The 63,996-nt window shown below is 37.6% G+C and overlaps 5 protein-coding genes across 20 annotated transcripts; 3 read left to right on the forward strand and 2 right to left on the reverse strand.

The window, feature by feature from the left end:
• Positions 24,325 to 27,295, forward strand: LOC109726848. Of its 13 annotated transcripts, none has more exons than XM_020256662.1 (5): positions 24,325 to 24,731; positions 24,832 to 25,294; positions 25,380 to 25,425; positions 25,529 to 25,577; positions 25,646 to 27,295. In XM_020256662.1, the coding sequence occupies exons 1-4, from the start codon at positions 24,650 to 24,652 to the stop codon at positions 25,574 to 25,576; spliced, it is 639 nt and encodes a 212-aa protein (XP_020112251.1). In that variant the 5' UTR covers positions 24,325 to 24,649; the 3' UTR covers position 25,577; positions 25,646 to 27,295. The 13 variants fall into 13 exon arrangements, 6 of the variants coding, with proteins under 6 accessions (XP_020112251.1, XP_020112252.1, XP_020112250.1 ...); XM_020256663.1 differs by having other exon boundaries at positions 24,327 to 24,731; positions 25,696 to 27,295; XM_020256661.1 differs by having other exon boundaries at positions 24,437 to 24,731; positions 25,667 to 27,295.
• Positions 29,588 to 32,592, forward strand: LOC109726758 (leucine-rich repeat extensin-like protein 7). The gene is made up of 3 exons (XM_020256547.1): positions 29,588 to 29,653; positions 31,654 to 32,293; positions 32,582 to 32,592. The coding sequence occupies exons 1-3, from the start codon at positions 29,588 to 29,590 to the stop codon at positions 32,590 to 32,592; spliced, it is 717 nt and encodes a 238-aa protein (XP_020112136.1).
• On the forward strand, positions 34,371 to 39,423 carry LOC109726469 (probable sodium/metabolite cotransporter BASS3, chloroplastic). Its single transcript, XM_020256064.1, has 5 exons — positions 34,371 to 34,872; positions 36,897 to 36,992; positions 37,079 to 37,385; positions 38,184 to 38,431; positions 38,940 to 39,423. The coding sequence occupies exons 1-5, from the start codon at positions 34,454 to 34,456 to the stop codon at positions 39,157 to 39,159; spliced, it is 1,290 nt and encodes a 429-aa protein (XP_020111653.1). The 5' UTR covers positions 34,371 to 34,453; the 3' UTR covers positions 39,160 to 39,423.
• Positions 44,577 to 50,211, reverse strand: LOC109726470 (probable aldo-keto reductase 2). 4 transcript variants are annotated; one of them, XM_020256065.1, is made up of 5 exons: positions 49,689 to 50,211; positions 48,178 to 48,378; positions 46,789 to 46,961; positions 46,607 to 46,709; positions 44,577 to 45,033 (listed from the first exon to the last, which is right to left on the reverse strand). In XM_020256065.1, exons 1-5 carry the CDS (start codon positions 49,905 to 49,907, stop codon positions 44,695 to 44,697), a joined length of 1,035 nt encoding a protein of 344 aa, XP_020111654.1. In that variant the 5' UTR covers positions 49,908 to 50,211; the 3' UTR covers positions 44,577 to 44,694. The 4 variants fall into 4 exon arrangements, with proteins under 4 accessions (XP_020111654.1, XP_020111656.1, XP_020111655.1 ...); XM_020256067.1 differs by lacking the exon at positions 49,689 to 50,211 and adding an exon at positions 48,845 to 48,930; XM_020256066.1 differs by lacking the exon at positions 49,689 to 50,211 and adding an exon at positions 48,669 to 48,803.
• On the reverse strand, positions 61,222 to 62,562 carry LOC109726227 (probable aldo-keto reductase 2). Its single transcript, XM_020255723.1, has one exon. It carries the CDS (start codon positions 62,437 to 62,439, stop codon positions 62,206 to 62,208), a length of 234 nt encoding a protein of 77 aa, XP_020111312.1. The 5' UTR covers positions 62,440 to 62,562; the 3' UTR covers positions 61,222 to 62,205.

Raw genomic sequence — 63,996 nt, forward strand, 5'->3', positions numbered from 1 at the left:
ATCTACTAAGGAAAAGCCCCTGGTCTCCCGTTCTACTCTCTCTCTCTTAGCAGGACCAACCACATTATTACTTTGTCAGTTCTCATGGCCGACGTGGTCGATCCTCAGCGCTCCCTCTCTCTGGCATTCTCTTCGGGCCCAGTCGCGGGCGCGCGAGGGAGGCGAGCCGGCACCTAGCCGGGCTCGCGCGCCGCGCACATGGGGCTGGCCCTCTCTCTCTCTCCGCGGGCGTGCGACGCGTGCGCTTCGGCCCGCAGATGCGGGCCCCCCCTGGGCTCTCTTCTTCTCTCCCCTCCTCCCTCTCGGGCCCACTACTCTAGGCGCCGCATTCCCTCGGTCTCTCTCCTCTTTTTATTCCTCGTTCGTGGTCGGTCTCGTCTCTCTCCTCTCTTCTCCTTTCTCTGCTTCCAGAGAGCGGGCGGCGGGTGCGGTCGCCCGCAAACGATGGTGGGCCGCCCTCCCGCTCTCTCTCTCTCTCTTATCTTTCTCTCTCCCTCTATCTCCCTCTGCCCACCCTAAGCCCCACATCTCTCTCTCGCTCTTCTCTTCTCTCTCTCTCTCTCTCTCCCCCATCCCCCTCTTTTCCTCTCCATCTCCTTCCGGCTCTCTCCCTCTCTCTCCCCTTTCTCTCCCCCATTCCCGACTTCTGCCTCTCTTTTCCCCTCTCCCAGCGTGAGGGCGCGCGTGGGCGAGCCGTGGGCCGGCAGGCTCGCGAGGGCAAAGGGGGCAGGGGGTACGGGCACTGTGCGGCGCTTGGCGCGGGCGGGCGGCGGCGTGGGCGGCCGGTGGTGGCAGCTGCGCGAGGCAACCGACGGAGGCGGGCGGAGGGGCGCGGCAAGCGCGGGGTCTGCTCGAGCCAAAAAAATAACGCGGCTCATTGGTTTGGTTTACACGGGGTCCACAGGCCACTTCGCGTCGTGGACCACATGAGAGGAGGTCCACGGTTGGACCTTCCTCTCTCCTTCTCTCCTCTCTCTCTCTCTCTCTTCCTCTTTCTGCTATATATATATATATATATATATAGTATATATATATATATATAGAGGTCCGGCTACTATACTTTTAAGGTATTGGCTCCCTTGAAGCCATAAGTTTTCGGCCTTTAGATTATTCCATTAATCATTTTCATCCGTTAGTCATACTATTTTAACCAACTACCCAGCTCAAATAGGGATCCACTTCATTTTAAGGCGGGGACCACCATCATCCTACCCCACATCTGATCAATCAGACGATTTAAAAATTTATGAGTACAAGGGGGGTTATACTCATAAAGAGTTATTGAAGTAACCCCAGGCCGTATATATTATATATATATAGAGCTAGGCTACTCGTACTATCTATAATGTACCGGAGCTTCGGTACTATAGCGTTGGTTTTCGTCTTAGGGCGTTCAAATAACGATCACACCGGTTAAAACTGATCTAGGGTATTTAAAGTTTCTAGAAATAAAATTTTATATTTTTCGACATTAGTTATTTTATGATCAAACCTATTTTCAAAATCTTGTCAAATTTTCAATGGCTATTTATGAACGAGTTTGGAGTTTAACGGTGTAAGAGAACTCCTAAATTTCTTCAATTTTGCATAGAAAAATACTTAAAACTATAAGATTAGGTTAACATTCTTGATCTTGAATTTAAAAGTCATATGCTCAAAATTTCAAAGATAATTCAATTGTCCACTCCGGTCCATTTTGATATAATTATATTTACTAGGTAAACGATTTATCGAAAAATAACTAAATTTTATTCTAAGAAGACATATTACCCTAGATCATATTTACACGGTGTGGATCGTGATCTTGAACGCCCTAAGATCGAAAACAACCACTAAGACCGGAGCTCGTACTATAGATAGTATAGTAGCCTATGTTCTATATATATATATTTATATATTATTATATTACTATAATTGGGCTGGAATACTATCACATAGCACCAATTGTGTGCCTATTGATTTTTTAGCCCTGGATTGAGAAATATGTGGTTAGGATGAGTTTGGCCCCCTAGGGTTGAGTGGGTGGTGTTGAATAGTATAATCTAATGGGGTAAACATAATCAAAGGGATTAATCTAACGCAGAAAACTTGATTAGCCACAAGTGCTTGGTTGCTATCGATAGCATACCAGCTGGGAGTTATAATATATATTGTATATATATATATATAATATAATATATATATATATATATTATTATTTTATTTATAAATATATTTATATATAGTTATTATAATATAGTAGTTTATTTATAAATATATTTTTATTTATATATATAAGGGTATTTTATTTGTTATATAGGATATGGGTTGGGCCTAGAGGGGGAAACGAAAAATGTTTTTTTTTCCCTTTTTTCACTTCTCTTCAAATTTTTCCGTTTCTTTCTAAAAGTCTAATCTAATTTTTTATTTTTGAATATAAAATTTAAATATATAGAATAAGTTCTAAATAGGGTATATGTATTTTATTAAATATAAATTTATGATCTTGTACTATTAAGCATTTACTTAATATTCACTTAATACATAATTTGTTAATATTTAATTTTATTTGAATTTAAATAATATATTATAAAAATTAAATTAGCGATTATCTGGATTCGTTTTTTATATTTTCATGATTACATTTTTTATTATTTACGTGAACCAAACACCGATATGGGAATGATTTATTCGATTTGCGAATTCATGATGATGGCCAAACAGAATTAGGTAATGAGTCCATTCCGATTCCAGATTCCCAGCTTATTTCGATTCCGATTCCGGCTTCGAACCCAACATGCGATTCAGATGATTGAACCAAACAGAATTAGGTAATGAGTCATTCGATTCCGATTTCCAGGCTTATTTCGATTTCCGATTCCGATTTTCGACTTCGAACCAAACACGACCCATAGATTGTATCTTTAAAATAAAATTTTTTTGATGACATTTAAGTTAATTTTATTATAAAATTTTAGTTGTGAGAATCGCATAAAATATACTATCTACATTTGCGGGAACTATGCGAACATGTCGAATTTTTTAAAAGATATTATTGATTGACTCAAATCTAATATTATCGAAAAAATTAAACCCTCTCCTGCAGTATTTGGAGAAAGATTTATTTTTCCCCTCACTCATATTGAAAAAAAGCTTTTTTTTTTTTTAAGCGGGCGACCCACTCCTCTCTCTCTGTTTTTCTTTTTTTTCCTCTTTTTCTATCTTTTTTTTTATTCTATATGATTGTGGGATCACATAAAAAATTAAAATTTAAAATTTTGTAGAAAATTTAAAACTTAAAAGTTAAAATTATATATTTTACCTTAATTCCTAAAACTAAAATTTTACTATTTTAAATTTTAAATTTTAGTTTTTATATTTTAGATTTTAAATTTTATATTCAAATTAAATGATAACAACGGAACCATAGGAATATATTCTTATATACTTTTATTCCAAGTTTGATAAATAATATTGAATAGTTTATTCAAAATATTTTAGAAATTGCGTAAATTTTTCGTTGTGAAGCGCGGGCCTTCACTAGTACTATTAATAGTATTGCAACCCAATTATATATATATATATATATATATATATAGAGTTGAGCTAGAATGCTATCGGTAGCAAACGGGCTCCGTTGCCACCCATTTGTTTTCGATGATGGAGCCTTCAAATCCACTATCGGCACCATTGAACATGATTTATATCACTTGAATATCTAGAAATCAAATTTCAAATCTTTTCGACAACATTGACCTAATGATCAAAGGGTTTCAAAATTTGTAGTTTTAATTGTCACGTCCCGCAACCGCCAATTTGGTCGGTTTGGGTACGTCCAACAGACGCCGAACGGACAGAACCTTCCCTGTCCGCCCAAGGCTCAACAACAAGGATCATGTACATTTAGTTGCCCAGGTAAACATAACAACATACATGAATCATTGCGAGTATAATACAAACAAGAGTAAAAGAGAGAAAGCTAACTATTACATTCATCATTCAACCATTTACATGTTCATCTCAAAATACATTCAACTCTCCAAAAGTAACCTTACCCAATATACATCATGTCTCTCAACTATACATGGTTTTCTAATGCATAATGATAGGAAGCTACTATCTAGGGCGCTACGCCTTTACCGCGATCCTCGGCCGGTCTGCTCGAGCTCGTCCCTGCAACAAAGTGGGATGAGAACTAATAATAATTTCCAGTGGGTTCGGCCGCCGACTCCGCCGATCTTCCCACTAGGTCTTAGCAGGCATAAGTAGAGATATAATGGAATAATAAAATCTGCTAACATAGTAATGAAATCTGCTATCTTACTACTATGCCTCAATCAACATTATACAAATGAAGTATCTACTTAGCAATGAACCAACTATCATGCTAATATGCTTCAACAACATCATGGATAAAGATATGAACATAGCTATGAATTCTACTAACATGTCACTATGTCTCACATCATGCTATGAATGCAAAATCTATTATGCCATTCATATACTTGTTGCCGAATTACCTTGGCTAACCCGAAGGTTACGCCCCAACTCACATCTCAAATCCCATAGGTGAGGAGACTCTGCTCTACGCACACCCGAGACCGCCTGCTGGGTAATTACCTCGTTAACCCATCGTGTGATAACTCCGGAGCTCACTGCTTGGGTGGAGCGACTACCGCCAAGCTCAAAACAGACTATGTGAGTATGACAAATTCCCCTCAACTTAAGAATAACCCCTTCTGCCAGGGTTATAGTGCTTCTGCCGCACAAGTTCAACTTGAGGATAACCCTTTCTGCCAGGGTTATAGTGCTTCTGCCGCACAAGTTCCAAATGCCACAAATCAACAACTCGGGAAATATCTACCAATCCCAATATTCATGTCGTAGTGTTTATGCTACATAATCCCAAAACATGTCATAGTGTTTCTACTACACTAATCCCAAAACATGTCATAGTGTTTCTACTACACTAGTTTCATAAATCATATAACAACAACTCGGAAATTCTTCTATCCTATGTTCATGTCGTAGTGCTTCTACTACACTAGTCCAAATGTCATTCTTCTATGTCATTTACACGTTCAAGTTCATCTTTTGTTCCTTAGCACTATAGGATTTTATGACAAAACCCAATCCTTATGCATCCATTAGATCATGTATCCAACTCACATTTCTATTTCTACATTGGAAGCATGCAAGGAATTGAATACAACTATCCAACATATCCTATAATGCATGATAACAATATATGAAATGTATGATTAACAATACAACTTGGACATAGAAAGAAATTCAACTGCTTCGGATAGCACCCCCCACCTTCTGGTTATGCCGCGATGCTAGAACCCTAGTCTCGCAATTTATGAACGTCGTTTCGGCCCGACTGCACGCAAACGAACCGAAAACTATACTTTTCTTCAATAACTCGCCGCACGTTCGTAGGAACTTCAATTCGAGTTGCCCACAGTGTCGGTTTTACCTTTAATTAAGTTTACATAGGCTCAATTTAGATCAAACCCAACTATGATCAAAAGCTCTCTTTTGAAACCCTTGGAACCCCTTTATTGCATGGTTTTCCCATTTATTGCATAGTATCCAAAACCCTTCATGATTTATGCAATATTGTAGGTTAAAATCATATAGGGTTTCCATTTATCTCATTTCCAAGGTTTTACACCAAAACCCTAACTCAACCTTAAGAAAATCTCACCTCAACTCATGTGACACCCTAATAATCCCACATCGGATGGGAATGGGGTTGTCATTGGGTTTATAAAGAGACTTAGACACTAGTAATAATAACTGGGCTTGAGCATTTTGGGCCGGTGGTTGGGCTTAACGAGTTATTATTGCTAGTGGGCTGGGTCGTTACATTTGGTATCAGAGCTGGTTCACCAGCTGGACATGTGTGGCGAGTCTCGACTGAGCTAGGGCCTGGATGACGGGCTAGCGAGACGAGTCTCACATCGCCTGGTGATCTTGGGCTGTGTGTGTGATTGGACTGACGAGGACGTCAGGGCCTTAACGGGGGGAGTCTGTGACACCCCAATAGTCCCACATCGGATGGGAATGGGGTTGTCATTGGGTTTATAAGAGACTTAGATACTAGTAATAATAACTGGGCTTAAGCATTTTGGGCCGGTTGTTGGGCCCAACGAGTTATTGTTGCTAGTGAGCTGGGTCGTTACAACTCAAGCTTCTTCCCAAGCTTAGAACGAAGAAGATGATGGCTTGACCTCCAAGCTACTCCTCTTCAACTTAATCTTCTCCAACTTCACCTCTTTAATGGAGAAATTGCTAGAGAGAGAAAGCTAGCGGAGAGGATTTGAGAGAAGAGAGAGAAAGAGAAAGAGAAGCCTCCTCTAAGCTTCTCTCGGGTCGGACAAAACCAGGGAGAGAGTTGTGTGGGTTCACATATATATATAGACCCCCCAAACAGTATTACAACTTTCAATTTAGCAGTTCAGAATCTGATACTTTTCGCCGGAGCCTTTCTGAATGTCCGTTTGTTCTCAAATTTGACAGTCAGGCTCGGTTTAACTTAACAAGAAGAACGAAATTTTAATCTTTCAGTTTTGACCATTTTTTGTCACCGAAAGCTCTACCGACTAAAATCTCTAACAGATAGCAGTCATATTTTATTTTTCACTTTCCAGGTGTCGGAATGACATAAAACTTTAAATCTAACCTCATAAAAATAATTTCGACATATTCTCTAATTTTCATAATTTTCTAACACTGTGAATTCTCTGCTAAAATATCAGTCCCGCCTCTTACAGAAAATTCTAAATCTTCTATTTCCATTCTAATTTTAGCACAAGTCATTTCTGACTTACATTTTACTTCTTCAAGTCCAATAAAAAATAGTATCTCACACTATTTTTATTTATATTTATTTTTATATTAAAATTCGGTACATTACATTCCACCCTTCTAAAAAAAAGTTTCGTCCTTAAAACTTAAACCACTCCTCAACTCCATTTCTCGAGTAATTGAGGGTACCAACACATTGTCCCACTCCAGAGCGGCTTCACACTATTGTGGTTACTTAAGCGGCTCATACTGAAGAATGTAGGTTCAATCACAAACACACTTACGGAATGTGATACAAGAAGTGCATTACGGGTCCTGCAAGTCTCGATGGCAGCGCGAGTCAATACCCAACGACTCTACACGCTCCAACACCGCTCGCCACCCAGCACACGAAGGACTCATCCCTCGAACACTCTACTGAACACCATTTTCTTTTGAGATCAGGACTACCCCCCATCCTCATGGTGTGGATCTAGCAAAAGACATCAACTAGCCGAATGGTCCACCACCACGACGCAATACGTACGGGTAGGCCTCCTCGAACCACTCAAGTGTTCACAAAGTGGCACTCCACCACTCCGGCCATCCAAGAGTTTGGTATAACTCTTCCTTGCATTCCTCGTCCCTTCAAGGAACACACTCCGATTCGATCACCGGCATTGCTTAGAAGCAATATCAAGGGTGCATCGTTCCATCGCGAGTGTTCCAATCGGAACCGGATCCTTGCTCTACTACAAGATGGCGTACTCCGGCACATTTCCAATCTCAATCCTCAAAAGAGCATTAGTCCTCAAACTCCGCGTGGCTATTCATTATTCAAATGTCTCCTAGAGACCACTTTACTTTTTTTTTCCATTGCCACGGCCAACGTCAATTCGTTCTTACAACGAGCTCACACGAACACTCTGTTCGTGAATCCAAGCCAAACTCCTTGACAGAGTTTTCTGCCAAACCGCTTATCTCGGTTTCCACAGTGGAACACAGGCCACCAGCCCTACATAGGCCCACCGCCGAAACTTGTCTCAACTACGCATGGCATCTCTCGCTCGCAAGCGTAGACCCAAACATCACTGGGCGAAATTCTCATTCGAGAATTTGCACACACTCCAACCAGGAGCAACCATGACCCCAAACCACGTCATATCCTCGGGTTGGGTCACCACCGCATCTACAGTGTATTATCGATAACACGATCCATCACGTGGCATTCCATGCTCCCGGGTCTAAGCTCGGACTACCGCCCCAACCAAAATCTCTACCCTACCCGTAGGTACCAGGCCGTTGTTTCACACAGCTGACTGCGCCTGCCCAAAGGCCCCGGGCTCCACAGCCCACAATAGGTCCAGGCACGGATCGTCCCCAAACAATACCTGCCATCGTCGTCCTACTCGACATGCTCTACCGAGCCATACATACTGCTATCGGCTCCTAAGCACCTAGTGCAAGCCACCTGTCCTACAAATAATCCATACCGCGTAATGATCAATTTGTTAAAAAGTATTTCAAATAAGAACGAACTGTTATGATCAATCTTTTAAAAAACAGCATTCCTGTCCATCTATTTTATAATAAAACTTAAAATTGAATATAAATCGTGAATTAGATTTAATTTTTGATACCTAATTTGAATTAACAATCAAAAATTTTAATTATATAATGGATCAAAATTAAATTTTAAATTTTGAAATAAATGTCAATTAAATTTTGTTGATTTTAGTTAAAAACAAATACTTAAATCTTAGATTAATCATAAATCAAAAAATATATAAAAATATTTAATGTATATTAAAAAGAACAGTATAGAATATTGCAAATATTTTTTAATAAACTATAACACATAAATTTATAAATTATAATTTTTATTATAAATTTTTAAATAAATTAAAATAATTATTACGTGTATTTGTACGTACATTCAACTAATATATATACGTGAGTAGAGCTACTGTGCTGTTAGTAGCACAACAACTATTATACTCCTAAGTTCATAACTACCTATAAATTTTTATGGATAGTTAGGGTTGATATCTCATTTCTTTCATTTCTTTCTCAATTTCTCTTCTTTTTTAATTTCTCCCCAATTTTTTTTTTGTCTCTCACCTTAACCACCCATCAAAATTGATGAATGGTTACGAACTTATAGATTATTGGGAAAATCTTTCTCTTTTTATTCTCAGATATCTTCACTTTAGCTAGGCACGTTGTAGTGTCCCTGGTGTTCTGTAGCTCGTGTGTTTCAGCATTTGAGGCTTGTCGATACATCTGGAGAGTGTCGAGACAAGTCGTAGTCGTTTTGGGCAAATTGGACACAAAACGGACTCAGTGCGATGCGAGAGCAGAGTTTTGACATTGGAATCTACAAAGTGCAAGATTTCAGTATTGAGCACCGGTACCAAGGAGAGGAGTACCGGTACCCCAGTGGAATTCCAGAACTGATGCTCTCGGGTTGCGCCAATCTGATGCCAAGTACTGGTACTGCATCGGGCTGGTACCGATACCCTGTGTGCGAGCTTTGTGGGTTGAAAGGCCGAGTACCGGTAACCAAGTTGGGTACCAGTACTCCAGCTGGATTTTTGAGTTTGTGAGGGGCCTTTTGGTTATTTGAGGCGTCGTTAATCCCAACCTTACCCCAGCTCTTTATATATGTGTAAAGAGGCAGAGAAGAGGTTTTCGGTTGCTGCTCTCTCTCTCTTCTCTCTTTAGTAATGGACGTGCTCGTGGTGGGGATCGGGGATCGAGCTCGGGTAGATTTCGACGTTAATCCGGAGGGCCGTTCGAGCGTGCGTGTGTCGCGGTTGCGTCGTTGGAGACCGGGCGAGTGCATGTTTTTCCTTTTTTCAACTACTCGCCGTTGTTGGACGAGCTTTCCGAGATGGGTTGAAGTTTACCGAAATCGTCGGATTTCCTCCTAAGCTGAATGGTGTTAGCATGTGTTTTTCATGTGTAGAATTATGTTTAAATAGCTCAATTCATGGATTTGTATAGATTGTATAGAATCTGAATTTAGAGCTTAGAATAATTCTATATGTTGAACTTGGAATTGACTTAGGAGAAAACTATTGAACCCAACACTGTCACTTTTATGAAAATTATCAGATTTAGCTTTAGGAGTTGTGGTTTGTTTGTATTGTCGCTGTTCGTATGCGGTGGACACCCAGATTAGTGTAGGATGAGTTTACGCTCGTGCTGGGATGCCGAGCTTATTTTACAGTAGTGTGTAGACTGTTTTGGACTGTCGGGTGCCGTCGCTGTTGACGGTGGACCCAGATTTCTGTATTTTGCATCAGATTGTGCCAAGAGCACGTGAGCTTTGGTCGTTAGACCAGTTAGACCCATTTGCATTGACTATAACCCGTGAGAGCCTGATTGAGCTCGACAGAGATACGCTTGCATACTCGGTTGGGTCGCGCCCACGACTGCCGCTCCGAAGTCTAGCTTTTTGCTTTGCGTTGATGTCGTTGTTGTCTGGTTTGGACTTGCTCTCCACCGGCAGCCCTCAGGGTGGTGTTCGGTGTAGCTTCGACAGGCGGGACGGGTGTATTCACAGTCCCTAGTGAGATTGGATCTGAAATTACATTTCTATATCTACAGAATAGTGGTTAGCAATAGTATAGTGACATGTAGCTGTAGAGTTTTTACCAGCTTCCTTTATTATCCTTGTGCATAATTTCTGTAGACTTAGTGGATGAGCCGTTGAGGTCGGTAGCGGTATGCTGCTGACGCTGTTTTTGATCGGGAAAGGAAGTCACGAGCTAGATCCCTTCCAGCCTTGTTCTCGTGCTAGAGGAGTACCTTCCACAGGTAGTTTTGGAGTATTTTTGTACATATGGTTATGTCGGGGTACTCGCTGGAGCGAGCTTTGTTGTGGACATTTTGTACGTTGGCTAATTAATTAGAGGATTGCATGGCCCTTAATTTTGGTCACATCCGGCTTCATTAACTTGGCCACATATATATAGGGCATGGCTTTGAATTAGTGTCTAATTGGAACTCTAATCTAATTGGATTTCTAAACACAAGTCTAATCTATTCAATTTGAAATTAGATTCCGACTCATAATCCATATATGCCAAATTATATCCAATCTCAATTAGATTAGGATTTAACTCCAATTTAGGTAACTACAAATCTAAACCAAATATAACAATCTCCACCTTGGTTTAATTTGTAGTTTAGCCGCCGCTATATCGAGGTCGCCACAAAACTCCACCTTGAATTTAATTCGCCTCAATACTCCTTAATGCTCCGTGTTCCGTCTTCTCCAATCGCCCCATAGGGCCTCAAATGCTGCTAATTGCAACCAAGTCCAAACAATGCTTGAACTTGGCAATAGTAAGAGACTTAGTAACCATATCCGCCGGACTGTCCTCAGTACCAATTTTCTTAACAGTCATTGTGCACTTCCCAATCACATCCCGAACAAACTGAAATTTTACATCGATGTGCTTTGTTCTCTCATGAAACATCTGATATTTCGACAAATGAATAGCACTTTGACTGTCTGAATAAACAATCGTCGGATCCCAACAAAAAGTAAACTCTCCAATTAAGCCTCTTAGCCATATAGCTTACTTCACACCCTCTGTCATAGCAATATATTCCGCCTCCGTCGTAGACAAGGCGACAATAGGTTGTAGTGAAGCTTTCCAACTAACTGCACATCCGCCAATAGAGAATATATAACCTGAAAGTGATCTCCTCCTATCCAAATCACCTATAAAATTCGAATCAACATATTTAACCACACCATCCTTATACCTCCCAAACTCCAAACAAGTGCTAGTGGTACCTCGTAAGTATCTCAAAATCCACTTAATAGCTTGCCAATGAGCCTTACCAAGATTGGTCATATATCTGCTAGCCATGCTCACTGCGTAGGAGAAGTCCGACCGTGTGCAAATCATAGCGTACATGATGCTCCCGACGGTACTAGAATAAGGAACATGTGATATGTACCCCTGCTCATCATCGGACTGCGGTGATAACTAAGCGGAAAGTCTGAAATGCACAACAAAAGGAGTGCTCACTGGTTTTGCATCTGTCATCCCGAAACGCTTTAAAATCTTCTCTATATATTTTTCTTGTGTCAAATGCAGTAGTCTTGACTTGTTGTCCCTCTTTATTTCCATACCAAAGATTTTCTTAGTAGCACCTAGATCTTTCATCTCAAACTCATCCTTAAGTAAAGCCTTCAATTTATTTATCTCAACTATGTTATTAGAAGCAATTAACATATCATCAACATAGAGCAACAAATATATGAAAGATCACTTATCAAGCTTTCTGAAATATATGCAACTGTCATGCTTGCTGCTGGAGTATCCGTGACCTGTCATGAAGGAGTCGAACCGCTTGTACCATTGTCAAGGAGACTGTTTTAAGCTATAAAGCGATTTCTTTAACAGGCAAACATGGTCCTTCTTTTCTTCAACAATGAATACCTTCAGCTGTTTCATATAAATTTGCTCCTTAAGTTCTCCATGCAGAAAACCTGTCTTAACATCAAGTTACTCAAAATACAGGTCATTCATGGTTACTAACGATAAAAGAATACGAATAGAAGTATGCTTTACGACGGGTGAGAAAATATCATTAAAGTCAACACCTTCTACCTGACTGTAGCCCTTAGCAACTAAACGAGTTTTATACCTTGTATCTTCCACGCCGAGGATTCCGTCCTTTTTCTTGTAGACCAATTTCCAACTAACAATTTTCTTGCCTGTAGACGGTTTTACAAACTCCCATGTGCGATTCTTATTGAGAGACTCCATATTCTCATTCATCACCACCAACCACTCTGCAAAACTGGCACCACAAATAGCTTGATTATATGTGGAAGGTTCACATTCTTTTTCTGTATCTTATGCCACTCAAAAAGCGTAGCAATTATATTTTCATAACTGTATCTCTGCGGTGGTTTGATCTGTCTCCTCGCTCTGCTTGTAGCAATGCTCTACCTCTCAACTTGTGGGGTTTCAGTTACTGAGGTGTCTGCTGACTGAATTTATTCTGACTTAGAAGAATCCGGCGACTGAACTATACCATTGGTCTCTACCTCCACCTGCTTGCTAGCACTCGGGATCTCATCAAAAGAATTACGGTTAGAATATAATATAGCAGATTCATCAAATGTGACATCCCTACTAATAATTAATTTAGACGATTCAGGACACCACAATCTATATCCCTTAACCCCCGATGCATAACCAATATAAATGCACTTTTTAGCCCTAGGTTCTAACTTGCCTTCATTGACATGAACATAAGTAGGACAACCAAATATTCGCAAATTAGAATAATCAGAAGGGCTGCCAGACCATAGCTCCTAAGGAGTTTTGCAATCAAGTGCTGAATATGGAGATTGATTCACCAAATAGCATGTCGTAGAGATCGCCTCTGCCTAGAGAGCATACAACGAGCTCTCTCTAAAGGAGTTCTATTCATCTGTTCGGCCACCCCGTTCTGTTGTGGAGTATGCCTAATGGTCTTATGTCTAACGATTCCTTCCTTCTTGCAAAATTCTTCAAACTCTGATGAACAAAATTCCAAACCGTTGTCGGTCCTTAATCTCTTGATCTTCTTTCCATTTTGCTTCTCAATTATGACCTTCCACTGTTTAAAATAATTGAACACATCATCCTTACTTTTCAGAAAGAACGCCCACACTTTACGAGAATAGTTGTCAATAAAAGTCAACATATATCTAGCACCACCATGAGTAGGAGTATGAGAGGGTCTTCAAAGATCAGAATGAATATAGTCTAGAGTACCTTTTGTCCAGTGAATTGCGGCCTTAAAGCTGACTCTCTTTTGTTTGCGAAGAACACAATGCTCGCAGAAATCTAACTTTTCTAAACTCTGACTATCAAGTAGACCTCTCTCACTCAACTTCATCGTACCATATTCACTCATATAGCCCAGTCGCATATGCCATAATCTGGTGCTATCAAAATCTGACATAGAGGAATAAGTCACCGCTGCCGAGCCCGTCACAGTGGAACACTGTAGAACATATAACATGTCGGACAACTTGGCTTTCATCACTACAAAATTTTCTTAAACCGACCTTCATTAATCCATCAGCTGAAGAATACTTAAAGCCTTTAGCATCAAGCATACCGAATGAGATCAGATTTTTTTCTCATATCTGGAACATGCCGAACCTTAGATATAGTCATCACTACTCCGTCGAACATCTGTACCCGAACAGTGCCAATTCCAAAACTGTACACTTAGAGTAATTTCCCATCAATATATCTCCACCTTCAATAGGCTTGTACGTCGAGAATCATTCTCTATGCGTGCAAATATGGAAAGAGCACGCAGAGTTCATAAGCCACTCATTCTGTCTACGTGTCTTATCTGTAACTGTGAAGATGATATCATTTTTATTTGATTCTCCTGCTGCAACACTTGCTTCTGCTTCAGTATTGATGTTTTTCTAATCTTGATTTTTATCACCATTATTCTTTCGCTGCTCTTTATGTTTCAACTTGAAACAATTAGCTTTTATGTGACCCTTCTTCTTACAATAATCACAAATCAGATTTCTGTGTTTTGACTTAGATCTAGATGTATCTGTATTACCGAAACCCTTCTCTCGAGACCTCCCTCTAGCGACCAAATCTTGTCCTAAAACTCCACCTGTCTCGTTACTTATCTGCATGTCAATTTTCTCTTTTAAAAGTAAAAAGGATTTAACATCATTGAGACATAGAATATCTCGTCCAAATAAGAAGGTCTCACGAAAATTCTTATAAGAGGGCGGTAGAGAACATAATAATAAAATTAAAAGCTTCATCTTCCTCCTCGATTTTAACATCTATCGAGTGGAGATCCATAACAATAGAATTAAATTCATCTAAATGCGACTTAATAGAGATACCTTCCGCCATGCGCAACATGAAGAGACGTTGCTTCAAATATAACTTGTTGGTGAAAGACTTCGTCATGTAGAGAGACTCCAATTTAAGCCAAAGCCCTGCAGCGGTTTTTCATCTAAGAGCTCGCGCAATACCTCATCGGACTTCTGAATCTCAAATTTCGTCGTCATCTTAATTCTCAAAGTGAATAGAAAGGCTCTGATACCAGTTTGTAAAAATCAGAACGGCGAAAAATAAATTTAGAAAATAACTTAATGTAGGAAAAGAAAAGAAAAGGAAAGAGCACACCGATATTTATGTGGTTCGACCAACAGTCTATATCCACGAACGAAGACGGAGCAAATAATTTATTAATATCGAAAGGTGGAGTACAAAGAATATCGCTCAAAGAATCTCATAATCCAAATAAATAAATCGACGCGCATATGCATATAGCATCTCTAATTTACCACGTCCGTACAATGAGATCCTTTGGCTCGGCACCTTGGTTGACTTAATTAATTGAGGAACACTAAAAAGAAAAGCAACAACGACTAATTAATTAGAGGATTGCATAACCCTTAATTTTTGGTCGCACCGGCTTCATTAATTTGGCCACGTATATATAGGGCATGGCTTTGAATTAGAGTTTAATTGGAACTCTAATCTAATTGAATTTCTAAACACAAGTCTAATCTAATTCAATTTGAAATTAGATTCCGACTCATAATCCATATATGCCAAATAATATCTAATCCCAATTAGATTAGGATTTAACTTCAATTTAGGTAACTACAAGTCTAAACCAAATATAACCGAATTTTTTCGGAATTTCTTTAAAACTTAAATTAAACTTTCGAATTATTTTACGCAATATTTTAATAAAAGGTCAAAAAGATTTTACTGTGCTCCTAACAGCACTGTGGCTCTACTTATATATATTGTAGAACTTGTGCGCTATAACCAACATAGAGACCTTATTGCTTGCTTTTAAGTCGTTTTCGATGATTGAATTTTCGAATCAATGATTAGCTCAAGATCATGAGGCGACATGAGACTTGTCTCGCTAGCTTTTGTCATTCCGATCCTAATTTAGCCTGTTAATCACCGACCCTAATTTAGTATGCCATTCCAACCCTGGCTCAGCCAAGACTCATCTCATACTTCCGGCTGGTTAACTAGCTCTGATACCAAATGTAACGGCCCAGCCCACTAGTAATAATAACTGGTTCGGCCCAAACGCCGGCTCAAAATGCTTAAGCACAGTTATTATTACTAGTGTTTAAATCTCTTATATACTCAATCACATCTCTATTTTTATCTGATGTGAAATTATTGGAATGTGACAAGAAGTAGGAGATCTTACTTGATACTTCTAATTTTATTATGTGAAAAATCTATTATTGTAACAGAAGATCTATGGCTACTGAATTGGATATGGCCTAATTAACTTGAGATGCTTTCATCACTGTCCAACAAGCGGAAAGTAGAGATCATGATATCCTGCCGTCGGTTGCACTCGACTAAGCACATGCAGCTTCTATTTCGGGCGTCGGTGATGGCAGCCTTAGCCTGCAAAAGAAAATTCTGGAGAAATTTTATCACAATCTTATCTTATCTTTATCTTATCTTTTCTTATACAATACATGAAAGGGGAATCTGAAATATATACGGCCGTGCTATCCGGATTTGGGACAAATCGGTGGAGCCCACTTCTTTTTCATTCTCCTCTCTCTCATATGAGTTTTTNCCTACACCAAGTCTAAAAATTTATTATATGAACTAAACCTATTTTTTAATAATTAATATAATAAAATTAGAATTTTATTTTATAAATATAATTTATGAAATATAAAAAATCTAAATACAAAACTTAATAGATTTTTATTTTTATAATAAAGTTTTATAAAATATAGTGCGAGCACCCGATATATAAAATATCCTCAAATATTCTTCAATTTGATTTTAGCTCTAATACAAATAAAGTTTAGCGTTGACAACAAGATAACGTCATCTAATATAAGTCCTCCAATTTTAACTTTTCGGTTAAAAATTTATTTATAGAATAACTATCAAAACTATTAAATCTAATTAAACTTTTTAAATAAAGTTACTAGAATAATTTAACTATATAAATACTAGAAGTTAAAAAAAAAATATTAATAAAAATGTTATTTTTTATAATGTACATTAGACTACTTTATAGACTTTTTTTCTTTAGCTATAATTTTTTTAATTTTAAAATTTCAATAAAATGTACATATTAATTGGTTGATCAAATACTATTAGCTGTTGCAAAGCACGGATCCTATATTAGTACAGAAATAAGATTATGTGTTTACAAACATATATATGATCTTTTTTAGTACTTTTGAGTTTAAATTAAATAGACGATAACCGTTAAATAGAATGTGGTTAGTTCAATGTGGATAAATGATGCTTGGTTAAGGTAAGTATACACAAAATTTCAGCAAGTGCATTCTAGAATATTGTTAATCCAGTGATTTAGCTAGCTCCTCGACTTAAGGTACTAATAAAGAAACTATATATATATATATATATATCCTTCAATATTTGGGAGCAAATTAAAACTCTTTTACTCTATGATTTGAAGTTGTGAATCAGGTATTAGTTATTCTTTAATCAAATATCATGAGCGAAAATTATATTTGTAATTTTTTCTCTCTCTTCTTTCTTCCTTCTTCTTTAATTGCCTCTTTTTAAAAGAGGCCAATTTGTATAAAAAAATTCACTAGTTTTGAGATTTTGCAAAACTTGCCCATCTTTTTCGATTTTACAGTTTCGGTTCGAATTTTTCGCCATCTGACGAAAATGCTCCCCGTCCTCTCTGCCTCATTGTATCCCCTTAGATACATTTACTGTATTGTATGGTGCCTGAATGGGCATTAAATGCGATCTGCGCCTGATTACACAACCTTTTAGTTACCAGAATGCGAACCAAATCGCCCCTGCTAATCATCAGCCCCGATGTTTGCTATTCGATTTTTCTAAAATAAATATTTCAAAGCTATATTATGAAGAATACGCGGCAAGCGACGAGAATAATGGTGCAACGCGAAGAAAAATAGTCCAACAATACTTCAAATAGTACAGTACACAGTGTTGGCTTAAATAGGCCAACATCCTGCCTTGTGGCGGGAGGCCATGTTGGGCCGAGTCATGCTCAAAATGGCGTGAGGCTGTGTGGGCCGAGTCTTCGAAGTGGCGTGAGGCTGGTTAGGCCGAGTCGCAATCGAGACCCGTGGGTACTATATATGTACGCTTTAAGTGAATTGGTTGTATTTCTAATAGCTTGAGCTTTTAGAATTAATGATTAGAGCCAACAATTCGACAAGTGGTATCAGAGCCAGTGGTCATAGGTTCGATTCCTGCATGCTGCAAATGTGTGAAGGTGCTGGAGGGGGGATTGTTGACTTAAATGGGCCAGCACTCTGCCCTGTTGCAGGAGGCCATGTTGAGTCGAGTCATGTTCGAAATGGTGTGAGGCTGGGTGGGCCAAGTCATATTCAAAGTGGCATAAGGTTGGTTGGGCCGAATCACAATCGAGGCTCGTTGGCGCTGTATCTGTACACGTTAAGTGAATTGGTTGCGTATTTCTAACAGCTCGAGTTTTTAGGATTAATGATTACCGCCAACGATCCGACACACAGCTCATACTAGTGCAATTTCTGCCGTTCACAGTGCAATGTAGTGTCAACCAGTGCAACATATCACTCCCCGACCAGTCAATTTTCTTCCTTTCCACACGATCGTCCCCTCTCCAGCATCCTGTGCTACTTACCCTATTTCTAAGCCCCTCATCCTCCTCCATGCATGCCTGACAGTTTATTCCAATACTTTTTAACTCAATGATTTGAGGTTGTGAATAAGGTATTATTCTTTAATCGAATATCACGAAAGAAAATTATATATGTAATTTTTTTCTTTCTCTTTTTTCTTTCTTCTTCTTTAATTGGGTCTTTTAAAAGAACATTCATAATGGATGGGGGCTTTACATATATCTTTAACTAACTTTAATTTTAGGCAATTCCTAATTTACTCTTTATATGATTATATTCCTATGTTATTTTATAATTAATTCAAGGGTAATCAAGAAATTACTGTGTTTCACATAAGTTGTAGGAATGTCTTTAATGATAAAAAGATTGTGATGATAACTGGAAAAGCATAGCAATCCATATAATTAATCAATCCATCTTAAGAATATGCATGTGGATTTCACTTTGATTTATGTGACGCCTCAACTTCCCAGAGGGTCACCCATTTTAGGACTACATCCGTCCTAACATACTTAACTCTTTTAACCTCTTGGGCCTAGTCATCAGCCAAAATGCTTAAACCGGATTAAAAGTTCTAGCCATATTATATCTTATATATAGGACTAACTGGGGCCTCACATTCTCCCCTCTTAAGCCTTGACGTCCTCGTCAGGCTCAGACGCACAAGTATCAGGTTATCAGGTGATGTAAGACTCGTCTCGCTAGCCTAAACTGATCTTATGGTGAGCTGCACTCCATCCACAATAGTCAATAGTATGAAATCCTCGCTCTTCCCGCTGAATAATCCTGGCTCAGCCGAGACTCATTTCACATTTCCGGCTGGTAATTGGCTCTGATACCAACTGTGATGCCCCAACTTCCCAGGGGGTCATCAATCCTAGGACTACTCCCATCCTAGCACGCTTAACTCTCTTAACCTCTTGGGCCTAGCCATCACCCAAAATGTTTAAGCTCGGTTAAGAGTTCTAGCCCTATTATATCTTATATATAGGACTACTTAGAGTCTCACAATTTATTCGTCATTGGTCTTATAGCTTTGTGCTCAATTGCACCACCAGTCCTCGAACATTGAAGTGCAGTTTTTGCTTGTTTCGCCTTAATTATTATATTATTTTTACAGAATAAAATCTAATATATCAATATAAAGATGTACACTTGAAAAGAAATATTTTGCAGGAATGCTGCACACATTTTTCCAAGATCAAATTTCGTTTAAAACATCAAAGAACACAAGTACTTATGTGCCAAAAAAATAACGCACAATTGTCTACCACCACGAATAATGCACCTCGCACGGTCAATCTTTTTTGACTGGATTTGTTGGAATTTCCATAGGGTAATATTCATGATTCAGATTAGTATTATGTGTATATGAGTATCAGGTATTGCAGATCCATAGCTTCCAATAGACGGAAGTATCTATTGTTAATTAAACCTTGGAGATTGGAACACCTTACATTAAAAAACCTTCGTAAGAAGGAATCGCATCTTGATGATTGATCGAATCCTAAGTATATGTGTTAGGATTCAGTTGGATTTGAAGTTGATTAGGTCCCAAGTATATGTGTTAAGACCTAATCAACATTAGACTTTAGATATGTACATTAGAGTCCAATGGCTCTAAATATATATTTTAGAGTCTGATTATATTTGATTTTACCTTGATTGTATGTTCCAAGATGAAGATGTGACCAAACCCCAAGTATTTGTATTGAGGTAGGTCGGGTTTGATGTTACTCAAAGGTAAAGAGTGGCCAATTCCATAGTGTATGTATCAGAATTAACCGAGTTTAATATATTTTTTACTCTAGTTATATGTGCTAGGGTGAGGATCTGACTAAGCCACAAGGTATTACGTTAAGGTTCGTTGGATTTGATTTGAATGAACTCTAAGTATATATATTAGGGCTCGATTGAATATGAATTTCACTCTAGATAGATATGCTAGAGCAAAAGATTAATTAGGCCCCAAGCATATGTGTTAGGACTAGTCGGGCTTGATTTGACTTCCACTATAAGTATATGTGTTAGAGTAAAAGATTGACTAAACCCTAAGTACATGTGTTAGGATTAGTCAAATTTGATTCGACTTCCACTCTAGTTATATGTGCTAGAGCAAAAAGGTTGAGTAGACCCTAAGTATATGTATAAGGTTAGTCGGATGAACTCTAAGTATATGTGTTAGAATTCGAATGAATTTGATATAATTTGACTGAATTCTAAGTATATAATTTAGAAGTCTGTCAATTTGTAGATGATTTTGCCTTAATTATATGTGCTAAAGTGCTGGAGTTGACTTAGCCCTAAGTATATGTATTAGGGTTAGTCGATTTTGTATTTAATTTTTACTCTAGATATATGTGCTAGAGCGAAAAAAAGATTCATGATGAACTTAGTGCATGGTCAAGGAATTTGGTATATAATTTATGAGCTTTGGTTCATGAAATTGGTTCATAGTTCATGAGATTTGGGATTCGGTTCATGATCCATGAGATTTGTGTATGGGATTTGGTGTATGGGATTTGGTTCATGATTTATAAATTTTGGTTCATGAGATTTGATGTATGGAATTTGATTCATGAAATTTGGTTCATGAGATTTGATGTATAGTGTATGAAATTGGTTCATGAAAATTGGTTCATAGTTCATGAGATTCGGTTCACGGTTCATGAGACTTAGGTTCATGGTTCATAAGATATGGCTTATGAGATTTGGTGTATAGCTCATAGGATTTCGTGTATGAGATTTGGTGTATGGCTCATAAAATTTGGTGTTTGATTCATGAACTTGGTGTATGGTTCATGAGATTTGGTATATGATTCATGAGATTTAGATATATTTTGGTGTATTATTTATGGACTGGATTTGGATTGGTTTGGATTTTATTTGTGGACTGGATTTGGATTGGGCTCGGGTTTTATTTATGGACTAGATTTAAATTTCTTTGTGGACTGGATTTGGGCTTTCATGCAGACTGGATTTGGGCTTTATATGTGAACTGCATTTGGGCGTTCCTGTGGACTGGATTGGGGCCTGATATATTGACTACATTTGGGCTTTCATGTGGACTCTATTTGGGCTTCACGTGGATTGCAATTGGGCTTTCATGGGGACTGCATTTGGGTTTGGGTTTGGATTTTATTTGTGGACTAAATTGGTGCTCGTATGTTGACTGGGCCAGAATTCTGGACCTGTATTTATTTGTGGGCTGTTTTGCATACTCCTTTAAATTTGTTTTGTTCGGAATTGAGGTCCGAAAGAAGCCTCTTCAACTTTATTACAAATTTGAATTTAGGATCGAATAAATTTTCTTTTTGATTTATTGTATTTCTGATTCAGGTTTTGAAGCAATCCCTTTTTTTGATTTATTATAATTTTGATTTGAGGTCCTCAGAAATCTCCTTTTTAATTTATTGCAATTTTGATTTGGGGTCTGAAAAAATTTTCTTTTTATTTATTGTAATTTTGATTCGACGTTCGAAAAATCTCCTTTTTTTAAATGTAATTTTGAATTTGAGGTCTGAAGAAATTCTCTTTTCTAAATTACAATTTTGAATTTGGTGTCCGAAAAAATTCTCTTTTTAAATTACAATTTTGAATTTAGGATTCGAAGAAATTCCCTTTTTGAATTTATAGCAATTAATTTAGGGTCCGAAGAAATCCCCTTTTCTAAATTGCAATTTTGATTCGGGTTCTGAAGACATCCTTTTTTTAAAATTTATTGTAATTTAAATTTGGGGTCCGAAGAAATTTTCTTTTTGATTTATTGTAATTTTGGATTTAGGGTCCGAAGAAATTCTCTCTTTTAAATTGTAATTTTGATTCGGGATCCGAATAAATCTCTTTTCTTGTTGCAATTTTGATTGAACCAAAATTCAGATGTTTGAAGAAATCATCTGAACCGGTTTGGGTCAAAATAAATGAACCTTGAGCACGGATGTCCGAAAAAATCATCCGCAATAGAATTTTCGTGGTTTTCTCTCTTTACCTCCTTTTTTTTTGGCGGTTATGGGAGGTTTGATTTAATGTTTTGGAAAGAAGTTGAAGGGTACGAAGAAATGGAGAACCATTGGTTCCCCTCCCCTCTTCCTTCAAAAACGTCAAATCGATGAGGTTGAAGGCGACTGCAGTGTAGATGATGACGGTCGCATAGATGATGACGACCGGCAAGCTTGATTCGACGCTCTCGAAAGGAGTTGAAGGGTCCGAAGAAACTGGGAACCATTGGCTCCACTCCTTTCTTCCTTCGAGAACATCAAACTGATAAGGCTGAAGACGATTGCAGGGTAGATGATATGTGAACCACTAGTCTCATTAACGACTTCGAATGGGGTATAGAGATGTCCGAAGAAACAGAGGGTCATCGATCCTTCTCCCCTCTCCCATCGAAGAGGTCTAGACGGGATTTGGCGATGATGGCGGCGGGTGCAGGGTAAAAAGGAAAAGAAAAAGGGAGAAAAGAGAATTTTTTAAAAACTTTGATGTATAATTTTAGAAGGGAACGGAAAAGAGAGACTTCCCTCTCCCTTCTTGGGCCGTACGACTAGGGAGAGATGAGGAATTTTTTTTTTTTTTTGTTTGTGCATAAGAGACAAACAAAGGGATGGGAAGCTCTTTCTCCGTACTCTTAACCGTACGGCTAGGGGGAAAAAAGAGATTTTTTTTTTTTACCTGGTGATCAAACGGAGAAAGTCGAATGATGAACTGGATGAAGCGGTGCGGGCAAGGGTATCGCTATTCTCTTCTTTTTCTTGTATGTAGATATGGGTATCGTAAAGGTGGCATTGCTATTATCTCCTCTCTGTATCGACCGTATTGCTATTATCTCTATCCGTATCGCTATTCTCTCCGTGTCATCTCTTTTTTTCTATTTATAGCAGAATGAGAAAATCTGAGGAATTGTGTGAGTGGGTTTAGATATTTCTTTTTACAGTGGGGCGATTCGTGGGGTTGGGCGAGAGATATTTTGGAGAGTCGGTTAAGAATTCAAAATTCGAAATCAAATTTTGAATTAGGCGGTTGAGGGGAGAAATATTTTCTAGCTGATTGGAAATTCAAAAATTCGAAACTTGAATTTTGGGATGTGGATGTGATTGGTTAAGAAAAAGATATTTTAGGAGTTGGTTAGGGATTTAAAATTCAAAATCAAATTTTAAATAGGAAAGGATATATATGAAGTTGCTAGGAGGAAAGAAATTTTCTAATTGGTTGGAAATTTAAAAATTCAAAATTGAATATAATATTTTTAAAATTCAAATTTGAATTTTCTGATGTGGATATAGCTGTCATCTAATAGGTTAGGTTGAATTTAAATCCATTGGGTTCATTTTGATGAAACCTGTTGGGCACAAATAATAATATTCGTCTGACTGAAATAAAGCCTGAATTATTGGATAGACTAAAAAAATTTCATGGGTTTTTATTAGTCCCTGTAATACATTAGATTTTTATTATAAAAATAAGTGCAAATAAAAATAGTATGAAATACTATTTTTATTGGACCTTGAAAAAATAAAAAATAATTTGAAAATGCTTTGTTGTAAAATCGAAATGAAAATAGTAGATTTGAAATTTTCTACAAGGACCGGGGCTTGTATTTTAATCGAAATTTACAGTAACAAAAAATTATGAAACTTTGGAAAGTTGTCTGTACTAACTTTCTGATATTAGATTTTAAGTTTCGTATGGTTCGGATACCTGAGTAGTGAAAACGGAACTTAATAGCATTCTGTTAGAGATTTTTGTCGACGGAGCTTTCGGTGATTGAAAATGGTCTGAAGCTGAAATGTTATGGTAATTACTTTAACTTAACTTTCATTGAGACAGCCCACCAAATTTGATTATAAACTGACATTCAGAAGGACTCCAATTGAGCATATCAGCTCGAGATTGGATTAAATTGAGAGTATTGGTGATTTGTGGACTTATTCATATTGTGATAACTTAGGGCATGTTTGTTTGGACGGAAGTGGGGTGAAAGTGGAGAGGAGGAAAGCCGTTTTCACTCTAAACGCTACTTTTGTTGTTTGATTCGTCGTAAAATAGTTACGGTCGAAACTCTAAGTTAACGGCGTAATTGGCTTCGGCCAATGAGTGAAAACTCCCTTGCTCCCAATCTGTACGCAAGAGAGAGAGAGAGAGAGAGAGAGAGGAAAGAAAAGAAAAGGAGAAGAGGAGAAAGAGAAGAAGAAAAAGATGGGTTTGGAGATTTTGGGTTTTTCGACCAGCCGATCGGAGCCCCGCGCGCGTAAAATTTATTTGACATTTCGACGGCAAGGTTAGTACTAAATTACTATTATCTCCTTCTCTCGTTTCGACTATTTTGTCGACGTTTTGGTGACCGATTTAACGAAGGAGTTTTGTTGGAAGAAAATTAGGTTTGGTAATCGAGTTTACTATGCGACTTTTGGAGCCGAACTCGCATGCTTTTCGCCGCAGGATTTATGAAGTGCTGGCGTGTGCATGCTCGCTGCCGTGTGGTCGGGAAAAAATTGCTGGTGCAGTCAGCAGGAAAAGCGGCAGCAGGGGCTGCCAGCAGCAGCAGCAGCAGCAGCAGCAGAGGTTGCTGCTGCGGCTGCTGCTACAAACAGTAGCAGCGGCAAGTGCAGCGGCGAGCGCAGTAGTGGTTTGTGCGGAAATAGCTCATGACGTTGATTCGTGGCCGCGGCACCACCGTGCTTTTGGAGACTCCGATCGAGTCCAATCTTGCCTCAATTTCGAAATTGAAATTGATCTGAGGGTGAGGATGGCAGTGAGCTTCAGATTGCACCTTACTCCAATCGGAATTAAAGTGACTTGGAATGAGATTGAGTTAATGTTTCGAAACGAACCGAAATTCAGGTTTTGTTGGATATTTTCTAACTTCTCCATCCATTTCTCGTCTTTGGGTTGTAGACATCAAATTGAATTCGTGTTAATATTCCAGCAAGGAAGAGGAACCTATGGAATTGTCCCTACAACTAACATTTCAGGTTAGTAAGTTGAACCGGACGACGATTTTGAAATTTAATTGGAATTGAACTGATTTTGAGCGATTGTGAGAATTGCGTTGATTTCGTCGTCCATTTCTTCCAGCCAAATACTACTTTTGGTCATTTTGGAGTCACTCTTACCGGATTTTGAGGTAACTTAAATTATCCTTAATGAAAATTCAGCATTCATGAACCGAATTGCCGAATTAATGGAATTCAGTTCTTGCAATTGCCTTGACAGCAATCTTACTGATTTTGGAGTTTTCGTAGTGGATTCCCTGCTAGATTGAGCTGAGAAAAGGCGCATTGGAGGTTGAGTGCTCGCTGCTACTGGATTAGCAATCCGAGGTGGGTTCCGAGTCGTCGAAAATGACGAATTTCCTTCTATGTCTATTTGCATGCATATGCATATGTATTTTGGTCACATGGATTGATAAGGACTATGTTAGCATGGGAATTGATTAGAACGTATCTAGTACGTATCTGTGTGAGTGATAATTTATGCATGACACTCAGGCGAGTAGCCATGACGTATGTACATATATGTGGTTATATACATTGATAGAAACGATATTCGCATGAAATGGAGTAGAGGGTAAGGATTTCAATTTATTCTCAAATAGATCCTAATTTAGGCCGTGCTGTCACTATCTCATATTAGATATTCTAGCTTAGGTCGTGGGAGGCCAGTTGACATCATATGCATCATGGTGAGTCATTTACTATTCATTTATATTGTACATATCACAACTTATGTGATAGAAGTCATTGATAGTTCGGCGGTAGTGTGCAGATGTTTGGAAATAGAGAGGGAATATGAATATTCTATTATGAAATCTAACTGAAAGATTACTTTATGATTGTACTGAGGATATTGGATTGGGTACTTGTGAGCTCTTTGATCATCACATGGACCACAGCCTGCAGGACCATATTGAGATTGACAGTGTTACATACTATGAGACTCGGTAGCGGTCGCTCCTCTTCGAGTGCCGCTCCGGATGCTGGCCAGTTGTAGCAGAGATATATGTGCCCTTGGGAAGAGGATGGGCAGAGCCTAGGTGTCGACGGTGCACCTACGGGAGTGCGTTTCGGCACTAAGCGGGCGCAGGCTTGACCGGACGTATGAGTCGGTCGTTGTGATTGGATACTATTACATCATTTGTTTAGTAGTAGTTACATTGATGCATACACTACTCAGTTTCTTTCATTTCCTCTCACTACATATACAAGGATATGGTAGTGCATTAGCTATAGAGATCTGTTCATATTACATGCAGTTATTCTATTATTGTTACTTACATTTCTCTATGCAGGTCCTAGCCAGTTAGTTCTTACTGTACCCTACGTTCATCTATTCAGATCAGAGCAAGTTATCTTTACTGTTACTTACAGTCACTCGTTTACTTGTTCAGATCATTTACCTATATACATTAGTGCCAGTTACATTTAGCTACTCATATACTGTATATTGTACTGGTCTTTCACGAATCTGGCCTCCAGTAGATCTAATGGAAAGATCGTGGTTATCGTCGACCGTACCCACGGGGAACTATTGGTTCAGTAGTTCTCATACCCTTTTGTGGTTTACTTTTCAAGACTCTGAATACCGATAGCTAATCGAGGTGAGAGGGATCGTGCGGTAGATAGCGTCTCCCACCAGCTTACCTAGACATTAGAGGACTCCTAGTTAGAAGGTCACTCTGTACTACACACCTGTACTGGCGAGGGCCAGAGCCTTTTTCTTGTACTTTTATTTTGGGGGTTGAGTTTATTTGATGTAGTACATGATGTATGGCAGTTTAGTTTGGAGATAGTGTTATGATACATATTGTTTGTTTATTTCATACTTTATTTTTGATTTTTGTGATGTGGAAACATTTCCGTTCGACCTCTTGAATTACCTTTTCCTGTTCTATTATGTTGACGCTTCGTTCGGATAGAGAAAACTCTATCCGTTCGACTGGTCTGTTGACGTCTCCGTGGGCTTCCGCTGTAGACTCGGGGCGTAACATAAACGGACAAAAAATTACAAAAATAGTTTTTATGAAAGTTTTTTTTTTGAATTTTTTTTTTTCACTCTTTTTTGAGGAACCAAGCAGCCCCTTATATTGCACTGAAAACGTGGGCTAGACTAAATTAAGTCGATGTAAAGTTAACTATGTCGGATCGTTGGTGTTAACCACTAATTCCAAAAGCTCGAGCTATTAGAAATACGCAATCATTTACTTAAAGCGTACAGATACAGTGCCAACGAGTCTCGATTGTGACTCAGCCCACCTAGTCTCACACCACTTTGAATATGACTCGGTTCAACCTAGTCTCACGTCATTTCGAACATGATTTGGTCCGCATGGCCTCCCGCCACAGGGCAGGATGCTGGCCCATTTAAGCCAACAAATTAAACTCCAATTGACGCAATTTGGACTTAGGTGCTGCTCCTACACTTTATTTTTTGGGTTATTTTTTTTGCGGATCCTTTCACTCTATGTCTAAGTTACATAGATATTTTTTTAAAAATAATCTTAATTAATTTTTTTAAAAAATTTATATAATTATCCAGTTACTTTTTATTAATTAACTTTGTTTAAAATTTGGTCGTTTGTCTATTTCTTCCATTAAGAGCTGTAAAATTTAGAGTTTAGGATTGTAGGGTTTAGGGTTTTAGAGTTTTTAGGGTTATTAGGATTTTAGGGGTTTTTCGGGTTTTAGGATTTTAGATTTTTAAAATTTTTCAGGATTTTAGGGTTTAGAATTTAGGAGCTCGGACATGTGAGTCTAATCAGCGATTACCTGCAAAAAAATTTCATTAGTCTTTTAGGGTAACCAAAAATGTTAACTATAATAAGCTAAAAAGGGTCAAATTAGTTATTTTATATTTTAACTTAAGTAAAATTTCATGTTAACTAGACGTTTTAATACTAATGATATTGACAATTTTGAAAGAGTATTTATGATATTTTTCAAATTTTAAGCGGCATGTTAAAAATTGCCCCTTATTTCTTTTTTTAAAGAAACAATTGCTTATGTACCACGGAAAACTTTCCGACTTTTCGATTTACTCATCGTAGAAAGTTAATATTAAAAATATCCTTTTTACGTTACAACCTATTTCTAATATACCCATAGAGTTAAAATCTGTTATCTCTATAAAATTATTATTTTGCCCTTTCAAATATACCCTTCCACCATTACCGGCTTTCTTATTTGCCCTTAAAGTCAGGGACATAAAAAATATTTTGACTTTTGGTCTTTTTAAATATACCCCTCTACCGTCACCAATATTTCTTATTTACTTTTAAGTTAAGGGCAAAATTGACATTTTAATATTTTTTAACTGTGGTAGATATTGAACTCACATTTAACCCAAGTTAACTTAAGAGGAGATAACTGTGGGGGTATTTTGCAATAACGGTGGAACATATGATGGATATTTTAGAAAAAAAAAAAAGATAAATTTGATATTTTTGAACGTATGAGGAGTATATAGACGATTATCTCTTTTTTAAATGTGGTTCATATATTGTTGTTTTATAATTCAGATTTTACGCTCTTCCACTCGTGACCTATAATAGATCATTTGATAGCGGCACATGTACGAAATACTCCAGAGAAAGATATTTTTATTCATCTTGTCATAACAGAATCGCCGTATCTTCGACAACACTAGCTTTACTGCCCTCTCCACCGCTAGTTGTATTCGAAAGCTAATCGCCGATGTCGACCTCTCACCTTTGTCTTGGTCTCAAAAAAGTATTTTCGTCTGAGTCTTTAAATATAATAATAATAATAATAATTCAAATTTCAACTCATATTCACAAATAGAACCTCTATTCTATTTTATTTTTTTTTCGAATCATAAAATATTAGATCCGAAAAATAGACGGGTTGAATAAATCGCAGATGGATTATTACATCCGCAAATCATATGAATATGAATAAAATTTACCTGCAAGTTTTTTAATAGCCTATATATCTATCCATACCCGTCCATGGGCGCAAGTTTTTTTTTTTTGCTTATATACTTTTTAAATGCAAAATACTTATACATAATTTTTAAAAGATCACAATATAATTTGTTGTTTGAAATATCAGAACATACAATTAATAATATAAAGTCTTAAAATTCATAAATTACATGTAAAAGTATTTTACATGTAGGATGGGCCGCCAAAGGATGGTGGCGCCGTGCGGCGGCAGAGACTGCGCGGTAGTAGAGCTGGCCACAGTAGGTTTAGAATATTTAGGAATGGATAAACAAAATGAACATATATTTTTTAATTAAAAAACATATGCGAATAATTGTCTGCACCGGTGGCTGCCTAAAATGCCCACAATTTAACTGGCACGCACCCGTTTTATTTATAATTTTTTCAGTAAGAAAAATTAGTATCCATACCTATAAATTTTTGGATAATCCATGGCTGCCTGCGGATACAGATAGAAATTGCCAAATCTACAAAATAGATACGACTCTTCGGTTGTATTAAAATTGTTGATAAATTTCAAGAAGATCCGTTCACTTTAGCCTAGGAATTAAGGTGTCTTTAATTATATTGATTTAATTAAAATAAATAATAAAAATAGGAAGCTACGGAGCCAAAATTTAAAAATTGGGTAGAAGCTAGTAAATTTCAAAGGTAAGAAACCAAAACTAACTTAGATAAATCAAACTAATCAGATCGATCAAATTGCTAAATTGTACAAAATGTTCATGAAAATAGGTGCTCAAACCAACAAACCAAACCAAAACCAAAAACAAACAATAATAAAGGACAGTTATTATTACTAGTGTTTAAATCTCCGATCCGATGTGACTTCTCTATTTTGCTGATCCTGGCTTTGATACCAAATATAACAACCCGGCCCGTTAGCAATTATAACTCGTTGGGCCCAACCACCGACCCAAAATGCTTAATCTCAATTATTATTACTAGTGTGTAAGTCTCTTTGAACCCAATGACAACTTCATTTTCATTCGATATGGGACTATTGGGGTGTCACAATTTCATCCAGATTAATTCAATTCATTCTACTGAAACTATATAGTTCAAATTTATTTTGAGCTAGATTTAAATTATAAAATTAAAATTTATTGTAATCATAAAATTTTAATTGTATTGTATAGTATAAATTTGTTCCATTAAGATTTATTTAATTTATCACTAAAACTCGACTGTCCTTACTTATTTTAGTCTATTAAAACTCTGTGGTCGAGATTTATTATAGACTTAAAATTTAAATTGTACAGTCTAAATTTATTCCAAACTCAAGTTAAATTGTATTAAATAATTCAGATTTATGTGATTTATTCCGTTAAAACTCTATAATTCATATTTACTCTAAACATAAAAATTTAAGGAAAAGATGTATGGAGACCCCCTGAAATTTTATTCCATTGCATGGAGCCCCTTAATTTTTTATTTTTTTTAAAGTTAAGTAATTTCAATTAAAAAATTAGAGATTTATCTAATAATTAATGGTTAATATATAATAAAGTTATTAAATTTGATAAAATTTTTAAACTTAACTCAGGATAAAACTCAATTAAAAAAATTGGAATTTTCTCTAAAAAAAAAAAAAAAGAAGTTGAGGGGTTCTTTATCCGAAAAAAAAAAGAAGAATATATTTCAAAGTAATCTATAGTTGACTTCGTCTCTACATACTTTATGGTCAAAATTTATTTTATCCTAATTTAAATATATTTGGCTAATTTACAGAAAGCTTTCTTATAAATAACTGTTTTTTTTTTTTTTCTTCCGAACTTTTAAAATTCTATATTTTACCCGCTCAACATTTCAAATTGTTGCATTTAGCCCCTTTCCGTCAAGTTTCATCACTATTCGGTTCATTTCTTATAATGTACACCGAAAATATCCTTCAAAATAACAGAAATATATTAAAAAATTATATTTTCTTTATACATGAGTAATAAAAATTTGATCATTTCGCCCTTGCCATTAATGTTGTATCAACCTGAAAAAATTTTCGAAATTTTAAGAAGGCAAAAGGCTAAATTACAGAAAACCCTCCTGTCAAAATCTGTTTTTTTACTTTCCCCCCTGTTATTTAAAAACCTATACTTTGCCCCCTTATAAAATAAAAAATGTGCACTTCACCCCCTACCGTTAGTGATCTGTTAGGGTTCCGTTGTAAAATATTTTTTTATGCCAAAAATACCCCTTCGTCTTCTTCCATGTTGCTTCGACATATATTGAGCATGGGCAGCGCGCAGATGGCCTCCAGGACGGCGCCCTCACTGGCCTCGCCCTCCTCCACGAGCTCGACCTCAGCAACAACCGCTTCGTCGGCGCCTTCCCAGGCGTCATCCTCGACCTCCCCGCCCTCCGCTACCTCGACCTCCGCTTCAACGAGTTCGAGGGCCCCATCCCCGCCGCCCTCTTCAACCGCCCCCTCGACGCCATCTTCCTCAACTCCAACCGCCTCCGCCGCCCCATCCCTGCCAACCTCGGCGACTCCTCGGCCTCCGTCGTCGTCCTCGCCCACAACCAACTCGGCGGCTGCATCCCGCCCTCCATTGGCTGCATGGCCGACACCCTCAACGAGATCGTCCTTCTCGACGACGGCCTCGCCGCCTGCGTCCCGCCCGAGGTTGACCTCCTCCGCCACCTCACCGTCTTCGACGTTAGCTTCAACCTCCTCCGGGGGCCCCTCCCGTCCTCCCTCTCCGGCGCCGCCGACCTCCAGCAGCTCGACGTCGCGCACAAACGCCTTACGGGCGCAGTCCCGGAGGCCGTCTGCGCGCTGCCCTCTTCCCTGTTGCTACGCCCTCTATCGAGTTCGCGGATGAGGAGGATGAGTGAGAAGACGAAAATGGCGAAGGGCAAAATGGTCATTTTGTCACATTGTACCCCCCTCTGCACATTTTTTATTTTACAAGGGGACAAAGTGTAGGTTTTTAAATAACAGGGGAGGAAAGTGAAAAAGCGGGTTTTGACAGAGAAATTTTTTGTAATTTAGCCAAGACAAAATGTAGATTTTTGAAAGTCAGGAAGAAAAAGTAAAAAAAAGAAAAATATTTGTAGGAAGATTTTCTATAATTTAGCCTATTTTATTTACTCAAAATTTATTTGATTTATTCTACTAAACCTTTTATGTTCCAGATTAATTCTATTACAATTTATTTTTATTACAGGTTTGCTCTAATCCGAAAAGGAAATATTTCAAATACCACCCATGTGGTCTCGCATTTTCTCACTTTAGTACATTATAGTTTAAAGTATATCACTTTTGTACTCTGTAGTTTTATTTTTCTCTCTTTTTTATTCTTTTCACTAATTTTTTCGTTAAACCAGTGACAAAGGTAAAAGTAAAAGATACTAAAATGAATATTCGATAAATTATAGGTGGGGTATCTGAAGTTTTTGTATATGATTTAGCGATAAGTTAATAGAGGGGCTGATAAAAAAAGAAAAATGAAACCACAAGGTACTGAATTAATACACTTTAAACCACAGGATAGTAAAGTAAGAAAGTGTGAAAACACAGGGTGGTATTTGAAGTTTACCCATCAGAAAATTTAAATCATCCTCTACGGTATACATAACTTAAATTTTAAGTCGCAATCTATGATCTCATTAATTTTAAAAATCAATTTTTACTATTAAAGTTTGATATAATTTAGCCCGTGCAATTTTAATTATACTAATTATAGAATTTAAATTATACCGTATATTGATATATCAAATCAAATATTGTCATTTTGTTATTGTCATTACAATTCGAAGTAATTTGATTAGTGCGTTGAATAGACAAAAACAAAATTATAAAACTATCTCAAACTCTAAAATCAATTTATTTTGTATTGTATTCCTAGATTTTTAAACCAAACTAATTATGTTATTTAAAATAAATTTAGTGTAACACCAAGATTTCTTGTTTGCCAACATTTAACATCTTCACAAATCAAATATGCCAAATTTAAATTTAAATTATACTCTAACATTTTTTATTTGTTTCAATTTAAGATCTATCATTAAAATACCTTTAATTTTAATAAAAAAAAAAGTATTACATAAACACCAACCAGTATTTGCGGTGCTACGTCGACGTCAAACCTTACCACGCGGCGATGTCTATTAAAATTTACAAATTTTTAATAATAAAAATTCAGCTAAAAATGGACAGTAAAAACTTGTGGCTAAAGATGAAAAATTGGATGTTAAGGTTGGGAACCAACGGTGCAGTTTAACCCATTTGCAAATAGGCAAACAATCAATGAACCCCAAATGGTGCCAAATAGTGATAGTGATAGTGATAGTGATAGTGATGGTCTAATTGCATCTAGGCATTTGTGTCCAACATAAAAAAGAAAAGAAAATTATTATCTCAACAGTTGCATAAATTTTGAGTAGCACCTAGTTAAGAATACTTTTAGAAGCACTAATGTGCTTCTAAGTTTTTAATAGCACTAAGTCATTAGTGCTATTAAGTTTTCAGCCTTTGGGTGAAGAGATGTACGATTAATATGATAGTGATCTTCTAGGATTGAGTGGGTGGTTGGTTGAATAGTATGATCTAACGGGTGAAAATGATTAAAGATGTTGATTTAACTGTAGAGAACTTGATAGCACCAACTGCTGGGTGCTATCGATAACATTTCAGCCAGACTCTCTCTCTATATATATTATAATAAATAACTAAAAAAAGTAATTTTTACTGGTTCTAAATTTAGTTTAATGTAAACTTGGTCGGTGAAAAAAATAGGCGGACATGTAACCTTGTAAAAAAGAATGCCAAACATAAAGATACATGACAAATCTACTTTCTCCATCAAATCCCTCCCTCCACTCCACCCAAACCAAGTGTCCTCTATCCTCTCTACACTCTACACTACACATTCAAACGCCAAATTTTTTTTTTAAAAATTAATATTACATAAAAATTAATAAAAATAATAAAAAGATTCTTGGGCTCCAAACAATTTATCTTTTCAAAAAAAAAAAAACAAAAAACAAAAATAAAACCGTCCCCGGGTTTCCCCCCCACGCACACGCGCTCCGCTCCGATGGCCGCGCTCTCCTGCGCCTGCGGCGGCGCGCGGCCGCCGCTCCCTCTCCCTAGCCGTCCGTACGCCGCGGTGCGGCGGTCGCCGCCGCCGGCGAGCGTGCCGTGGGCCGGCCGTCGCCAGCGCGCGGCGGCGAGAGCGCCGGCGGGCGGCGGCGCGGATGAGCGGACTCCGAGGAGGGGGTGGGCGGCGGCGGCGTGCTCGGCGTCGTCGCCGTTCCCGAGCCTCGGGAGGGTCGGGTGGCACCGCCGGGAGGGGAACGCCTCGCTCCTCTCCTTCGGCGGCGGAGGGCGCGCGGCGGCGGCGGCGGCGGCGGCGGCGGGGGAGGACGCGGCGGCGCAGGCGCTCTCGGGGCTGCTCCCCTTCGTCGTCGCCGCCACCGCCGTCGCCGCCCTCGCGAACCCCGCCACGTTCTCCTGGTACTGCTGCTGCTTCTGGGTCTTTCTAGAAGAATCCTATCTTTTTTAATTGTTTCTAATCTCCTTTTGGGAATATATTATTTATTGCCTATGTTTTTAGTCATCTTCAGTATACAGCGTTTGTCACCTATAAAAGATTTTGAGACTCAAAACTAGAAGCTCTCATTTAATTAATGCTTTGAATATGTGGAGGAAGCGCTTTTCAAACTATGCCTTGTAGAAGACTTAGTTTCTGGTAATGCATAGGCTAAAAGAATTGCTTTTGATACTTTGGAAGACTCCAAATAAACATTTAAAAGTGCTTTCAATCTTTTCTCCTTCAATACTATAAAATTGTGCTGCTAACATTAACTGAAGAAGCATGTAACCACATGGGTGACACTACACTTTTATAGCACTGAAGGAGGGAAAATTGGAAACACTTTTAATTTTTTTTGGCCTACAAAACACAAAAGCGGTGCTTTTAGCCACTGCATCACCAATATAGACTTAAATCAGAATTTTCAGTAGCAAGGACATGTTTGTAGAGCATTTAGCTCTGAGAAAAATCTGGAGCTTGTGATGTACAGCTGAGTATATTGGGTTGGTGCTTTACTGCTTAGACAACACTCCTAGACTAAGTGGAGTTTTTTGTATTACTATTTACTAATTGGGAATTAAGGATTGTCGGTATTGTAAGTAGAGATCAAAGCTAGGAGTGAAGAAGTGAAATTTTTGGTCAACAAAGTTGAGAAATTTATGGAAAAAAAAACAAGGGTTTGTGATTGCATGGTAAGATATTTGGCAAGGCCAAAGAGTGTATAGGGAGTTGAGTTGAATCAGTAATGTGGTTCATGAACAAAATTTTTGAAATATCTTATCCTGTGTGATGGAAGTTACTTAATCAGATTTGTAAGTTGTAAGTTGAGTTTTGGGCGTTTCCACCAAGAAAATGAGGTGAAAACGACTGTAGTTAGTTATGTGGAGAGATCACAACTAGGATCAATCGAGTCAACTACCGATCAAAATCGAATAATTTTAGGAGATAATAGTGGTTTGTGACTTGAGAGGTGGAGATTAGAAAATGCAGAGATTCTTTTGGATGTTGAATCAGGAGTAGGTGCCGGAAGAAGTATAATATAACTGATGCTTTTTTGGCTACTGATAGATATCATGGAACCAGCTTGTTCTGTACAAAGAGATCATTACACGGAGTTCGGCTTTGAAATCACACACATTGTTTTGATCCGGGACTTGATATTGATTGCTTAAGACTATATATCATGGAATATTACAAAAGTGTGGGTAAGTGGAGTCTGCGAGATTAGTAGTTTTAGATTAGGTTAAGTTTTATGGGTAGAGAAACCATAGATCAAGTTTGGACCTACGCAGTTTAAGTTTTATGAGTAGAGAAATCATAGACTGAGTTCGAAGTTACATAGAACATCTCTTCATTCATGTAACCATAATTTGATTGTGGTTACATGCTGAATTCTTTTACTAGAACCGGAGGTAACTAAAATGCTATTGTTCATGTAGAAAAACCTGACTTATGATATGTTCTCCAGATAATTTGTGTTCTTTGATGGACTTGAACAAAAGAAATTTGTATCTGAAGTCTAGGAAGTTCAGGAAATAATGTTGAACCAAGTGTCTGGTATCTTGAAAGAGTGGTGAATTAAGATTCGTATGGAATCCGTGTAACATTATTAGACACCTTAATGATATTCAAATGTTTTCTGTCTGTTTGATTGGAAAGTCAATTATTCGGAGGTCTTTGTGCTTATGCACAAAGTATATCTGCTTGGAAATGACCAAAGGAAAGCTTGAAGTAGTTTTAAAATTCTTGTTCCTATGTCCTTAGCTATCGAACCCATAAAATTTATTGTTTGCAAGGTAAACATCAAGGCATCATTCTATACATGAATGTGTAATATTGTCCCCCCCCCCCCTTGTTTATAGTTTTATTATTGGAATTACACCGAGTCTTTTACATTGAATCAATGCCTTGACTTGCGAAACTACTCTTTTGTACTTCTTGCTAGGGTTTCAAAAGAGTATTATGCCCCTGCCCTGGGAGGAATCATGCTTTCTATAGGAATCAAACTATCTGTTGATGATTTTGCCCTTGCTTTCAAGAGGTTCTTCCTTCTACTTTGATTTAAATAATTGTTAATAAATCTTGGCTAAACTACAATTTATTAGTTTATGGCTATTTGTGGTGCAGACCTTTGCCGCTCTCTGTTGGGTTTCTCGCACAATACATGCTTAAGCCACTTTTGGGCTTTCTGATAGCAAAAGCTTTTAGGATTCCGCCTACGTTCTATGCTGGTTTCGTTCTTACCTGTTGTGTTGCGGGTGCACAGCTCTCAAGCTATGCTAGTTTCTTGAGCAAAGGGGACGTGGCCTTGAGTATTTTATTAACCAGCTGCTCAACGATATCTTCGGTCATTGTTACACCTCTACTTACGGGGCTTCTAATTGGCTCTGTGGTTCCGGTTGATGGAGTTGCTATGTCCAAGTCAATTTTGCAGGTAAATTGGGTACTTCTTGATTACGCGAACTAAAGCTATTACTTATCCATCTTTTTTGTTGTTTAAGCATTACAGTTCTTCAATTATAGGCGCTGAAATGTGTTAACGTTTCTTTATACTCCTTATTGTCTTGTGATAGCTGTCCGTGCATTTTACCCTGTTTAAACCTTAATCAGGAAAATTTAGTGACAATTTGAAATTTAATCTGCTTTATTCTTCGACATGGCTTGCCGCTTGGTGACAAATTGAACATGGACTCATCACCAAGGTAGATGTTCAACCTTCTTTGCCGTGAATAGGAAAGCAGATTTAGAGCATTCCCTCTCTTGTTCGGATTTTATTTTTTCTGCTAAACACCATGATAAGACTGAAATTATTTGACAGAATATACTCTGACACAATTTGACTTTGATTCTGGAATACTATCTCCTTTTTATCCTCTCCAGGTCGCCAGTTCACTCAAAATCTTTTTACAATTTCAAAGCACCTAAACAAAATGTGGTATTGCTAATAGCTTGTAACAAACTTTCTCCACCGTCTGAAAATTTTGCTCATTTTACATTGTAAATAAGTAATAAACAATAATCTATGATGAGCTAAAGACTTTACTAGGCAACAAACTTCATATATATTTGTTAAATTTGTTGTGTCAGATTATCATTAATTTTATTTAGTAATTATAACTGTTCTGATCAGATAATAGCTAAATCTAAACTATTATGAATATTTTTACTTGTTATTGTATGATAAATTTTACGAAAGTTTGATTTCTGAATTGTACTTTTCATGGCTTTATAGGTAGTTCTAGTTCCAATATCGCTGGGGCTTCTCCTCAACACTTACGCAAAAGCTGTGGTGAATGTCGTGCAGCCCATAATGCCGTTTGTTGCTATGTTTTGCACTTCGCTGTGCATCGGAAGCCCTCTTGCAATTAACCGTAGTAAAATCCTTTCTTCGGAGGGCTTCCTACTGCTCGTCCCCATATTGACTTTCCACATTGTCGCTTTCATGTTGGGTTACTGGTTTTCCAAGTTGCCATTCTTGAGGTAATTCTCTTTTCTTTAGTTATCTACTAATCAAGCTAGAAAGTGTTACTATTTTCTCATGAATATTTAAAATTTTTCGTATTCTGCAACTATGATCATAAAAGCGTAATGGAACTTGAAACAGCGAAACTACAAACGTAAAAGTCTTTATGAACATCCGAGGAGATATCATGTGCTTATTTGCCCTTTATTTGAAAAGTGTTTCATTTTCCTGTTGATAACTGCATATTATTCTATGTCAGCATACTTTTTCTCCATTACAATGGCCATATTAATGTAATGTTCTCAACTAACTAGTTGTTCTCCACTAGTTCCTTTGTTCATTTATTTTCTTTGCTGCTAATTTGCTATTCAGGATCGCATCCCTTCACTCCAACATAAAATTCATAGTGTTCGCGACATTTTCTATTTCTGGCGAAACATTTTCTTGTTAACATTAACAAATGAATTGTTTGTGTGTCGTGGCTAATCTTTTCATGTTTTCTTCTTTCTTTTTTGCCCTTCTCAGGCAAGATGAGCCGGTGTGTCGGACCATTTCGCTCTGCACGGGGATGCAGAGCTCGACCCTAGCAGGCCTCCTTGCCACACAGTTCCTCGGCAGCAGCCACGCCGTACCCGCTGCCTGCTCTGTCGTCGTCATGGCCATAATGGGTTTATGCCTCGCCTCTTTCTGGGGCAGTGGTTCGCGCATCAGAGACTTTCCAGTTCTCTCATTTCGTCAAACTTAAAGACGGCCTTATAACATGCTATAGATATTCTACAGTAGAAGTGGGTGGAAAAAAATATGTTGTAAGACCTGCTCTCACTGTACAGCAGAAGCTGGGGGTGTTAGTAGGATATTGAAGTCGATATCGTCACAGTTTTGAATTCGAGAGAGAAGAGCCATGTAGGTTCAGCATTCGCACCTCGACAAGGTACGTGTTCTGTATATACTTGTTATTGTTTAGGTTAAAATAAAAGAGGTGCTTTACATCTAGCGCGAGTTCCTTCCATATTCTTTGAATACCTGTCATTCTTAGTCTACTTCAGCAAAGTATATGCTAAACTTAGCAAGTTAGTCTGTGTTCTTTTGGTCTGATATACTCAAGAGCCCAGCTAAGAGAGTCGAACCTAAGAAAAGGCTAAGCGGTTTTTCGGTTGCATGTAGTTGCATTTGCACTATTTCCCTATGTATGAAGATCTAGATTTGGCGCTTGCTTCAGTGTACTTGAATCCAATTGGGGCTGCACGAGGAGGCTCGATTGCAAATAATTTGGAACTGCATCTAAATTGGTCACAGATCCAACTATTGCAGGTAGAGAGTAGTGTTGTACGTGACACAAGTTTAATTTAGATACTAAGCGCGATTAGTATGCAACACGAGTAATATTACGTTTGCTAAATGCGACTAGCACGTGACCACTAGGCCAGCTAGAAATTAGGGGGCGTAAACTTGTAATGATTCGATCCACTAACAATAATAAACTCATTGGATTCAAACCACCAGCCCAAAATGCTTAAACCTAATTATTATTATTAGATGTGAGGCTATTCGGGCGTTACAAACTCCCTCTATTTAAATCCTGACGTTCTCATCAGGTCTAAATCAGATCACAGATGCAAATCAGAATTATCAGGCTATGAGATTCTAGAGATGGCACCTACAAAATCTGTTGGTGTAACACTTTGCCACTTAGCTCTTACACTTTCGACTAGTATTCGACTCTGATATCAATTATAACGACCCGACCCGCTAACAATAATAACTTGTTGGGCCCATACTACCGGCCAAAATACTTAAGTCCAGTTATTATTATTAGCGTGTAGGCTTCATATATTTTAATGAGAATTATTTTTTCATCCGATATGGGACTGTTGGGGCGTTACATAACTAATCCCCGATATCCTATTAATAGACAAGCTCTTTTCTGAGGGAATATTTTCTCAGAAAGAAGAAAATGTAAGTGGCATTAAGGACTTTTCGATTTTGCAACAGCAGTTGTAGAGCGTTTAGGATGAAACTCTGCTAGAAGTTATTCTCCAAAATATAGCATCATGATTAGAAGATAAAATATGGCGGAATTTATTATCATAGGATGGAAAAAGCTAGAACTCTCCAAAAATAGATGAATTTTGAATCAGTCACATTACAGTAAAAATATAAAGAATTCGGGAAGAAAATAACTAGCACAAAAATCGAATGCTGAAATCTATGAGAAAATAATGAAAAAAATTCTAGAAATTTAAAAACTATCAAGATACCTCCAAACAACTCTACTCTATGAAGTAAGATGAGGAGTACGTCTCCCCTACTTTCGAAAGTACATAAGCCTTCGTGCTTATAAGTTATTTTCGATAATGGAATAGCCAATTCGACGACAGCTTCATTAGGCATGATCTACGATTTTAGAACTATTTGATAACCAAATTTCATAATTTTTTGACATCATTTACTAAATGATCAAAGGATCTCAAAAATAACTATTATAATGGCTGATGTGGCACATTTGCAAGTTCCATGGTGTAGAACAATTGAAATTATGTGAAACTTTAATAAAAATTTCTATTTAATATCAAGAGCGAGATGGATATTTTTGATTTAAAATTTAAGTCTTTTATCACCATTTTTTATAAAATTTTTAATTCCGACCGTTCATTTTGAGGCCACTCGTTCACTAGACAAATAAAGTCAAAAGCTCATAAAAATTAGGTTTCTAGAGAGTTTCTACACTGTAGATCATCTCTAATGGAATCAGATGTCCTATAATCGAAAACAACTTACAAATACGGATGCCTCGGTACTTTCGAAAGCATCGGAGCCTAGCTCATAAGATAGTCTTATTAGTTCACTAATAGTGGTATACACTAGAGAAAAACAAAACTATGACAAAAAGTGAAACTGTTAGTGTAGATTGTAATAATGAATGTGACAAAATAACTTAAAGAATAAAATTAAAATTAATTGAATAGTTATGTCTCTTTGGTACATTAGTTATTCTTATGAAAAAGATATCTTTTCATCTAACGCAAAGATATGTATCTCGTTACGAAGAGCACGCTTCGTCACAAAGAGATAAACCCTTTGTGAAAGAATGTCTTTTCATTTGTGAAGAGATATGTCTTTTCATTATTCGTGGAAGAATGTGTCCTTTTGTGAAAAATATAACTTTAAAAATTATATATCTTCATCGTAACCATTTATCTCCTAAAAATAGGGGGTGTTTGCAGGCTTCAAGGGCGATATAATTAATTATTTCTTCTTCCTAATTTTCATACTGATTCTTAAGAGAGAAGTTTTTGAGAAGAAGTCCTCAAAAATGCTGTTAGCAATCTTTCAGCGATTTTGATGTATCCTGGAGGTGATTTGCTGGCAACTCGACAGCATACATTCAAGTGGGGGCAGATATCACTTTAAAGAAAGTGAACTTACATACCTTGAGACCATAATTTATTTGATTTCCATTCATATTCCCTAACAATTTTAAGGTGATATTTTAATGGGGACAAACACTAAGATGACTTTCAATATGATAAATCAAGACTATATGAAACTGAACTAATTCAATGGGACCAACTTCACTAGATTGAAAGATAAGATGGTGTTCTTACTTACTGCATTGAAGACAACCTATATCCTCGTCCCCAATTTGCCAAATTTTCTACAGTTGCCACTATAGATACGAGTGAAGTGAAGGCGGGCGGCACGTAAGAAACGCAAAGAGGATGAACTATCATGCAAAGGACATATTCTCAATATTTTTTCAGATAATTTATATGACTTATTTGTATTGTTCCAATCACCAAGAGATATATGGAATCTCCAAAAGCAAGATATAATATTGAGAAGCAAGGCACAAATAAGTTTTTAATTATGAAGTATTTTGAATTTATTACGGTAGAAAACTTATATGTAATGCAACAAATACATGAGTTATAAATTTTAGTTTCTAAGCTTAAAGAGTTAAAGATTTCTCTTCTAGAATCTTTTCAAATGGGGGCTATTATTGAAAAATTGCCTCGTAATTAGAATGATTATAGAAAGAAACTTTTACACACTACAGAAGATTTTACTTTAGAGCAAATTCAAAAACACTTGAGAATTGAGGAGGAAACTCAGAACTGCTACCAGAAAAATTATGTTCAACATAACTTTAAAGTGAATCAAGTAGATGAAAATACGAATCAAAAGTTTTTTATAAAAAAAAGAGAAAAGAGAAAATTTTCTGAATCAAATAACTCCAATAAAATAAAAAAAGATAGGATTTATTATCACTGTGGGAAAAAGGATCATTATAAAAGAGAGTGTAGATACATAAAGAAATTTAAGAAGGAAAACCCTAATAAGGCCGACACGATTGAACAACAAACTATCAAATTTATTGCAATGATTTTTGACATGCATATAAGCATGGTTACCGAACTTCACATGGTAGCAACAAATAAGTCGCTGGATTGGTGGTATGATTTAGGTGCTACTATTCATGTCTGCAACAACAAATCTCAATTTAAAGTTTATGAAAAGGCAACAGATAGTCAAGAAATGTTGATGGGAAATTATAGTGCCTCAAAAGTTCTAGAAAAGGCCAGCGTTGAGCTTTTCTTCACTTCTGAAAAGAAACTCTTACTTATCAATGTATGTCATGTCTTCGTGATAGGCACGGTTTGATTCGACTACATTGCCATCTTTGTGATAGGTATTGCTTGAACCATTCGCCATCTTCGTGATAGGCACGGTTCGACTCGATCAATTCGCCGTCTTCGTGATAGACACTATTCGAACCATATGCCATCTTCGTGATAGGCACGGTTCGATTCAATCGCATTGTCATTTTCGTGATAGGCATATATTTGATCAAATTGTCATCTTCGTGATAGGTGTAACTCAAAAATCAAACCTCATGTTTGGGACGGATTGTCTAAGCGATAGTGTAAGACAAAACGGTTTATAAATTTGGCCCACACCGAACCATATTAATTCAAATCAAACCCGACATTAAAAAAAAAAAAAAAAGGAAAAAGAACGGTTTGGGATTAATTACTTTAATTGAGCCCAATCTATAATTTACTTATGGGCTTAATAAACAAAATTTCATATGCAGTCCACCAATAAAACTAAATCCAATTCAGCCCAAAACCTGAATCCAGCCCATATGCAAGTGCACGGGCCCTGAATCCAGCCCGTATGCAAATGCAGGCCCAGTCTACTCACGGGCCCTGAATCCAATCCGTATCATAGTTAGTTAATTTGGATTCGGCCAAAATTCGATACTTATAATTCGGATAAAATTCGTCTTCTAATTTTTAAATTCGTTGAAAAATACGGCTAAAAAACGGATTCATCAATTATTCGGATACGTGATTTATATGGATATTATACGTTTACCAATTAAAAATTCGGGATAAAAAATTCGGCTATTAAATTAAATTTTTTTTCTCTAGATTTATGCTATTAGCATAAATATTCATATCTTTTAAAAATATAAGAATAAATAGCTACAAAATTAAGCTAATTAAGTAAAATTTTTTTTTTNTTTTTTTTTTTTTTTTTTTTTTTTTTCTGTATTTTACTGTTTTGGGCCAGCCGGCCCGCGAGTGCATGCGGGAGCGTGTGGGAGCGCAGGCAGGCGCGGGCAGGCGCGGGCGGTGCGGGTGCGACCCGTTTTTTTTGGCCGAATAATTCGGCTCGCCGTATAATACGCGATCACGTATTTTTAGTCAAAAAATCCCCTTTTTTTCCGAATTTTTGGAAAAAATACGAATTCGGCCGTTTAATTCGTTTTTGCAAAAATTCACGAATAATTCGCGAATTAACTAACATAGATTCGTATACAATACAGCTCCGGTCTACTCACAGGCTATGGCAGTCAAAACACTTCAGATACCTCTAATGACTTCAACTATCTGCTAAGCAACTCCAATTATATAAACAAGGCTAATCAGAAAACTAAACTAGGCAACTTAGTTGACTCCATGCTCCCGCATCAGGGTACGTATTTGCATGACTTAGTTTGTTCCCTGCCCCTGTAACACTGACGTAACATCGCAACATGAACTTCTCTAGAACAGTATGTGACAACAATCTATTGATCATGTTTCTCATTACAAGAAAAAAAAAAGAAAAAAAAGAAGTGATTGATCCGATTACACACATACAATAACAACAATAGAAATCTTAAATCTCTTTTTAATTTATTATTAACTGTTTGTTTTCTCCGTAAAACATGTATATTCTTGTTTATCAAACAGCTACTCATGCTATAGTTAGCATGAATCAGGAAGCACACTCACTCGCCTTTCCATGAAGAAAGAGGAGGGGTCTCCGAATCCCTCCATGTTTTCCAAATGCTAGGATACCGATCACCCTCGACAAGATTAGCCAAGGCATAGGATTCGAGCTCCGCCATCTCCTCTAGAGTGAGCTTAATCGACAGAGCTTTGATATTCTGGTTGAAGTTCTCGATCTTGGTGGTGCCCGGTATAGGGCATACGTCGCTCCCCTGATGGTGAACCCAGGCGAGCGCCAGCTGCGACGGGGTGCATCCTTTCCTTGTAGCCATTGCATTGACACGCTCGAATATGACTTTATTCTTCTCGACATTTTCAGGATGAAATCTAGGCATTCCCTGTAAGAAGCAAGTTAGTCTACGGCTTATTCATAACGTACACTCGAGTATATAATTTTAGAAGCAAAGTTCCAAACTACACCACAAGATGGCATATGTCACTAGTTTCAATTAAAGTTCATGATGAGTTATTGAATTTGTAGATGGAGAAAAGTTATTGCATGGGTCAGGTGTACAAACCCCGAGCATCTCGCTTACGTTAGTTTGCGTCTAAGTTATTGCTACAAGGATCAACTAGTCTTAATTAGATTAGATCAGCAACAATTCCAACCAATTGGGATAGATATATATATATATATATTTGTTGGGCTGATTTACTATAGCTGTGTCAGCCCCTAAATCTCACTACAATTTCAGAATAGTTCTGGATCTAACTATAATCAGAATGTAATTTTCTCATCACAGCTCTGATTTTGGTGTGTAAGGTGCCAAAGGCGCGGATTGGCATGTCGAGTTTGATTATTGTGGTCCAGTGAACAACAGAAGCCTCTAAGAATAATAAAATCAGAAGAAAGAGTATTTTCTAAAAATATTTATGAGAATTGTATTGTTGCTGCTCTTTCTAGGATACGATAAGTGACCCGGACACAGTACAAGAACCATAATCGTGAGCAATCTATAGTGAGATTAGTTGTTCGTGTTGTTGACTAAGATATGCAATCCCGTTAATACTGTGATACTTGACTTTATGTTGAGCATGCTTTGCTATCGTCTATACCACCTAAATAAATTTCTCGAGACAGAATATCTGTCTAGATTTTCTTGAGCAGAATGCATGAGTATGGTAATCCCACTGATCACACTTTGCTACCTGATGGTGGACGCTTCTGAAAATCTTCTAGCTTATGTTTGAAATCGACCAGACAAAGGCACAGACAAGTCCAGTAAATCTAAAGAATAAAAGAACTCCGCTCAGTTTTAGGCAATATTAGATGTCTCCTGAAGTTCTGATACGATAAATGCCATCACTACATTATACGATATCTTGCTATGAATGTATAATTCAGTTTGACATGCCGTATTCCCATTCCGTTGTGATTACTACTCTTTCTGTAGCCGTACTTTGTTTCCTGCAGCTGTTATATAAAATTTCCAATTCTTTACAGCTACTTTGTTTCAGTTTAGTGTGCACCTATTGATTAGTCCTCATGAATACTCATACCTATTATTACATCATTATAGATATATAATGGATAGTTGCATAAATAGTATGTACTTTTTGACTTGAAAGTTTGAAATTTGCCATTGGATATGGCAATGCAACTTGAAAATTAATTAAGTTTAAGTAGGTTAACTTCACTTAGCAAATTAGAAGTATATTCATACAGCTTTTGTATTTTGTACGCCATACACGTATCAGGAACTAGCCTTCTGTGCAAGAGGCAGATCTGTGTCAACCCCTGAGTGTGCTTCTAGGTTGTTGGACTTGACAACATCAGTCACTACTTAACAGACATGTTTTAATGCACGCTTGTCAATATTCGCAGAAATCAATGGAGTACGCAGCATTTTTCACACATAGAAATATATAAGATATAAGAAATATGATCCAATTTCAGTAAGAAATATGCACCTTTCGAGCGTCTTGCTCTGATAGATTTTCAACCATATTCGACCCACCAGAAAGAAAGCCTCTACCGAGTGGACTGTATGCAACTATTCCAATTCCGAGTTCTCTGAAGATAAGGTAAGAAATGATACTCAGCGTATTCTTATTTTTATGTATGAATAGAAAAACTAGCGAATAAGACTCACCGACAAGTAGGAATTATTTCTTCTTCCGCATCTCTTGTCCATAGAGACCACTCTAGTTGCACAGCAGTTATCGGATGAACTGCATGCGCCCTTCGGATTGTCGAAGCCGATGCCTCAGATAATCCGACATATTTTATTTTTCCTTCTTCAACTAGCTTTTTGAGTTCTCCCATCTGGTAATAGAGATAAAGTCACTTTTAGGCGATTTCAAACAGAAGTCGTGACGCCTAGAAAAATTAATAAACGACCAAGATTTATGACACAATGCACAACCATATTGTAGGGGGGATGATGAAGATCTTACAAATTGATCAAAAAGTCTAAAAAGTGAATGATCACAATGAACTTAAATGTCTTGTAGATATAACCCCCTTTTTCTTTCTAACAATACAATATTTGAAGCGTAAAAGTGTCATTACAAATAGGGTTGCCGATATTGCGATATTGCAACTGAGTTCCTAAAATTTTTCACTTTCTCATATAACTTTTTTCCCTGACCATGTAAAACAACTTTCCTGTTTCGGTGTACTTGAAACATGTTAAAAGGTTTGTTTCATATGACAAGTCCGAGTATTCTTAGATTTTTCCCTTTGTTATATCTCGAAATAAGTTTGTCTCTGATCTCAAGCTTCTGTATGATATCCTTGATTACTTACCAACTTCATTTAACTATAGATAGTCCAATAGATAGCTAAGTAGCCCAATTTACAGCGAAAAACTCTGTTATCCATTCATTTTAGACTACTATCACACTCCTGGTAATCAAAAAAGTTACACAAACCAAAGGCACGAGACTTGCGCCATGCTCGCTAACTTCTTAAAAAACTTGTGCATTCTGGCTGGATGTTTTATACTGATGGGCACGGTTCACAAGATAAGAGATAGATTTCTGAGATTGGAAACTTATCAAGTGTTGCCATATCGGCCCGGAAGTAACAATGGTATTTGATAACGAGCAAGCAAAGAGTTTCTCAATATATAAAACATCAGCTATTCGGGGGCGAAAGGTTTTATAAAGATTTCCTTGGAGAAAACTGTTTTACAAGGAGAGTTTTGGATGCCCTGTATCTATGCCCATCATCTCATCGCAATCCCCAATCACAACTCTACAAAACGGCGAATCTTCAAAATAGCTTTGGTCTGGAACTAAGGGTCTATTCGGCATTGGGGAGCATATAAGAAAAAACCAAAGTTGGGGCAAAAGCATACTGGTATATGGGATTGTCGAAAATCTAGCTTAACCGATTCATTGCAATATACAGAAGATTATGTTATATACGTAAATAAACAGACTATTCTACTATCGTGCTTTCTTAGCCCATGTAATGCAATCTCTCTGCAATCTGAAACTGTTTGTATAGTTCAAAGAGGGGAGAGGATCAAACTCACCGTGACCTCGATGGGCACGCGAGTGTCGATCCGATGTTGGTAGTAGAGGTCAATGCAGTCGACGCTGAGCCGCTTCAGGCTCGCCTCACACGCGGCACGCACGTACGCCGGGTCGCCACAGAAGTTTATCTCACCGTCGCTGACTCGGATGCCAAACTTGGTCGCCAGCTGCACCTTCTGCCTCACTCCATCTTGCAAGGCCTGTGAAGCATTTCATCAAACACTTCATAGGCATCCCCAAAAAAAAAAAAAAACAAACCCAATTTTCTTGGAGGTACAATTGCATTACAGGGCAATTCCAAACGGTCTATTGGCTATTATTTGTTGATTATTTCAATTTTACTTACTGAAAATAATTAGAACTAATGAATTTGATTAAACCACCAACAAATTCAATAAACTCTGCATTACAGCAGACCCTGTAACTTACTCTTTTTTCAAATAACACCTTTTAACTTCTATTCTAATAGTTTTGTTTCAGTTTTATTTACCAAAGAAGGTGTTGGAAGCGTGATTTGTTCTGATACCATTTGTTGGAACCGGTATTTTTGCTGATACCGATTATATAACTCAAGATCTAAAATAGAACAAAATAATATGAAGAAAAGATATTGAAAGAGGAAGAAGAAGATAACTAAAACTTTATTAATAAAAAGTAATTAATTACATTCTGGGAAACACTCATGCAGCTATATCTACTATCAGGGACGGAGCTATGTTGGGGCTAAGGGGGGGGGGCATGGCCCCCCCCCTAATTTTTATAATTTGCATAATAGTCCTTTTTATATAAAAATTTAAAAAATATTTTTTATTTAATTTTAAAAGTATGACGAGCAACCTATTTTTTTTTAAAAAAATTTGGCACTAATATAATGCTCTCTCAACTCTGAGTTTATTTATTTATTTTTTATTTATTACCTTCATAACTTCTAATTATTTTAGATATTTTTTTACTTCTAATTATTTTAGATACGTTTTTTATTTAATTAAATTAAAGGTTATATTAAAGTTAATAGCTATGTCAACTAATAGTCATTTATTGTCACAATTATATTTAGTAAAAATTAATAAATTAAATCATTCACTGAATTACTATTAGATTTAGTAAATTTCAAAATTATTTGAATGAAATAATATAAATAAAATAATTAGAAGTTAAGTAAGTATAAATAAAAAAGGGTAATGCTTTTTTACACTAATTATTTAGTCAATATATTTTTTCATCAAAAATTAGACGAGGTAAATTTTGTTTATTTGCTAAAATTTTAATTTGTATGTATTTTTGTCCCCCCTCATAATCGAGTGCTAGCTTCGTTCTTGTCTACTATGTATAGCCATCAAATCATAACAGATAATAAATTCAGTTTTATTTTGGATAATTACATATTCTGATCACAATCAAAGAATAGATTTAAAGTTATCTCTAAATATATTTGAATTAAGTTTGGAGTATTATTCCAACAGAAGAACAAGAAGATTCAAGAAGAAAGAGAAGCATGATTTATGTGGACCTTGGCGAGGAGGATCTCGTTGGTGAAGGGGCCGTAGAAGTCGGAGGTGTCGAGGAAGGTGACGCCGGAGCGGACGGCGTGGCGAATGAGGGCGACCATGTCGGCCTCCGGCTTGGGAGGCCCGTAGAACGCCGACATGCCCATGCAACCCAGCCCCTGCGCCGACACCTCCAGCCCCTGCGACCCCAGCCGCATCCGCCGCACCGCCGCCGCCGCCATATATGCTCTACTTCTTAGTTTCTACTCCTCCTCTCTGTAACTAGATCTCTCTCTCTCTCTCTTAAAATTATAGTGCAGTGTTGTGGGCGAGTGGAAGTAGCATCTCGATCTCTTCTTTATATAGTAGTAGTGTTGCATGCATTGTTGTTGCTGCATGGTATGCGCACCAACTGACTGACGGAAGCTCATGCGTCACACCGCTTGACTGCGCGGCAAAGACTTCAAACTGGGGATGCCAAACGGGATAAATCCCATATGGTTTCGCACTTTCTCACTTTAGTACGCTATAGTTAAAAGTGTATTAATTTACCCCTTTGTCGTTTCGTTTTTCTCTTTTTATTATCAATTTTATTATTTTTTTTCTTAAATTAGTAACAAAGTTAAAATTAGGAATAATTGCCAATATATCCTTCATGCGTTTGAATATATCCGACTTATTCCTACTTTTTTTTTCTTTCAAAAATACCCCTCATATGTTCCACCGTTATTCCAAAATATCCCCGCAATTATCCCCTGTTAAACTAACTCGGGTTAAACATGGGTTAAATGTATATCAGAGTTAAAACCTAATTAAAATACCTATTTTATCCCTATCTTATTAAACTATTTTCTTAAATTATCCTTTCTTTCTCTCCCAACTTAATATCATTACTCTCAATCAAGCCCGCCGCTCGCCGCCCGCCGCCGCGAGCGCCAGCAGCTCACCGCCACCGCCAACCTCGGCGCCGGCTCCTCCGCCTCCACCTTCGCCCCCAAGAAGCCTCGCCTCATTCGCACAAAAAAAACGGCCCGCAAGTCGCCGCTCTCGTCGTCGTCGCGCGTCCTCCTCCTCCGTCGCCTTGGCCGGCGCCGGGAGCAAGAGCATGCCGGCAGACGGGACAAAGGAGGAGGAGGAGAGGGAGGCGAAGGGCATGAAGTTAGGCGGGGGCATGTCGGAGGAGCGGGGGGAGGGAACGGCGGAGCCGGTGGAGATGAAGAGGGGGCGGAGCTCATCGAGGAGCACTAGGTGTGCGCGGTCCATGAGGCCAATATGGCCTTGTGGATCGGATGAGAGGGAGATCCACCGTGGACCTCCCTCTCATTATATATATATATATATATATATATATATATATATATATATATATATATATATATATATATTATATATATATATAGGTTGAGTGAATTATTGTAAAGTATTAGTGAGTGTGCTTTTGAGTTTTAGCCATTGGATGGAGAGATGTGAGTTGAGATGGATGGTGGTAGGTGGTGGTAAGTGGCAGTGTTTGATCAGGGCTATTAGTAATCAAGAGAGTAGATCCAATGGCTAAAAACCATATAGCATCATGAGGGTAATACTTGTAAAAGTATTCTAGCTCAATTATATATATATATGTATATATATATATATGCTATTATATATATATACTATATATATATATAATATATTACAGGACTTGGTAGCACATGGACTTGTGCTCTTAATAGCTAGTAGCCTGGTTCATATATATATACTATATATATAGTATATTATATATATTATGAATATATTATATATATATATATATATATAATATATAATATATAATTTATTATAAATTATATATTTAATATATTATTTTATTTTTATATTGAAATATTATCATATATATTTATTTATAATTTTGTATTATTTATTAATATTTTAAATATATAACTCTTATATATTTAATATATGTTATTATAATTTTAAATATATTTATATATATATATTAATTATATAATTATATATAGTATAATTAAGTATTATTTTATTATATAGTCGAATTTTTGATCGGAATTTTAATTGTGGAAGTACTAATACCCGTATATATTACATATCCGAATAACTGTCAAATCCGTTTTTAGCCGTATTTTTCAACGAATTTAAAAATTAAAAGACGAATTTTATCCGAATTATATCTATACCGAATTTTTGCCGAATCCGAATTAACTAACTATGCCTCCAACCACTAAGATTGGTTTAGCTGCGATCGATCTCATCCGTTCATCTGCTCGCTCCCAACGTGCTTAATTAATTAATTGATATTTGAAGGACAAATAAGAAAAATATTTGTTATATGAAGGGTATATAAGATAAGTGAGTTACAGTACGAGGGTATATTGGAATGGGCAAAATGGTAATTTTTCAGAGATAACAGCAGCTAACTGACGGAACTTAACTCCAGGGGTATATTAGAAAGACTTGGAACATAAGAAGGGTATTTTCAATATTAGCCTTCTAAGAGGGGTAAATAAGAAAATCGGGAACTTTTCAGGGGTATATAGGCAATTGCCCCTTAAAATTAAAGGGTACTAAAATAAATATTCGATAAATCTAGGTGGGTATCTGTAGTTTTTTGTATATAATTTAACGAAATATTAAGAAAAAAGCTGCCGAAATGATAAAAACAAAACCACATGGGGGCAAATTGATACACTTTAAACCACAGGGTACTAAAGTGAGAAAGTGTGAAACCACCGGAGAGTTTTTTGAAGCTTTCCCAACCGTAGAAGGCGGCTTCGACACATCCACTTCAAAAATAAAAATGCTTCTAAAAGTAGATACTGGCAGCTCTCCAATGAGAGTCTCGTAGGAGGCCCCTGCGCAAAGATTTAAGTGCCGTGGCACGGGTCGTGCCGGAAACTTGTCGGCACGGTACGGCACGGTGCATGTCGAGCCGTGCCGATGCGTGCCGGTCAAAAAAATTCTTGTATGCCGACACATAATAGCATGAAATATTTATTTTCTTTAGCAACAAAATATTCTAACTTTCTATTATGTCTTTTTATCACATCTTTTGAACTTTATTAAGAAAATTAACTAATTTAAAGAAGAGAGGGTTTTGAACTGTGCCATCGGCACGAGATCTTTATCGTACCAGTATCTTGTTAGCAGGGTACGGCACGGTGGATACGGCCCGTGTCGACGGGCACTTAAAACCTTGCCCCCGCGTATTAATTTTGAGTAATACTTCATCAATACGTGATATAAATCTTTACCATTTATTTTTCTTAATAGATGGTTTAGATTTAATATGACTCTAGAGGTAGAGGTGACCTACTATTGAGACGCAGGTACCATTCAGCAGGTACCTATTTAAAGGGTATTTTGATCTTTGCAAAATATTTTGGTCTACAAAACTAGTTTTATCCAACTAAAAATACTATAATCTTTTCAAATGCCTACAACAATAATTAGATTTCAAATTATTACCAAACTCTAATTTAAATTCAAAACAATATTTAAAACTTAATTATAAATCAAATTCAATTTTTTTAAATATAAAACACAAATTTAAAATGAAACTTTCGGTTCCAATTCAAAATTTTAATTTAAATCAAAAATTAAAAGTTTGCTTTTAGATTAAAAGTTCAATTTAGATTCAAATTTAAAAGTTTAATATAAATTTCAAAATTAAAATTTTACATTACAATACCAACTTCAAAAATTAAATTTAAATTTAATATTTTTGTTGAGCTAAATACTTAACAAATTAAGTATTATCTAATTTGGTAAGTAACAAAAGTAAATAAGATATTTAATATTTATAGGATGCTGACAAATTTGGTATATACTGTTGGCTTAAATGGGCCAGTATTCTGCCCTGTGGCGGGAGGCCATGTGGGCCGAGTCATGTTCGAAGTGGCGTGAGGCCAGGTGGGCTGAGTCACAATCGAGACCCGTGGGCGCTGTTTCTGTACACTTTAAGTGAATTGGTTGCGTATTTCTAACAGCTCGAGCTTTTGGGATTAATGGTTAGCGCCAACGATCCGACAAGTGGTATCAGAGCCAGAGGTCACGGGTTCGATTCCTGCATGCTGCAAATGTGTGCAGGTGCTGGAGGGAGGATTGTTGGCTTAAATGGGCCAGCATTCTGCCCTGTGGCAGGAGGCCATGTGGGCCGAGTCATGTTCGAAATGGCGTGAGGCTGGGTTGGGCTGAGTTATGTTCAAAGTGGCGTGAGGCCAGGTGGGCCGAGTCACAATCGAGACCCCTGGGCGCTGTTTCTGTACACTTTAAGTGAATTGGTTGCGTATTTCTAACAGCTCGAGCTTTTGGGATTAATGGTTAGCGCCAACGATCCGACATATACTACTATTTTTTTTTCCAATAATGTAATATTAACTAATTTAAATCAATAACCTGGTCAACAGGTTACTTCATGTAAAACCCAACTATACCCTTTATTAATTAAGAATTAGATTTTTAATATTGATGGTGTATTGAAGCATTCCTCATTAATTTTACCAGGTTAACTGCATATATAAAATTGTCAAATAGCAGATATATTTTTATAAAATATAATTTTTTATATTTATTTTTATAAAAGTTCTAATATTTTTAAATATACTCTTGCTGTTAGAATCCATTAGAAAAATATAGTTAACCATAAATAAAATATTTAATGACCGTTAGTGAATGAGGTAAATTATTCTTTTATCCCTTTTTTATTATTTGTGATGGTAGAAAGGAAGAAAATAGCCGTTGCAAATTTTTGGAAGGACATTTCTGTATAATTCTAACAGTTGGGGTTTTTGGAGGGACTTATTTATGATGGCAAAAATGTCATTTTACTTATCTTCTGTTAAAAAATAAACAATGCCCTGACAGTAACAAACTAGAGAGGCAAATATGAATATCACTGAACTTTTATAGGGATAAATATGAAAAGTTGAACTTTATAGGGATATATTTTGTTATTCGATATGTTTATAGAAAGGAAAAGTCCAGCTGGACTCCTTTAGGAAGGTGTACATCCTACACCCTTGGGATCCGACGGCTGATATTTGGGCACTAGCACAGTAGCAGCTAAGTTCACTCCCGTTTTTATTTCTTGCTAACGCTAACCCAAACCCTACTACTACACTTCTCTCTCCCGCACACCTCCCTCTCGCTATCTCTGTTTCTCGCTCTTTCTCACTCCATCGCCTCTCTCTTACTCTCACGCTCTCCTCTCTCTCTCTCTCTCGCTCGCAGGGCACTCCATCGGGCAGAAGTTCGGCAGCGCTCGTTCCACACATTGTCTTCCTCGGTAGAAGCTCCTGTCCCAAGCCGTCTCGAAGGTGTCTCTCGCCCTCACCTCTCTCCATTGGTAGGAGGTCGCCTCTCAACTGCTCCCCTGTCCATCCCAGTACCTGTCACGCATTCCTTCACTCGTGGGCGTCCAAAATTGGGAACGATTTCGGAGCTAATTCGGCCACAACCAAAACAGAGGATTCAACTCAAACAGAGGATTCGATATGTTTATAGGAAGCTGTATAAAATTAATGCAATTTACCTTTATTCAATAGATAGTTTGGTATTTTTAATACTAATTTTTTTTAAAAAAGAATTAAACTGTGTAAGAAAAGATTATAATAATTGAATAGAGATAAAAATAACAGGTGACAGTGGATTGATGCTCCTTAATGAGGCATCATTGTGGAGCTCTCCACCGAAGTCCTTTTTTTACCATCTTATACCTTCTTGTCTAGAAATTTAGAAAGCGCTTTTGATCGTATTTGGGTTTAGGGTCTAGGGTTTATATATTTTTTTTTCTTACATTACTATTTCTAGTAGTAGATTCATTTATTATTATTATTTTACTAATGCCTCTTTTAAACCGAATGAGTATATATAGTCACTTTTTTCAGTTGTACCCATTAGGAGAATTGAGCTAGAATACTTTTAAAAGTATCACCCCATTGGTGCTTTAGGTTTCTAGCCCTTAGATCTACTCCTTGATTACTAATAGCCATTGGATCAAACACTATTCCACCTACCACCACCAATCACCATCATCACAACCTTACATTCTCCATCCAATGATTAAAAACTCAAAAGCATCACCTCATTGGTGCTTTTGAGAGTATTCTAGCTCAACTTCCATTAGGACTTTATTTTCCACTCTATTATTGTTGATATCCTTTTTAGAGTCATATACTGCCGGTTAGGGGTGGCAATCCAGCTCGCTGTCCGCGAGCCAGCTCGTGTTCGGCTCGAAATGAGCTCGAGATCGGCTCGCTCATTTAGTAAATGAGCCGAACACGAGCTAGATTTTTTCAGCTCGTTTAATAAACGAGCCGAACACGAGCTAGGGTCAGCTCACTCGTGTTCGGCTCGATAACAGCTCGATTATATTTATTTTATATTAATATAATTGTATATTATATATACATATATATATATATATATATAATTAGATTTNTAACAGCTCGATTATATTTATTTTATATTAATAATTTTATATATTATATATATAATTATATTTGTATTATAAATATATATATATATATATATATTGTAGTGTTTCTGAGCTTTGGGTAGGATTGACTTCAGTGTTAGTGACTGGTCGACACATCTGGAGAGTGTCGGACTGAGTCGGAGTCGTTTCTGCGCGAAATGGATGCAGAATGGACTCGACGAATCAAATAAGCAAAACTGGAGTTTTGCCAGATTCGGGCGCCCAGAACTGGCTTTAGGTCGCCTAGAAGTTGAGTGCAGAACTGAGTAGAACTGGAAGCCAATTCGGGTCCATGTTTCGGGCGTCCGGATGTGGGTCCGAAAGTTCACCTCGTGAGTATCGTTTACGCTGACAGGTGGCTGGTGGTAGGTGAGGTCCGCCGGAGCCAGTTATGGGCGCAGTGCACCGCGGGTAGAGGAGCCGATGGGGGGCTTCTGTGCAGCCAGGAGGATTCGGACGCCCAGAATCAGGTTTTGGGCGCCCGAAAGTGGAGATTTCTGCAGGGGTACCAGCTTTGCACCAATTGTTCCTAAGGCTTTTTGGACCGCCTCAACACCCTATAAATAGGTAGAGTGTACCCCCTTACTGCTTTTTTCCTTCTTTCTTCATAGAGAAGTCCACTTTAGCATTCCAACCCCTCCAAATCACTGAATTTGCATCAAAGGTCCACAAATTCAGCTTGAGGAGTGCTGATTCTGCAGTTTTTCGGCGACGACCTTCAGTGTTTTGGCTCGTGTGCGACGTAGGAAGGTCGGATTGCGGTGAAACTTGGTTTGCTGGATTTTAGACTTCCTGAGGAATCCACGAAGCCTAGAATTGCATTTTTTGGTTGAGGTTAGCTTGGTTGAACTCAAGTTCTTCTCTACTACTGTTGTTTTGGACAGATTTTCAAGTTTGTGAGTTTTCTTTAATGCTATCTTTAGAGGCAGGGGGGTTTTGGACCTGAGATTGATACTACATCTTTATCCACTAGATTTGGAACTTGCTTCACCTGAATTGGAGATTATTAGGTGAGTTTTGACATTGGGGTTGGGGTATTTTAGCTTAAGTGCTGAAAAATTATGTTGATTGTGGCATTTTGATGGATTTTAGCGGATTCGGAGGTTCAGATCTGGATTGTGGACTCTTGCTGGCTGAGAGAGAGTTCGGCTGAATTTCCAGCATCTCCGAGATCTTCTTGCTGCCAGGAATTAGCTTTGAGGTGGGTGTTTCATCGGTTTCGCTCCTAAGTGCTTGTGTAGTCGACATATATGATTTCGGTTCTTGTATATCATATTGTAGCTCAAATTCATTGATTGTAGCATGTATGAAATCTGAATTGGGAGCATGACTATTAATTAGATGAATATACATGTTGGATTTAGAACTTGACTTAGGAGAAAACCAGCAATTCGACCTGTCATATGATTCTACTACCTGATTTAGCTCTATGAGCCGTGATTTGATTGTATCACTACTGTTTCAACGCGGTGGATACCCAGGGTAGTTTAGAATACAGTTACGCTCGTGCTAGGATACCGAGATTATTTTTACAGCAGAGTTTAGGCTGTTTCGGATTGTCGGGTGCCGTCGGGGTGGACGGTGGACCCAGATTTCTATTTTTGGTCTCAGATTGTGCCGAGGGCATGTGGGTTTAATTTCTAGACCTATTTTGACCCTAACTACTTGACTTTGGCTTGTTAGAGCCTGATTGAGCTCGACAGAGATACGCTTGTATACTTGGTTGGGTAGCGCCAACGAGTGCCACTCCGGAGTCAGGCTTATTGCGTTTGCGTTGGTATCGTTCATGCAGGTTGGACTTACTCTTCACGGACTGGTTAGTGTGGACGTAGCTGTATAGTCGCGACCGGGCGGGACGAGTGTGTTCACAGTCCCAGGGACGGGTATGATTACAGTTCTTATTTGAGATTGGGTCTTAGTTGACACTGTACTACAGATGGTTAGATTTAGAGCATGATAGTATACTGGCATATAGCTGTAGATTTGTTCCAGCTTTCTTTACTATTCCTGCTTATCCCTGTAGACTTAGTTGGTGAACCGATGAGTTTGAGGGTGGTACCCACTGAGAACTACTTGTTTTTACAGCAGTTCTCACGCCCTGTTGTTAACACTGTTTTTATAGAGCCGTCTGTCACGGCACAAAGATTTTCTCCGCGATTTCGCTTTGCAATCACCCAAACTCCAAAGCGGACATCTGACGGAGGTTTTGGCTTGGAATCTTCTAGAAGCTTCTACGCGGATCTCGAGACTGATGGTGTGGATACCGGAGGGTCAAGAGTCCCTTAGAGTTTCTAGGATAATAAATGTATGACTCTTAGAGTTTCTATGCATATTTATTATGACTCTTGGGAGGCCGTAGCGTACTTATTGGCCTCCCCTTTTGGCTAGTAGTATTGTGCCACTTGGCCCCTTTTCATTGGCTTTATGGGCGGCGAGTGGCCTATAAATAGTGTGGCCTCCACCCCCTCTCATTTCAGAATCCTCTTTTGTATTCTCAAGTTTAAAGTAATAGAAGAGCTTTTTTCTTATCTCTTTTTTGTACTTAGTCTAGGGCGAGTGAGGTCCTACCTTGACAAGCAGAGAGGCAGGCTTGCTCTCTTCGCGTAGGAAGGCGAGCGCCGCACGGGCTTTTGCGAGCAAATTCGTTAATTCCGTGACACGTCGCCTTCGGTTGCTGCTGTTGCTGATCTTGATCGTGGCAAGGGCGTCGCGAGTTAGAGCCCTTCTAGTCAAGTCGCAGAGCTAGAGGAGCACCAGCTACAGGTAGTTGTAGTTTTTGGGTATTTACATACAGTTGTTCTTTCTCACCAGAGCGAGTATTTGTATACCTTGGATGACATGTATGTATTGAACCACCGTTTATATATATGATTTATTTTCCTAGCTGCTCTATACTACTGTTTGTAGTATTGTATGATTACATGTACTTCTACTTTTTCGCTTTGTATACAGAAAAAATACCTATGTATACGGTGAGTCTGTTAGCGAACCCGGGGAAACGAGTAATCCGGGGCATGACATATATAATACAGATTATTAATTTTAAATTTTTAGCCCAACTTTTTAAAATATTTTAGCTTATTTATAAAAGAGGCCCATAGGCCCATTTATATTTAGAATTTTTTATTTTCACTCATGGCCCATAGGCCCATGAAATAAGTACTCTTTCTATTCCTAAGTTCTAACCCTAATTAGCATTTTTCCTATCATTTTCACACAGTCGCACACACACATGACACGCCCACCTCTCTCTCTCTTTCTCTCTCTCTTTCTCTCTCTCTCTTAGGTTCGCACAAGCACCGCACACACAACCGCCTCCATCTTTCTCTATCTCTATGTCTCTCACAACCCTAACCCACAAGGCCACAACCCTAACCCTAAGCCCCCTGTGTCCGGAGAGGGAGGGAAATTGTAGCAAGCGCGGCGACCATGTCGATGTCGAAGGGGTCGAAGATGCTGCAATTCATCAACTACCGCATGCGCGTGACGATCAAGGACGGGCGACAGCTAGTGGGCAAGTCCATGGCCTTCCACCGGCACATGAACCTCGTGCTCGACGACTGCGAGGAGTTCCGGAGGCTGCCCCTCGTGAAGGGCTCGAAGAAGGTCCACTCACCTTAACCCAACCCTTTGCCTTTCCTCCACACATAACATTTAATTAATGGTCCCCCCATCTTAACCCTAATCTAAAACCATAAATCATAGAATCCCACGAATAGCCTCCTTCTCTCCTTCTCTACTTTCTCTTCCTCCTCCATGAGCTCTGATGTCAAGATCAAGTACGTTTTGTGGACGAAATATGAGTTTGCACGCTGCTTTGCCGAGCTTGACGCTACCATCTTCATCAAATCGAGACTTCCTCCAAAATTCAGGAGTTCTTTTAAAAAATTTACATATTCTTTATATTGTAGCGTTGAAATTTCTTAGGTAGCTTTATTCAGTTTTTTCAAGTTCTTTTTAGTTGCATGGTATTCAAATTGATGTGTTTGTTGTGTTGAAGTTTTATTATTTTTTCTTTTTCTATTCTTTGTTCTTTATATTTTTTTCGAAAATAAATTCTATATTATATTTACGGTATTAGGTTGTGTTAGTTTGTATATCTTTTTGTTTCTTAAATATTTATTATATAATTTTTCATATGCTTACTTTTTTTCTACTTCCATGACTATTTTTATTAACTAATATAAGAATATTTACAAAATTAGATTGATATATAATCTAACAAAATCTTCATTTTTTTGAAAGGGTATCATAGCTTATATAGAAAATGAAGGGATAAATATATAACTTATACAAAAAAGTTTTAACACTTTGATTGTTTTGATTTGATTTATAAAATGTTAATTTTTATTAAATTTTTTATCTAAATCTCTCCCAAATAGTATGTCGCTTTTCGGCTCAATAGGTTACATACTTATTATCTTTCTATAAACATTTTGTTACTAATCCGTTTCAGCAAATTAATATACTTTTGCAAACTAATATGTTTGGACTATTTTTTATTTTTAAAATAATAGCAAACTTTTGATATATTAGCTAGATTTTAAATTGATTTTAGTAGTATCTAGCCGCCGCAACACGCGGGTTACTACACTAGTTCTGCTACAATTCAACAACTACCAAAAAAATAACAAAAAATTGGAATAGCCTCAGCAAACAAGAAACCAAAACTGGGCAAAAACTTCGGTTTGATGAACGCAACCAGAAGTCAAGTATGAATCTGTTTTATTCTAACTTTTTCCAAGCAAGAAATGCAACAAAACTTCTCTTATTCTTATTCTCAATGATGAAAACTTGGTCTAAACACAAGATTCACCAAGCAATCACATATTNTTTCCTTGAGGAAGGTAAAAATGTACTGGGACTCCCTCAACAACTAAAGGCTATTTTGAAATAGGCCCCCTCAAAAATTTGATTGACACTTTTTAAGTTAACCTGATTAATTTATATTATTATCTTGTTAGATTATCTCAAATTTACTTGCTAAAAATATAACTAAAACTATTAAATTTGATAAAATCATCAATATATTCAATAAAAATCTCCATTAAAATAGATCCCCTCAATTTACTTTCTTTTTTTTTTTGGCTTCTTAATAACTTCCCATCTTTTTAATTAAGTTTTTTTTCAAGTAAGCTAAGTTAAAAGTTTTGTTAAATTTAATGGCTATGCTAGCTACCAGCCGTCAATTGTTTCAATTTTATCTACTTCAAAAAAAAAAAAAAATTAAAATCACTTTATTAAACTAGATGGAATAATAAATTCCATATAGTCTCCAAGTTAATTGACTAAAATAACTCATATCAGAAATAAAACAAAATAAAAAAAAAAAAATCAGAAATGGCCTATAGTTGAGGGGCCACTCCTCCATGCATTTTGCTTTTACCATTCTTGAACTCCAAACAAGAACTACCTAGACTATACAGAGAGAGAAAAAACAAAAAAACAAACAGTGAACTTCACATTGCCTCGTGGTTTAGCTAATTTTTACTTTGTCATCCCATGAACTCGGTTTAGCTCACTTTCACTTTACCATCTTACGGTGCAAAAGTTGTGTCGGATCGTTGGCGCTAACCATTAATCTCAAAAGCTTCACTTAAAGCGTACAGATACAGCGCCCACGAGTCTCGTTTATGGCTCGGCCCATCCAGCCTTACACCATTTCGAACATAACTCAACCCAAATAAATCGAACGTAATTCGGCCAACTTGGCCTCCTGCCGTAGGACAGAATGCTAGCTCATTTAAGCCAACGAGTTTGCACAATTTTACCTTCCAGTAGTTTAGCGCATTTTTTATTTTACTATTCTATAGTGATAAACTAAAATTTTATTTTACCATCCTATTTAACATAGAAGCATTTTTTTGGTAAAAAAGGAATTAAGTCACAGAAAGTAAATGCGAAACTTTTTGAAATATGATAGATACCCTAAAATAAAATATAATAATTTGAAATGGTCTATAGTAAAGGGGCCTCGCCTCCTCTACCATTCTTGAACCCCAAACAAGAAGGAACTAACTGGAGTAGATATGGGGAAAGATAAAGATAAAGAAGAAGAAGAAGAAGAGTTATTATTTTATGTGGACCTTGCCGAGGAGGATCTCGTTGGTGAAGGGGCCGTAGACGTCGGAGGTGTCGAGGAAGGTGACGCCGGAGCGGACGGCGTGGCGAATGAGGGCGACCATGTCGGCCTCCGGCTTGGGCGGCCCGTAGAACGCCGACATGCCCATGCAACCCAGCCCCTGCGCCGACACCTCCAGCCCCTGCGACCCCAGCCGCATCCGCCGCACCGCCGCCGCCGCCATATATGCTCTACTTCTTAGTTTCTACTCCTCCTCTCTGTAACTAGATCTCTCTCTCTCTCTTAAAATTATAGTGCAGTGTTGTGGGCGAGTGGAAGTAGCATCTCGATCTCTTCTTTATATAGTACTAGTTACGATACAGTGTTGTTGCATGCATTGTTGTTGCCGTATGGCATGCGCACCAACTGACTGACGGAAGCTCATGCGTCACACCGCTTGACTGCGCGGCAATTAAAGACTTCAAACTGGGAATGCCAAACGGGAAAAATCCCATATGGTTTCGCACTTTTTCACTTTAGTACCCTATAGTTTAAAGTGTATTAATTTACTCTTTTGTCGTTTCGTTTTTTTCTTTTTATTATCAATTTTATTATTTTTTTTTAAATTAGTGACAAAGTTAAAATTAGGAATAATTGCCAATATATCCTTCATGCGTTTGAATATATCCGGCTTATCCCTATTTTTTTTTCTTTCAAAAATACCCCTCATATGTTCCACCGTTATTCCAAAATACCCCCGCAATTATTCCCGGTTAAACTAACTCGGGTTAAACATGGGTTAAATGTATACCAAAGTTAAAACCTAATTAAAATACCTATTTTACCCCTATTTTATTAAACTATTTCCTTAAATTATTCTTTCTTTCTCTCCCAACTTAATATCATTACTCTCAATCAAGCCTGCCGCTCGCCGCCCGCCGCCGCGAGTGCCAGCAGCTCACCGCCACCGCCAACCTCGGCGCCGGCTCCTCCGCCTCCACCTTCGCCCCCAAGAAGCCTCACCTCATTCGCACAAAAAAAACGGCCCGCAAGTCGCCGCTCTCGTCGTCGTCGCGCGTCCTCCTCCTTCGTCGCCTTGGCCGGCGCCGGGAGCAAGAGCATGCCGGCAGACGGGACAAAAGAGGAGGAGGAGAGGGAGGCGGAGGGCATGAAGTTAGGCGGGGGCATGTCGGAGGAGCGGAGGGAGGGGACGGCGGAGCCGGTGGAGATGAAGAGGGGGCGGAGCTCATCGAGGACCACTAGGTGTGCGCGGTCCATGAGGCCAATATGGCCTTGTGGATCGGATGAGAGGGAGATCCACCGTGGACCTCCCTCTCATTATATATATATATATATTTAAAAATATAATAAATAATTACAAAATTATAAATTAAAGTATTAATATGATAATATTTCAATATAAAATAAAATATATATAAATATATATTTATAAATAATAATTTTTAAGTATAGATTATATATAGAACCAGGTTACTTGCCTATTAATTAGCACCAAGTAAATTGGTGCCCTACCAAAGTCTTTGGCTACTATTACTATATATATATACTATTATTGAGCTAGAATATTTACAAGTTATTTACCCTCATGATTGCTATTTAGGTTTTAGCCATTGGATCTACTCCTTGATTACTATAGCCCTTGGGATCAAACATATCATCACTTACCACCACCTAGCCACCATCATCTCAACTCACATCCTCTCCATCCAATGGATAAAAGCTCAAAAGCACCCACTCACATAATATTTTTACAAGTATTCTTAGCTCAACTCTATATAGT

This window comes from Ananas comosus, linkage group 21 (genome assembly GCF_001540865.1).
Source record: "Ananas comosus cultivar F153 linkage group 21, ASM154086v1, whole genome shotgun sequence".
Taxonomy (NCBI): Eukaryota; Viridiplantae; Streptophyta; class Magnoliopsida; order Poales; family Bromeliaceae; genus Ananas; species Ananas comosus.

Bases quoted from the DNA above. Each gene is read 5' to 3' on its own strand.
- LOC109726848 (XM_020256657.1), top strand. From the start codon at position 24,650: ATGGGTTTGGAGATTTTGGGTTTTTCGACCAGCCGATCGGAGCCCCGC. The intron at 24,732-24,831 runs GTTAGTACTAAA...GAAGAAAATTAG, and splicing joins TTTGACATTTCGACGGCAAG to GTTTGGTAATCGAGTTTACT. The intron at 25,578-25,645 runs GTAACTTAAATT...AATGGAATTCAG, and splicing joins CACTCTTACCGGATTTTGAG to TTCTTGCAATTGCCTTGACA.
- LOC109726758 (XM_020256547.1), top strand. From the start codon at position 29,588: ATGGGCCGCCAAAGGATGGTGGCGCCGTGCGGCGGCAGAGACTGCGCG. The intron at 29,654-31,653 runs GTAGGTTTAGAA...GAGCATGGGCAG, and splicing joins CGGTAGTAGAGCTGGCCACA to CGCGCAGATGGCCTCCAGGA.
- LOC109726469 (XM_020256064.1), top strand. From the start codon at position 34,454: ATGGCCGCGCTCTCCTGCGCCTGCGGCGGCGCGCGGCCGCCGCTCCCT. The intron at 37,386-38,183 runs GTAAATTGGGTA...ATGGCTTTATAG, and splicing joins TGTCCAAGTCAATTTTGCAG to GTAGTTCTAGTTCCAATATC. The intron at 38,432-38,939 runs GTAATTCTCTTT...TGCCCTTCTCAG, and splicing joins TCCAAGTTGCCATTCTTGAG to GCAAGATGAGCCGGTGTGTC.
- LOC109726470 (XM_020256065.1), bottom strand. From the start codon at position 49,907: ATGGCGGCGGCGGCGGTGCGGCGGATGCGGCTGGGGTCGCAGGGGCTG. The intron at 48,379-49,688 runs GTCCACATAAAT...AATGCTTCACAG, and splicing joins ACGAGATCCTCCTCGCCAAG to GCCTTGCAAGATGGAGTGAG. The intron at 45,034-46,606 runs GTGCATATTTCT...TGCTTCTTACAG, and splicing joins CAGAGCAAGACGCTCGAAAG to GGAATGCCTAGATTTCATCC.
- LOC109726227 (XM_020255723.1), bottom strand. From the start codon at position 62,439: ATGGCGGCGGCGGCGGTGCGGCGGATGCGGCTGGGGTCGCAGGGGCTG.